This window comes from Mytilus californianus, unplaced genomic scaffold (assembly GCF_021869535.1).
Source record: "Mytilus californianus isolate M0D057914Y unplaced genomic scaffold, xbMytCali1.0.p SCAF_5, whole genome shotgun sequence".
Classification (NCBI taxonomy): Eukaryota; Metazoa; Mollusca; class Bivalvia; order Mytilida; family Mytilidae; genus Mytilus; species Mytilus californianus.
In genome coordinates this window covers 55824286-55896374 of record NW_026262701.1, presented here as the reverse complement: position 1 = coordinate 55896374, position 72089 = coordinate 55824286, and the positions used below count along the sequence as shown (strand labels likewise).

Below are 72089 nucleotides of genomic sequence, written 5' to 3'. Positions count from 1 at the left end.
AAATATGTCATAAATCTGTTCTTCCTGGTACTGATGAATAAACCGTTGCCTTCAGTTGCCGTCGAGCTCTGATTTCACTGGCATCATAGGACATAATGTATGTCTACTTAACGCTTGAAAATTGTACAGTTCTTTACGTGTAAAGTCTAGAAATTCTACACAACAAGAAAACCAATTTACCTAATATGAATATTATGGACTAATTGTGTGAGTAGAGGCGACTTAATATCTTGTAGCACTCCGGTGCATATTATATTTAACGTCAAAGCCCAGGGCTTTAGCTCTTTTTGTCTTCTCTATTAATTTGCACAAAACAATACGTTCAAAGATGAAACTGCACGTGTCATTTTATATACATTTTGTACCTACACTTGCAGATATTATACCCTCATGGTTGTAAAATCTAATCCTCCCGATTGCTCTTGTTCATCGTTCTAATAAAAATATAGTCACGCTAGTCATGTTATTATTTGAGATCTTGGCATCGTAAATAATGAACAAATAAAATAGTTATGAGTCAAAGCTCTCATTAACTGGGAGGGGAACTTCAGAATACTGATGGATGCAGTTGAGGACTGATGCCAGAACATTTATTTAAATGGTAATAGGGCAAGCCAAATAAACTAAAACTGGGCTCTTTATCTGAATATATCATTGTTTTTATATGCAAAAATCGTAATTTTGAATGTCTAACTAAAGACTTTTAATTCACAGCAAAACATGGAATCCCATCTATGCCCTATCAACATTCACGACAAAGGAGATGTTAAAAAATCACAAATAAGCCATTCTCTCCTTTCAAAATTTGTAACATACAAAAGGAAGATGAAAATCCTCCGTTTTTATACTGGATAGCTACTTAAAGTTCACAAAATCCTTTTGAAGAACGATATATAGCAGGGTCGTTAAGACGTTTTATTATTCCTTATGTTAAATGAAAAGATCGAATACATTGTCTCATTAATCAGGTCTTTTTCAATCAAAATGGGAATCGTAGATAACCATGTCTCTTTTGGGGTCATGAAAAACTTTTCTTTGTGAAAAACCGCATTGATTCCAAAAATAAATACACCGAGTATGATATCATCACAATGCTTAATAAAAAAAAAACGAATACAACGCTCATTTATCGGAGCCTTTTCTACAAAAGTTGGAATCTTAGATACAAACTTCTTGTTTTTGGGTCACGAAAAGTCTTACTTTGTGAAGAACCGTATGGATTCCACAAATAAATACACCGCGAATGTTATCATCAAAATGCTGTAATTTTTGATCGACAACATATTGTTTGGGTGTAGTGGATTGATATTTCATAAGACAGTCGTATTCCAATGTGTGCTTATTGAGCATTCCTACTGACCGACACAAAACTTTCTCACAGAAAAAAAACCAAACAATATATCCTGTTGAACTCAAGATTCATAACTCTACCGAAACTAAAAGGTATGGTTCGTATCTTTATCTTCTTTCATCGATATTGACAAAAAAAAACTAGAATCTATGACAAACGGGATGATTTCAATTTTCCAATTGACAACTTTTCATTTCAAAGCAGTAACATACACTTTGCCCCATCGTATGGCGTTTACATATCTCAGTTGATGCAATATGCGCTTTCATGATCACGCTTTCACGCTTTACTTTACCCCTGATATCACCTCCTGGTTTTAGTAGGGTTCGTGTTGCTCAGGTTTTAGCTTTCTATTTTGTGTTTTGTAAACTGGTGTTTTTTTTCGTTAGTTTCTAGTGTTTTGCATGGCATCGAAAGTTTACACAAAAACTGCTCCAATAGAGTTATGAAGAAGAACGACGTTATCAACACTAAATTAGTTACGGTCACCAACACTTATGTGTCAGTAGCGACATGTTTTCGCAGTCTTAGACATTTAGATACCATAACAGTCGTCTTATCTGTAATTAAACCGATTGTGTCCTATTCCATTATTCCCTATTGTGACATTTTGAATGAGCATGATGAGTGTGTATTCGCATGGTGGGTTATGCATGCATAGACAAATAAACTTTAGCGTCTGTATGCAACAGTCTTCATTTGTATTTGATACGGTTTTTGTTTGTTACCTTGATGTATCTTCCTAATCGATTTATGAGATTTGAATATCGGTAAACTACTATTGCCCTCATTTTGTACTATTCCTACCCGCTCAGCCGGATTTCTAAAGTGCTAGTTCACAACGTAACAGTGCTAAAGAAGACATATCACCCTTCCTGGAAACAATCTTCTGACTCTATAGCCGACCAGTCTCTGTATTTCTACATGCCGAGTGAATAGCAGAAGCAACAAATATAAATGTTAAAGTTTTTAGTTAAACTCGAACAGGGATAGAAATCACATTCCACACTCGAGGCGCGAGAACGCTACCAAATTACAACATATGTTGTCCCTTAACTGAGAACACTTAACATAAAACTAAGTGTTAACATACGATTCTCTAGGACACAGCTTAAAAAATAAATCTCATAATATCCTAGCAAAGTATATTAATCATTTGATCATAATTATTTCGAATACACTGAAGCCTGGCTATGAAGTATTGATACTTTAATATTGCATTTTAAGCTGAATTGATGGGATACTAGTACAACAGCAAAAAACAACATAAATGGTCAAGTTCTTTTAATAAACATCTATTTTACGGAGATGTTGTTTATCGTGCCCGGAAATTTAGACATGATCCAGGGTAAACTGATCTAGCCTTTATATAAACCCTATTCTGAAAGGTTACTACATGTAATTCAACACTGTAATTAGATATTTGAATATTGTGTTTATTGGTATTTATGCGATGTGGGTTTTGTTCAATTTTGAAGGCCTATAATTGTTCACCTTACAATTAAACTGGTTTCGAAGTATTTAGTGTAGAGTTATCGACGAAAACAATAATTGAACAACCTCAATTTAGAATTGACAAACTTGTGGCTCTCTTGAAGTTACGGCCTTAGTTAAGAAGACAAACAATAGCCAATGACCACTTCACAAGGGTTATGATACAGAAAGAATGAATTGAAACTTTATCGGTCGAACACTGTCATGTCATTTTATCTATTACAACAGAAGAGTGAGCACAAATGTTTTTTTTTATTCCATTTGCAGTGTTTTATTTTTATTGAAAATATTTTTTAAATGAAAAAAGCCTACAAGATAACAAAATATTATATTTTGGCATAAAGCAAAAATGAATAACAGCATAATACATAAAGCATAACATAAAATAAAAATCTGCATGCTCAGGTAATGTACAAATATAATAAAGAATTGTCTATACAGTTTTATTGACGATAACTAACCGTTTGACTGGTTTTTGATTTTAATGACAATGTAGTAATATAATCTTATCTCAGGACTTCAAATTAAGTAATTGAGAAGAATAACCCCTTCATCCTATACAAAATGTTTCTTCTGTCATTTTTTAATAAAACAGACAAAGACACTAGTGTTTACTAGTATCTTTAGTAAATTCGCTCTGAGAAATCGTTCATTTTTCAGAAAGTTTAAAATTGATTTTCCCGCAAAATGCCAGGTGACAACTGGAAGTAATATGTTCTCAATGACAATTTTCAACATTTTCTCTAACACAAGCACAGTATTGCTTTGTATGTATTATTCTAGTTACTACAAAAGTCGACTTAGATTAAAAATATTAGAAAAATGACAGAACCAGACACTTGTAAAACATTCTCAAACAGCAAATCTAACTTATTTTGGCATATGATAAGAATTACACTCAAATTTTGAAATGAAACAATATAGCTTAGTTAAACAAAAAGTTTTGGTAATAATTTATGACTTAAAAGATTAGTTTAACAGTTCTTACAGGTTAAAGAAAATCCTAATTTAAAACCTAATTTTTCTCGAAAAAAAACCCGATAACATATTTTTTCTAAGAACTTTATCAAGATATGCAAACTTTTATTTTTTTTTTCTGCAGATAATGCATCTTGATATATTTGCTTTAAGCTGATAGTGCATGTATTATTGAATGAACACGTATCCTAGTTTCATAAAGCTGCGCGTAAACTGTAGGACTAAAAGAGATGTGGGGAAAATTATATCAATAATAAAGTTAACAAAATACAAATTTTGTGTCAAACAATTTTTTTTTCGGACTTTATTCAGTTTGTGAATGAGCTTGCATAGTTGTCAGTTTTATAAATAGTTTTAACATTTTCATTAGTATACAAGTTTTCAGAGAGTTTTTTATGACTAATTTATGAGACAGAAAATATAAACATTACACAATTTATTTCAAGCTTTTCTGTTCCAACACCTTTTCTAAAAAAAACATAGATGCACGCACAAATAATGATACAAGATATATAAAGTAAATACATTAATTGCGATGACATGAAAAGGCTTTTCTCATAAGCAACTTGTTTTTAATCGTAAATGGTTCCGCTGAATCCTCGTTTTGCATTGCTAGATATTGCTACAGTCAGGGTGAAAATGTTGACGGCCAAAAACTAAGTCCATTTATCAGTAAAATACGCAAAATTACACATAAATCAAAGTGTTTTATTCTAATGCTTTTTTGTATACCATTAAGATTCTTCTATTTAAGTTTCAGAACATACCAAGCAGGTTGAAAAAAGTAAGTGATGTCTAAAAATGTAAATTCTGAGTGTATGTAAGTGATATCTAAATATGAATAAGTATATCTATTTATAAGTAAAATACTGAAATATATATATATGAAAAAAATGAAAACAGACGTTTTCAATGTTTTGCTTTGCATATTATCTCTTATTTACAAACACAAAAATGTCTGTCAAAGTTTCTTTTATTCTATACAGCTTTGATTAATTATCAATGTCTGTGTTTGTTTAAAACAGAATGTATCTAAATGTTAACTGCAAAAACTAAAGTCCATTCATCAGAAAAATACGAAAAAGATATAAAAAAAAAAAAAATCAATAAATCTTTCTCTTCATACTGTCATGACTGTCTTCAGATCATCCATATGAAACTACTGTACAATTTTCGTAAATTAACATTCCATAAAGGTTTGACAAACTTAATGATGTTTGAAAAACTTTAATCTTAAAAATAAAAAAAAATCGGTAAAATACGGAATATGAAAAACATATTCTGGATACTGTCTATTGACCATAAAGAAGCTTCAGTACATAATTCATAGATTTCTTGATGGTTTGACAACATATTTAATGTTTTAAAAAATCACAAAAAGAACCTTAATTCTGACGATGACGGAATGAAGTATCGCTATTTATCGCTTCAAACTTTCGTCATCAATAAAATAAAAGGCAAAGTTTTATTAAAGGCATCCGGAAAGGCAACTTTCAATTTTTGCTTTGAACTACATTTGACTGTACTGAATACATCATTAATACGTTTGTTAGCACAATGATGTTTTTTTTTGTGTGTTAAATATCAAAAGACAATGAATTATATTAAATGCGATATTTGATTAACTATCCGGTAAAATAAAATGTAATACATTTCTAGCTTTCAAACGTAAAAGAAATCTGATATTTTGAAATTTAATATTTTGAAATCAGATATTTTGAAATCATATATTTAACTTGATTTAAATTAAGTATTAAAAATTACTCAAACTGATTACATTTTTTTTTTTTATATTTAAAGAATTTTATTTTTTGAACAAAACTGAAATATAATCTCAATCAAAGAAACTGTTTCCAAAATTTGATGAATATATATTTTTTACATATTATAATATTGGAAATTATCAATCATACGTTTAGTTACAGTATACAAAAATCGTTCCTTATTGAACAGATAACAATTATTTATGAAAATAATGATACTCTGCAGTCAGATGGATTATGTTCTAAATGATAAATTCATTTTGAGAAAAAAATATTTATAACAAGGATACAGCTTTTTTTTCTTTTTGTAACCTTTATTATATAAAAATTACAAAGAACTATACATTTTGCCCCACAAATAGAAGGATATTTTATGATTTGACGAAAAAATAGAAACAATATATCTACATAACATTAAGTAAACATTGTTTGCTTTAAAACACGTTAGAATTAAGTAAACGTTGTTTGCTTAAAAAAAACGTTAGAACTAAGTAAACATTGTTTGCTTAAAAAACGTTAGAATTAAGTAAACATTGTTTGCTTAAAAATCATTAGAACTAAATAAACATTGTTTGCTTAAAAAACGTTAGAATTAAGTAAACATTGTTTGCTTTAAAAACAACGTTTATCATACGCTGTACATAAACTGTAAACATTCTACTATATAAATAAGAACTTGTGGTATGAGAACCTATGAGACAACTCACTATTCAAGTCACATTGTATAATAAGTTAACAATTATAAGTCAAAGTACGGCCTTCAACACGGAGCCTTGGCTCACACCGAACAGCAAGCTTTAAAGGGCCCCAACATGACTAGTGTAAAGCAATTAAAACAGAAAAACCAACGGTCTAATCTATATAAAAACAAGAATAACCTACATCTATTCACAATAAAGTAAATCTAAATGCAATCATTAGATCAAGGAAAAAATGTTATATACAAATTCATCTGTTTTTAAAATTGATAATCTAAGTAACAACCGATGCAAAGCAGTTGTTAGACTAGGACGCATCTTAAAAACATTTTTGAGAACCTATCCCAAATTTGGATAACTGTTACATGTCTTACCGAACTTTTGAACCTTGAAAAATACCTAATAATAAAACATTTGTTTAGTGGTTTGAATTTTGGTAACAAAAAATCAAGGTCTTATTCATTACCATTTGATACTTAATGTTAAGACATCTTCTGTTTCTGACAACTTAGGTCCAAAGATTTTTAAACTGAGTGCTCCTTTCAAAGCATCTTCTTTAACTTATATTTCTAATCGAATGATTGATACTGGTATTTATCCATGTGTGTTAAAAATGCCTAGGTAGCTCCTATTTTCAAATTAGGGGGGGGGGGGGTGGCGTGGGGGGGGGGGGGGGGGGGGATGTAGCTAGCAATTACGTCCAATTACTGTTCTGCCAACATTATCAAAATTAATAGAGAGATATGTATCTAAACATCTGTATAATTATTTGACTATGTTTCAAATTTTACACCCTTCCCAGTCTGGTTTTAGACCTAACAATTAGTGTCAAACTGCCCTCATTAATATCATTGATAAATGGTTACATGAAATGAATAATGGAAATATCAATTTGGCAGTTTTCTCGGGTTTTAAAAAAGCTTTTGATATTGTTGATCATGAAATTTTATGTAAAAAACTTCAAATTTATGGCTTCCATGACAACACTATTGATTTCTGCAAATCATATTTGCAACGAAGAACACAGCAAGTCCATATAAGTAATCAGTATTCTGATAGAAAGGTTCTAAAATTCGGTGTTCTATAGGGCTCTTTACTTGGTCCCATTTTGTTTGTTTTGTACATAAATGACCTTCCATTACACATCAAAAACTACCATACAGACTTGTATGCTGATGACACAACTATGCATACATCAGGAAAGGGTATTGCTGATATGCAATTAAAAGCACAAGATGATCTCCAATGTTTTGAAAAATGGTATCACGAAAACAACATGTTCATAAATTCGGATAAAACTAAATGTATGGTCAAAGGTACAAGACAAAGGCTGCGTTGTAATCAAGCAGAACCAGTTCTAACTATTGAGAATAATATTCTTCAAATATCATCGATTGAAAAACTTTTAGGTGTTATTGAAAAACTTTTAGCTGTTAGAATAGACTCTAATCTGTCATGGACAGACCATGTTAATTACTTAATTTGTTCATCAATATTATCTAGACTTCATTTATTTTCTAAGATCAAGCAATTTCTAAATATTGATTCAAGAAAATCATTTTATAATGATTATATTCTCTACTGATAGATTATTGTTGTATTATTTGGAGTGGTTGTGCTAAAAATGAGCTAGTAAGAATAATAAAATTGCAGAAAAGGGCTGCAAGACTAACTTTGAATGCTGATCCACGTTCATCATCAGCACCTCTGTTTGAACAGCTTGGGTGGATGACAGTAGAGAACAGAATCTCATACCATAAATTTGTTTTGATGCAGAAATGCATCAAGAATGACTCCCCTGTATATTTAACTGAAAAATTTAAAGAAATACCAGAAATAAATAAATATTGTTTGAGGAATACGTCTTGCAAAACATTGCAAGTTCCAAAAGCCAAAACAGAGCTGTATAAGAAATCTTTTATATATTCAGGGTCTATTTTATGGAATAACTTACTAATATCCCTGAAAAAATCAACCTCAAGTACAAGGTCATTCAAAAAAGATTTAAAAAATTACTTGTTGGAACATTAAGAAGCTGTGTAATTTTATATGCATAATACATTTCACACACTTACTTAAACTTTGAATAGTGTTGAGGTAATTTGAATGATGCCAATACTATATGAATTCATCATTTTTTACCTATTTTGAAAATTGTATATTTCTTATTTGATTTTTCTTATGTGTGTGTTTGTTTGATAATTTTCTAATTGTTTGTTTGTTATATTTCAATGCATTTCATGATGGCCCCAGGGAAGATTAGTGTTATAGCTAACTGTGTAACACTCTTTAAATAAAGAATTATTATTATTATTATTATTAATGCTTGTGACAATGATAAGCAATGGAAATAAATCTATGTAAATGATTCGCTTAGATCAATCAATAAAATCGTGAAAACAAATTCCATACATGATATATGTTGTATAGTTTTGGTTCATATATTATAAAAGTTATTTATATTTTTAAACTTTCCTGCTTTTTCTTGTTGTTGCAAAAAACCTTCATTAGTGTCAGCTAATCGCACTAAATGGTTATTGATATCTCGAAGTGGTTTTAAGAGGAAGGGCCAATTTCGCCTGCATTGCCGTGACTTGTAGCGTAAACATCTGATAGTTGCAAACAGTTCCTGGATTTTGAACATCAAAGTGTCTAATTAATACACGTTAACGATTTAATGATAAATTTCACATATTTAAAAAATCAAACTACAATTCATCGCTTCATGTTGAAAACAGTTTATATATAGTACTATTTCTTATATTTTTACATGTTTTTTTTTGTAAAATTTTGCATTGAAGAATATCCTCAACAAACAACAATTAATTTGTATCTAACAGACAACACTGGGCCTTTTCTCAATAGAATTATGGTTTTGTTAAAATAAAATATCGTATTATACATTTTATGATAATTATTCAAATTTTGACATAATATATCAGAATTTCGAGTCCTAATTCGGCATTTAAATTTCGATATCACGTTGAGCAATTCGTCTAAATAACACATAGGAGGCTGCTTTGTTGTGGATTTTAGTACAAACTTTACCAAGTTTTGAATATGGTCCAGTTTTTAGATAAAATTAGGACAAATTGGCCCTAGCCCGGCAAAAAAACCCCCAAATATTCCGAAAAGAAAAAGTATCAAAACAGGCGTCATGAACGTATCAATTGATGTAATATAAATATGTTGAATAAATTGAATCAATCCAGCTCGACATGATGTTGTAATTTACGGACTTGACCATATCATAATATATTGTATGTAATGATATAATTCTATTTTCTCAAATACTGGTCTCTTTGTAAACAAAAACGCGATCGGGTTCTTGAGATGGTATGTCTTGACATCTTCCTGCGTTCCTTAAAATAAAATTGATACGTTGTCAATGTTAAACAAAGATGTTTATTGTCTGAATGATATTTTATTAATAATAAACTGAAAAGCAAAATAAAACATGTACAATGGTGAAGCGTTAAAAGGGAGCCTGTAATAGCTAACTGCACGGTACGGATTCAGTTCATTGTCCTAGCACATTCTTAGGTTGTAGAGTAACCAGTAACTGTAAACAACATTGTCATTGTAAATGGGGAATATTTTTCTTATTGACAATTATACCATATCTTCTTATTTTAATTTAATAGAAAAAAATATTTAATTGATTAATAGGATAATGAAGTGTAATGCCACTTTGCCACAGTAACAGATTATATGTTTTAATCTTTTTGATGTAAAATGGTATTCTTTAACCACTGTGTATCATCGCAACCGGAAATAGGGTACCACCGAAGCAGAGAGAACAGAACAAAAAATAAACAAGTTAAGATGTTCTTTTATTTAAACTATTTTTATCGATTTGATGATATTGATGCTTATGAAATGATTGTTTTATATATTATGAGATATGAGATGCAACGTAATGTAGTCATTCTACACCGACAAATGAATATTCATTGTAACTTTTCACCGAGTCATAAAATATTCCTATTATAAAAGTATTAAGTGTTAAAAGCAATTATCTGTAAAGACCAAAATTAGCTGGAAATGCATGGTTACAGATTTTTACAATTTAGACATAAATTTGAAGAACCTCCTAATATATATTGAAAAACATAACTTTCATATATTTAAATGCTTTGGTTACCATGGAAACGACATGCAAATTTAAAACATGAAAATATAGCAAAACATTTATGGAGACTTATTATGATGCTTTGTCTGCAAAATTGAGCTCCATTACTGCTCCATACACTTGAGTGATATCCAAATAATGCTAAAATTAAGTGAAAGAAAACTTTATGTAGATTATAATAAGTTTGCTGTCTCGTCGAACTTAGTAACATGACCTAGAACCGGTCCAGCTTGTTTAAAGATAAACAGAAAACAGTCAACAGTTTGAATTAAAAAAGATATTGGATTTAAACACAAACACCATGCATTCTGTGGTTAACTACATTTATAAACATATCTTTACAAATGTCGTGAATATACATGTACATGTAAAGGGAAAAAATGCCATCGCAATACAGACACTTACAGATGTATAAAACAAACATTTTTTCTAAACGGTCCTGAGAACAAACCAGCACATCTTACTTTTAAACATTATAACTTCTAATTTTGTTGTATACACAAGTATATTCATTATCATGTTAATTGTATATTTTTTACAGCAATTTGCACACACTGCGGAAAGGAGTTGTCATTGCTACAAAAGGGTAAACCAGAAGAGACTATTTGCCATGTATCTTTTTCAGTAAGTTAGTTACAAAATTTACTTCCTTGTGTAATTGTTAAAAAACAATAGATTTGAAAAAAATGCTTCCCAAGAGAAAACAAGTGGGATGATGCTTTTCTTATTGTTGTTCTCTTCATGAGAAGTACACTGAAATACTTATATTTCACGTTTTTATCTATCACTAGTAGCAAGATTTCAGTCTGAAACGGTCATTTTGGTCTGATCAAGTCTTAATCGACTGGATTTACCGCTAGAGAAAAACGTCAAGACTTTTCGGACTTTCAGACGCTGTCACGATATACCGTGTTAAGTCCGTTCAGTCATGTCAAGATAAACAAGACAGATTATGCTTGCGTCCGTTTCAGTCTGTTAAGACGGTTTCAGACGAAATCAGACCAAACCTAAAAAAAATCCTTTCAAATTTGTCAGACCGTGTTTAGATCCGTTCAGCTTGCTAGTATGATACTACGAGTTACGCCCCTTCTGATTGATGATACATTTTAAATTGAGAAATATTTGTTAGAATTAAAAGCGTAACTTTCGAATAAATAAATTAAAAAAATCATCTGTTGATTATTTATTTCTGTTGTTGTTTTTTTGAGGACTTAAAAAATTATTCGTCTATAAATGTCGTTGGTTTTATTTTTCAAATTAATGTTAGTTTATTTTAATTATTTATTAATTGTATATCGGCGAATAAAAGTTTACTATTATTTGCTGAGACTTGTATTTAAAGATATAAAATTTATACATGTATATTTACTAAGGATTATAAAAGTTACCCTCAGAATTTACCATATTAAAACAGATTTGAAATAGACGGTAATTGCGTGTATTTGGAAAATCGTTCTTGTTTTTTTTTTTTTTTTTATGCAATCGTTACATCGTTACTTACAAAACATGTATTTTATACACTTAACCCTAACATGTTGTTAACCCGGCAGGTAAAAAATGAAGTCGTTATCCCAAATAAAATGTGTACGGATATTGATTTTTGTCTTTGAAAAAAGTAACTGCACTGGAAATTTTAAACTTAACAATATAAATTTAAGGAGATGTGGTATGTTTGCCAATGAGAGAACTATCCGTCATATTTCAAGAGAAGTGAACGTTAGCAATTTTTATTAGCACATATTTAGTATGTTTTATGTCAGGTGCTACAATTCGTTATCTGTTGATACTTTTCTCGTATTAAAACTGGAAATTTACTTTAGAGCATTTTATAAACTTGTTACTTTCGTGCGGGTTACTTTGTAAAACTTGGAAAGTGTCTCTTTTCTTAGCTTGTATTGTACAATATATTTCTTAACAATGATTTGCATCACACAGTTGTGCATCTAAACGCTACCAAGGCCGCCTAAGTGCATTAAGCTTCTAAAACTGCACTAAGCCCGTGATGAGACAGTATTAAAATCATAAATAAAATACCACCGGATAGAGCTTTTCATTAAAACAATATTCTTATTTATTTTTCAGTACCCATAATAATAATTAATCAATGATTTATATTGTAAGATAAAACGATAACACACGAGATTCCAAAGTTCTTACTATACAAATCCTTGTCGTAATTTAGTATGTTCTGTTTTTAAAGATTGAGATCAATGGTGCGTGCTAATAATCAATCGGGTCAACAGGTAATAAACCCAATGATCCATAACGCATGAAAGAAGATTGGCAATTACATGACTATTTTACAATTACATCTATCATAGTATCATAGCTCAGTGTGTTAAGGTTCGAACAATATTATAATGGCTTCTTTCTGAACACTACAGAAGAAGATGATTTTATTTCCAATGATGGGCCCCAAAGGGCATAAACATTACAACATCAATAATTTTTGTAATACAATACAAACAATGGGAAAAAAAGATTAATGAGAACTATTTAAGTTCTTAAAGAAATGTAGATAAAGAATCTATAATATTTTTTTAAATATCTAATGCATTTTAATGCAAGTGTGGTTGATATAGATAACAAATAAAGGGAAAAAAGAATAGATATCCATAACATTAAAAATTGCACGTTGCCATCTCTTTTATATTTCAATTTACTTTTTTCAGATTTCGTAGACATTTTTTTTCAATATTTTTTTTTTTATAAAACATGTATACCTCGTAATTTGACATATCTCAAACAGAAGAGAACCCGACGTTCAACATGATAGGTACAACAGTAATTATCAAGATAAAGTGGATTTTATTACACCATTTCAAAGCTAAAAAATTGGTGAGATCTCTATAATTTATTAATTTTATATGAGATTTATAAAATAGACATAGTTTTTGTTTATTTAGCTAGTGGTCATAATTCCCCATAGACAATAACGTTAAAAAAATTTCAATAATTACGGTTCTCTGTGTGGTAGCTGATAAAGCCATCCATCTGAGCTGTCCGCAATTCTTGTGTATGAACGGTTCCTGACTTGGAGCAAATATATTTTATAGTTATATATAAAGTGCCAGGGTTTGACATTTTTTATGCCGAATTCTCTCCATTAATTGTCTATGGTATATCAAAATGATTGGATGGATCTTAACAGCTGCTGCAGTAGACCAATAACGAGAAATTCCAAATTCTAGGGTATAAGGCGTTACTTAACATTTCAATAGTCCTAGGCCAGGATTCTATGAACGGGAGGCGAAATTACGGTTGCCCTGGTAGAGGGTCCATGGGGAAGCTCAGAAGCTCCTGGATTTCAACAATTTAGCATCCAATTATGAAGTAACCAGACTGATAAATATCTCTCTATTTTAGATTAAGTTCTGGTTTCGTCGAACGACATACATATGATACAAGACAAACAAACACTGAAGTATAAAGTTCTTCCGTTCAAAATATTGTAGGCTTTAATGTGGAATACATGATTGAATATGAAAAATAGACGTCATTGTACTACAGTACTAAATTAAAGCAATCATGCCACTGTCTAGTTCCGATAGGTGGTATGTGGCACATAAATAAATATGGTGCTTGAACTTCATGGCAAAATGTAGGTCAATGTCACTTAGTTACTCACTAATGGATATTGAAACAATATGATACTACCAAATGCTATCCAGATGGGAAGTAAAAATGCTATACCAAATATATATGTTACTAGTATAAATGTACCTTAACACAAAACCTAAAATGAACACAGAAATACTGACGGACTCTCATTTTCAATGAATGGTTAGACTAGAGTGGAGTCATTAGAACCATTTTCAGAGTATGTGTTTAATTAATGAATATGATAAATTGCCATAGTCAATACAATATTAGCAGATTACGATAGTTTTTTTTTGTTTTTTTTTAAAGGGGAGGGGGGGCGTACGCCCATTACGCCCACACCTGGACCCGCCCCTGATTTAAAAGATAGGAGAATAGCTGTTATAAGTAAAAACCCCAAAATTCCGGAGTAAGTAGTATATTTGTATATCTCGTCCTTAGGAAATACATTATTTCTTTTTATTCATAGTTATGTCCAAAGTTATGTGCATCGATACAAAACTTTACAAACACATATACAGTTCGGAAGTTTTTTATATGCCTTCAACAGCAATTTGTTGAAATAAATTTATTTATTTATTTATTTACTTTATCCAGTCCTCTCCTCTCAGGCTAGCGAAGATGGGGGTACATACTCAACCCCACCAGGTAATATTAACGCACGTGTATCGCGAAAACAACCTAGTTACAGCAGGGTACCAATGTGATATCTGTGTGAATTTATTGTATTTCGGCTACACATGTGGAAAGCTGAACGTATGGACATAACTCTATAAAGCCACGGTCAAGGATTTGTATAGTAATATCTTACTATACAAGTCCTTGGTAAAGTAGACAGCATTGCCGTGACAGATTTGAGAAAGAAGAATTATTCATTAAAAGTCATTATGCACTAAGTAAATTGTCTATAAACGACATGAAATTTTAAGACTATGTAAATCAATATAGGTTCTGTAATCAAATTTATGTAATACAAATTGTTCAAATAATGAAAAAAGGTGAATGTAGACGTGTCAATTCAACCGTGTCCGAACTACTTGCAAGGATAACTGAAATAAACATAATTACACCCAATTTACAATAACCTTGACAAATCTCACTACTTAGAATATAGCAAAGTACTCTCGACCAATGAAATTGTAGAATTGGATGCCTCTTAATTGTGAAGAAAGAATGTAAATCGTGTTCTTTAGTAAGGGATTGTCCTATTATTTGGGTCTATTTACAGTTCAAAACAAAGAGTTTCTATAAATGAATTACAACTGCCCCGAAGCACATTTATCAGATTGAAAGGATTTATCACACAGTGATTGAAACTGACTAAAAGTTGAATTGTGAAACAAACAAAAATCTCAAAATAAGTTGAAGTTTACTGGTGCAGTAAAATTGGTTTCGTGAATTTTATTATGAAAATATTAATAACTTCAAATTACTATAAAATTAAACAATACCAAAGCAATGCAAAATAAAAAGAAAAAAAAATCTTTCAGATAAAAAATAACCTAAATCATTAGCTTTCCAAAACTTTGATTACTTGATCAGCGGTTGGGGAGAATAGTTTTTTCCAATGCATGTATTCCGATAAAAACAGGAATTTAATTTTGAACATATTAAAAACTTTTAAGGGCATTATTTTTGAACATTTCCCTGACATAATGAAACAGTATTAAAAACTGTTAAAGGCATTATTTTTGAACATTTCCCTGACATAATGAAACAGTATTTGATGTAAAAAGCCGGCCTAAATTATTGGCTGTGAAATAAAATTTAGTTGTAACTCAAATGTATTAATTGATTTAAACTGTAAATAAAAAAAGAATAATTCCTCACTAAAATATTACATGATTTACATTCATACTCACAATCAGGAAACATACAATTCCTACCTTTTCTTTCTAATGTTGTGTCACCTAATATCTATAACGCATTTTTTTTTTTAAATATTTCCCAAATGATAAGAAAATCCTCACATCATTAAAACTTATCAATAAATGACATGCCGAAAAAGGAAGTCATGCATCAATTATAAACATTGCACTGACAAAGAAACTAATTCTTGAATAAAACCAATCAAGAGATCATTTAAGCCTTGAGCACTTTACAATATTCTAAGTTTGTAAGAGAATGATAATCCCTTACTTCATGATAAGTACTCGCTAACGCTCGTACTTATTCATGAAGAAAGGGATTATCATTCTCTTACAAACTTAGAATATTGTAAAGTGCTCAAGGCTCAAATGATAAGTACTCGCTAACGCTCGTACTTATTCATGAAGAAAGGGATTATCATTCTCTTACAAACTTAGAATATTGTAAAGTGCTCAAGGCTCAAATGATCTATTCAAGAATTAGTTTCATTGTCAGTGCAATGTTTATAATTGATGCATGACTTCCTTTTTCGGCATGTCATTTATAGATTAGTTTTAGTGAAGTGAGGACTTTCTTATCATTTGGGAAATATTTAAAAAAAAAATCCGTTATAGATATTAGGTGACACAACAGTAGAAAAAAAGGTAGGAGTTGTATGTTTCCTGATTGTGTGTATGAATGTAAATCATGTAATATTTTAGTGAGGAATTATTCTTTTTTTATTTACAGTTTAAACCAATTAATACATTTGAGTTACAACTAAATTTAATTTCACAGCCAATATTTTGGTCCGGCTTTTTACATCAAATACTGTTTCATTATGTTAGGGAAATGTTCAAAAATAATACCCTTAAAAGTTTTTAATATGTTCAAAATTAAATTCCTGTTTTTTTAGCGGAATACATGTATTGGAAATAACTATTCTCCCCAAGCGCTGATTAAGTAATCAAAGTTTTGGAAAGCTAAAGATTTAGGTTATTTTTTATCTGAAAGATTTTTTTTCTTTTGTTTTGCATTGCTTTGGTATTGTTTAACTTTATAGTAATTTGAAGTTATTACTATTTTCATAATAACATTCACGGTACCAATTTTACTGCACCAGTAATCTTCAACTTATTTTGAGATTTTTTTTGGTTTCACAAGTTAACTTTTAGTCAGTTTCAATCACTGTGTGATAAATCCCTTCAATCTGAAAAATGTGCTTCGGGGCAGTTGTAACTCATTTATAGAAACTAGTTTTGAACTGTAAAAAGACCCAAATAATTAAAGGATAATCCCTTACTAAGAACATGATTTACATTCATTCTTCACAATTAAGAGGCATCCAATTCTACAATTTCATTGGTCGAGAGTACTTTGCTATATTCTAACCTTGTTAATAGTCTGCTCGACTGTCTTCTCTACTACTTGATTGTCCATTATTTTCCTTTGTTCCCCAAAGAATTCTTTATAAATTTATTTAGTAACGCTTCGAATACCAGATAATTAGTTTGCTTGGCCGTATAAACTCGTCAATGAGTTGATAAGTCATTGTTATATTATAAATAGCCTCTGACTAAATTTTATTTTATCTAACTGGTTGGGGCATAGAAGTATTCACCTTATGTCAGATTTATAAATAAGCAATCATGTAAAGTTCCTTTACCCTATTATACTTTCAATAGATCTCTGTATCATCGCCCTCCCCTTAAAAAATTACATTTCACAAAAGAATCACATGTACATATTTAATTGAATTGATTATAAGGAAATGTATAATATACTAAGTACAGCAAGTCTTTTTACAAATAACCACATCCACGAAATATAGAAATAGACTTCGACGCTGTAGCTTGTTCTAGACCGTCACATATAGCTATCTCAGTCAATTCACGTACGTAATTCATATGACTATGCAAATAGTCTCATTACTTTAAAACATACTTCACATGTGTTCAAGTCTTTGTGATATAGAGGTTGATATGATAAATCTTTATGACGGTGTCCCAAACTAAATATAAGGGTATTTTCGGCGAATCTACTGTGATGAAAGCCACAATTGTTCATGACAACAGTGTCCCTAGGACGTAAGCAATATTTTCCAAATCAATCTAATTCATGTAAAGCATTAGAAAGAAAGTCAACGAGATGAAATCTATTTGAAGGTCCACCTCAAATATTGAAATATTCAATTCCAAATGGCCCATGAAGGAGGTTTTCCGTGTGGGTGGCATTGGAAGCATATTTGTGTACCTCTATAGCCTTTTCCCCTACTGTTGAATGTCCGTAAAGTCTATTTCTAGATGAAAACTCCATATCGATGAAAGAATATGTTAGTCCATTATGAACGTTTGTATACTAGTATCTTTATGCCAAGGTCATATATAAAATAATGTGAAATTAGCATATATAGTTTATTATCTACCCGTACACGTCCGTCATTCGTCATTGTCGTCTTTTTTACATAGTGCACTTAATGTAGTATCTTTCATGGATCAGAATAACCTTTGTCCTTTCGATTATGGTATACTTATATATTTCAATTTGTTGCATTGTTTCTGTGAAAGACATATATAAAATAAGGCGAAGTGGTATGATTGCCAATGAGAAAATTAAGGGGACAACCAGTTGCTATTTTTAGGGGAAGGTGGATTTTTTTCTGAAGGAAATTAATGTTCAACTTTATACGGTTTTGACGTGCAAACATTACTTTTTACTTTTGTACACCTTTATTTACTGCATTGTGTTGGGTAAAATATACATTTTCATTCTGTTTGGGCGAGATTATTTATTTTTAAGTCCTAACCAGGCCAGACTATTAATTTTCAAAATTCTGCAAACCCGATACCCTGTAGTCAGTTATAAAAGATCCCGACATGACAAAATGTGAAACAATTCAAACGAAAAAATCAACGCGAAACAAACATAGATATAAGAAGATGTGGTATGAGTGCCAACGAGACAACTCTCCATCCAAGTCAAAATTTATAAAAGTAAACCATTATAGGTCACAGTACGGTCTTCAACACGGAGCCTTTGCTCACACCAAACAGTAAGCTATAAAGGGCCCCAAAACATTACTAGTGTAAAACCATTCAAACGGGAAAACCAACGGTCTAATCTATATAAAAAACGAGAAACGAGAAACACTTATGAACCACATCAACAAACGACAACTACTGAACATCAGATTCCTGACTTAGGACAGGTGCAAACAAATGCAGCGGGTTTAAACGTTTTAATGGTACTAAACCTTCACCCTTTTTCTGAAACAATAGTGTAACATCACAACATAGAAAGACACACTATAAAATATCAACTGAAATAGCTTAACTCAATCAAAGGACATATTAACACCATTTAACATACACTGAACAAATAAATTTGACCTATGACACAATGTAAATACAAAATAAATAAACTAAGGGAAGAATAATAAAAGTAACATTTTATATCGGTAAGAAATGTTAAACAATTAAAGAAAAACAATATGCTCGAACAAAAATACCATCCATTTGCAATAACTTTAAACACAGGTAAATGAAAATAATTTTGTTGTTAGGTATACCTGTACAGTACCAATAGAGAAAGGAAATATTTTTACAAAATTAATAATTTTGAATACAAAATAAATAAACTAAGGGAAGAATAATAAAAGTAACATGTTATATAGGTAAGAAATGTTAAACAATTAAAGAAAAACAATATGCTCGAACAAAAATACCATCGATTTGCAATAACTTTAAACACAGGTAAATGAAAATAATTTTGTTGTTAGGTATACGTGTACAGTACCAATAGAGAAAGGAAATATTATTACAAAATAAATAATTTTGATGTTCATAGTACGAAGTGAAAATTAATAGTTATACCAAACACTTATCAAAGCTGGTATATAGACCAGATATAACCCTGAATAACATAAAATAACAAAAAAGCAATACAATTAGTATCAACAGGTCAAATAAACAAGCATTAGAATATGGCAAAGTTCTCTCGACCAATGAAATTGTAGGATTTGATGCCTCTTAATTGTGAAGAATGAATGTAAATCATGTTCTTAGTAAGGGATTATCCTATTATGGCAGGAGTCCTTTTGCGCCAATTACTGTTTTTCAGGGTCATCATTTGCGCCTATTTTTGTTCTTTACATGTATCAATTGCGCCAATATTCGGAATTCATTTGCGCCAATTTACCTTTACACATATTTATCATACATATTATAATGATTAATATGTATTTATTCTTATTTTTGGCTAATAAAATATCATATTTTCGGAGCTATTTTACCATGAAGAGGAACATCTGGAGAGAAATGACTTAAAATGCATAAGACAGTCCATGTACAGAGAGACAAGAAAACTTATTGCTTTGCTGAAGATTTAATACAAGATATGCCAAAAGAGAAAACTATAGAAGCTTTTGCTGATTATGTTTTAGCCACATATGTTGATGACAGTGCTTTTTTCCCACCCTGCACATGGGCTGAAACCCCATATACCGCAAGACGCACCAATAATGGATCAGAGGCATTCCATAAGAATTAAAATGAACTGTTTTATGCATCCCATCCTTCAATGTTTGTGTTTTTGGACAATATAGTGAAGCTACAAGCTACTACATACATTGAATTGCGGAGTACTCATGCAGCAGCAGTAAGAAGTAGACATGTTTCAGAAAAGGAAACATTTACCGTGTAAACTGCCGGTCCCAAGCCCAGATAAAGGAGGAGGGAAGCCATTTTTCTTTCAATTGGCGCAATCGTATGCTTTATTTTTGGCGCAAATGATACTAGGTAATTTTAAAACAGGTGGCGCAAACGTAGCATTGGAGAAAAAAGTTGTTGCAAAAAAGGACGCATTTTTGGCGCAAACGGATTTCTCCCCCTATTATGTGGGTATATTTACAGTTCAAAGCAAAGAGTTTCTACAAATAAGTTACAACTGCCCTGAAGCACATTTATCCGATTGAAAGGATTTATCACAGTGATTGAAACTGACTAAAAGTTGAATTGTGAAACAAACAAAAAACTCTAAATAAGTTGAAGTTTACTGTGCAGTAAAATTGGTACTGCGAATGTTATTATGAAAATATTACTAACTTCAAATTATTGAATAAGTAAACAATATCAAAGCATTTGCAAAATAAAAAAAAATACCTTAATCTTTAGCTTTCCAAAACTTTCATCACTTGATCAGCGGTTTGGAAGAATAGTTATTTCAAATATTCCGATGAATTAAAAAAAAAACAGGAATTTAATTTAAGTTTTGAACATATTAAAAACTTTTAAAGGCATTTTATTTGAATATTTCCCTGACATAATGAAATAATATTTGATGTAAAAAGCCGGACCAAAATATTGGCTGTTAAATATATTTAGTTGTAACTCAAAAAGTAAAATCACAAAAATACTGAACTCCGAGGAAAATTCAATCGGAAAGTCCCTAATCACATGGCAAAATCAAATGACAAAACACATCAAACGAATGGACAACAACTGTCATATTCCTGACTTGGTACAGGCATTTTCAAATGTAGAAAATGGTGGATTGAACCTGGTTTTATAGCGCTAAACCTCTCACTTGTACGACAGTCTTATCAAATTCTGTTATATTTACAACGATGCGTGAACAAAACAGACATTATAAATAAAATAGTCAAAATATGGGTACAGCAGTCATCACTGTGTTACAATATCAAAACAAACAATTATTAACAAAAAGAAAAAAGCACAAAAGCATCTATCAAATTAAAAACCACATTCATTGCTTCGCGTGTCTGACGTCAGAAAATGTAAACGTCACATAAGAAAAAAGTTTGTCATTCAATGTTTATTCAAAACAATTTTATAATTTCACATGGGGAATGTTGGTATACAGGGTTAAAAAATCAAAAGTTATGTTAGAATTAATTTCAGAAATAGACCGAGATTTAAAATTGTATCAAATGTATCAATTGATTTAAACTGTAAATTAAAAAAAAGGATAATTCCTCACTAAAATATTACATGATTTACATCCATACTCACAATCAGGAAACATATACAATTCCTACATTTTCTTTGTTCTGTTGTGTCACCTAATATGTATAACGCATTTTTTTTTTAAATATTTCCCATATGATAAGAAAGTCCTTACATCACTAAAACTAATCCACAAATGAAATGCCTAAAAAGGATGTCATGCATTAATTATAAACATTGCACTGACAATGAAACTAATTCTTAAATACAACCAATTAAGAGATCATTTGAGCCTTGAACACTTACAATATTCTAAGTTTGTAATAATAATACTTTATTCCGTAAGCAAATACAGCTCATAGGATTAAACAGATACACAAATTATACAGTTTACATATACATATCCAGCATTAATGTCATAAACAATTTCTAACATATAGCAGAGTTTGTCATACAATTTACATTGGTAATAAAGGTACATAACAAACAATCAAGTGTTACGAATTTTCTCTGCCTCATAAAGCTATTTACCCAGATTATTTAACTCCTTAATATTTCTTACAGATAATAACTGAACTAGTTTGAAAGTAGATGGGTTTCTATAATAATATATCTTAATATATTTACTTCTGACATTTACATATTTATCACACTCTAATATAAAATGATATTCGTCTTCGATTACTTTCTTATCACACATAGTACAAAAACGCTCATTTCTGGAAATATTAAAGTATCTTCCAGTTTCTACATTAAGTGAATGTGAATTGATTCTATATTTAGTTACATATGACTGGAATAAACTGTTCAATGGTCGATTCAAATAAAATTGCAAAGTATGTCCATCATGTATATATTGATACAAATTACATTTTGAGGTATTTTCAAAAAATGACAAGCCTTCAGCTATATAATTATCAACAATTCTTTTTTTAAATTCATACAAAAATAATTGACTATTTCCAACACTTTGTGCTAACCATATGTCATTAAATCCATACCTGTTTAGTATGTCTCTTATCTTACAACTCCAGTTGAGTTTATCATTCGGTTTAACAAAACTAGATTCGTACATATTTTCATAAATACTCTTCAATATACAATTATTAGATTCTAATAACTTCAACCAATAACGTACCATTCTTACATATCTATATGCATACAATGGTAAACGTCCAAGTTCAAAATACACCATATGATTTACTGTTCCTTTTCTCACTTTCAAAATTCTTTTTAAATAATACAAATGAAGCGTTTCTATATCAGCTCCCTTATGAAAACCCCATATTTCACAACCATAATTCACAATACTTGTTACATATGTATCAAATAAGGATATCAAAGTCTCAGTATAATAACAATCATCATAAATCTTACTCAATAAACAAAATGTAGCCTTTCTATCCTGTTCAGATAGTGTTTTCTGTGTTACAGTAAAAGTACCGTTATAATTTAATAACAAACCAAGATATACAAACTGATCACACATTTCTATCATTTTACCATTCAAATACCATTTTTCATTCTCTTTCAGTACACCTCTGTTACGAAAAACAACTATTTTGGTTTTTCTTAAATTAATGTCAAGACCATTCTTGTATGAACTATCATATACAGTGACTATCATTTTTTGTAATTCAGAAATACTTTCGCTGAAGAGAACTGTATCATCAACATACATAAAAAGATAAAGATTTAACATTTTTACTTCATATGGTTCTATTCCTTGTTTAATTAAATCAATGTCTATGTCATTTACATAAATTGCATATAAAAATGGAGATAATAATTCACCTTGCATTAGGCCAACATTACAATGGAAAAAATCTGAAAATTCACCATCTAATTTAACACAAGTTTTTAACTTAGAATACATTGATTTAATAAGATTCAATAGGTTTCCACTAATACCGCATTTTAACATTTTTTGCCATAAAACATAATGTGACACACTGTCGAAAGCTTTGACAAAATCAATAAAACAGCAATAGAGACGTTTTCCTTTACGAATACTTTTTGATAAAACAGAATGCTAACGCTCGTACTTAATCATGAAGAAAGGGATTATCATTCTCTTACATATACGAGTTACATGTGATCCATTGGCAAACAAGATTAGGCTACGAGTAATCAAGTTATTGATGAGCTTTATACACCAAACAAACTAATTTCCCGGTATTCGAGGCGTTACTAAATAGTTTTCTAAAGAATTCTTTGGGGTACAAAGGACAATAATAGACAATCAAGTAGTAGAGAAGACAGTCGAGCAGACTATTAACAAGGCTAGTAGTGAGATTTGTCAAGGATATTGTAAATTTGGTGTAAGATTTTTTTTATGATTTGCGGCAGAGATGTGACGTTAAATCCCCGTAATTAAAAAAAATTGATATGAACAAATGTCGGTATCTGTGTAGAATGTACATTTTGTGTATTATAAAAATTCTCAATTTTAATGTATTTTTAAGGATTTTTTAAGTTACAAATACAAATCCATGTTATATTTAAATAAGCTTTTCGTGTCGAAAAAAAGACATATAATAAAGAAAAATGCATGCAATTATTTTGGCTAGTAGTCCATACATGAAATCGCTTTAAACACAAAGGTCTCAAAAAGAAGATTGCCAAATCAGATCTAGTCCGTAATTCATCTTTTCATCCTTTGCAAGTGATTCGGGCACTTTAAAACAACGTAATGGTAACTTGTCATCTGACAGATGCTAATTGCATGTACTAAGAATAAAGGTTTGTTTACTTACAAATACGGCATCTTAGAGAACAGGAATTAATAAATATATTATTTTCAAATTTGCAAATCCAATTCACACGGAAAATCACTGTCACCATCGTTGACCACTGATTCATCACCAGATTAAACACAGATCACATGCATACGATTTTCAAAATAGAAATATATTCCAACAATATCATACAACTTAGGCACGCATATGCTTATGAAGCCTTTTCGTTATTTTAAAAATACGTATACATGTGTACGTACAACAGTCTTCCGTTCAATATGTTCAACTAAAAAAAAACAAAGTCACTCCATATTGTTTTTTTTTTTATTTATGACACGTGTTTTTGTGTTTTATGATTGAATTTTACCAGTCTTGGTTTATATTTTCTTGGTTATGAGGGAACAAATCGTATCATTTCATCCATCTTCCGATTGTTACAAAGAATATTCTAACAATAGTTCGTTGTTATATGGACGTGTCCATTTCCAATCCAAGCAAAATTTTACAAATATTTCGAAAATGCGCGCCATGTTTCTAATTATATGTCATAAATATTAAATATTATTTTCTATTTTGCAATAATATTTTGATTGACTATATGTCAGTTGCTTTCCTACTCAATTGTTTCGGATCTCACTTTAGGGAAAAACTGTCGACCAACTGTACGTACATGTATTGAAAAGATAAGTACAAGTACTCAAGGACGAAGTTTTTAATTATGACGCAGTACGCATCCATGATGTATTTCAGCTTACAATAATTAAATACTATGCATGGCTATTTAATGAATCCGTTAAATGATTTATCAAAGCGTTTTTAGTGGTTTCTATGCAAATATTTATCAAGTAAAGACTTTTTTAACATAGAAATACATGAAGAACTTGATCTAGTTTTTCCAAATGAAAGAAAAGTCCTCCATTTTCGGTGCAATTGTATTTTCAATTCCTATTCATTGTTCTTGATAATGACATAACCATTATCTCTACGACAAAAGTAAGTTTTTGTAAGTGAATTATAGTCGTTTTTATACAATGGGCTAGTTATTAAAAATATATAAATTAGAACCAAAACGTGAGCTTTAAATTTTTACAAACACATGGAAACTACTTTAAATTTGTATGAAACCTAGGTTTCACTTCCGTATATTTGTTCTGATATTGACATCAGCATTTGTTTGTTCGGCAAAATTAAGTATTTTTCATGTTGGTTTATGAATATCATCGTTTAAATTCAATCGATTGATAAATGAATTTGATCTATGGTATCACATGTTATCTGATATAAGAATGCAGTTGTATATGTTAACCAACCTATATTAGGAACACCTATTTAACAAGAAATATCATTTTGGAAATCTAATTTTTAAGTCGACAACAGTCTGTCTATCTTCGTAATAGTAATTCTGTACATATGAAATAATATGAAATTTTGCTGTTTTCCTTATTGTGCAGTATTGTGTTTTATTACAACATTTACGTTCACTGTAGTAAATGCAACTAATGAAGATGTGAGATCTGAAACATTTCAAACAAAGGGTAGCACTAGAATTGTTCAGACCGAAAATACCACCGATGTGTATTGTAAGTCCATAATAGGATGTGCAGATATGTGCCTATCAGATCCAAAATGCTGTTTGGCGAGTTATTCCAAAGGAGCATCAACATGTCGTATTGATACATCTGAGCAATGTTGCGTTGAAACTGAAACCTTAGACGAATGGAGGTTTATTTACCGAAACTCATTTCGTAAGTAAAAATGACACATATTTTGCAATGAATTGTTGGTTTTATACCCTTTTCAAACAATGATTGTTTAAAGAATCTAGATGTGTCGGAACGACACGAATGGCCCCGTCTCAAAAAGTTGAAAAATCTGCACTTTCAACAACACATGTGGAGACAAACATGCATGGATAGTATCCAGTTATCAAAACCAATGCTAGTTTGTTGAAAAATTTCCTGGATCAATGAGTAGTTAAATTTCATACTAAATTTCAAACTATCTATCAAAGTCCAAAGTTAGTAATTTCGGCAAAAATAAGTAAAGCGGAACGAAACTTAAACTTGATCTGTAACTCATCATAGTTAACTCACATACCAAAAAATCAGCCAAATATCTGAAGGCGTAAATAAAAAAAGTCTGTATAACATTGATTTTCAACAATTTATCAAAGTCAAAAGCCCGTATTTTCGGCAAAAATAAGCAGAGCGGAACGAAACTTAAACTTGATCTGTAACTCATCATGATTAACTCACATACTAAAAAATCAGCCCAATATCTGAAAGCGTTTAGAAAAAAAGTCCGCATAATTGTGATTTTCAACAATTTATCAAAGTCAAAAGCCCGGAATTTCGACAAAAATTAGCAGAGCGGAACGAAACTTAAACATGATCTCTAACTCATCATGGTTAACTCACATATCAAAAAATCAGCCCAATATCTGAAGGCGTTTAGAAAAAAATTGCGTATAATGGTTTGTTGCGGAATGACGGAATGACGGACAAGGATAACACTATATGGCCCCGACAACTTTGTTGCGGGGCCATAAAAAAGAGCTCATCAGCAGTTTTAACAAAAATTAAATATCAACGATAAATATGTTCTTCGAACATGTGTGTATAATTAACAAATCAAAAACTTAACATTGCAAACGAGAGCTAAAAATTAATAATAGGGTTTTAAACTGTTCAATTTATTGTTCTTGGGATAAGAACCCAATTGAGTCTCAACTGTTTTGATTTTTTATGGGGAAAGGGTGGGGTGGCTCACACTAACCTTGTATAAAAACGTCGCGATAAATAAAAAAAATGTAGGACCGAATAGAGTGAAAAATAAAAATGTAGGACAATTTTTTTCATCCGAACCCCCCCCCCCCCCCCCCCCCTCTAAAACCAAATGGTAGCTCCCTAAAAAGTCTATACTTTATAGACATATCATCAGAAAAAGATGATTTCAAAATTCAGAACGAGGCTGTCCTTTTAATGCAGCAGGGTTGGTGCTTGACAAGAAAATATTTAACAGGCATGTAATATTTGTATTGTTAGATAGAGTGACGAACATGTTCGTTATATGTATGACTTCGAGAGACGTTACTTACAACCTTAATTAGGATATTCTTAGTAGTACATAATGTAAATACAGACAAATTGTAAGTGTAAAACGGTCAACGGCAATCGTGGTGTATCAGTTATCCGTGATGATATCGATATCAGTTACGGTTGCAAAGGCTTTATCACGCCCTAATCTGTATGCCGTCATGCCACGTAAAAAAAACATTTACATGAGGTATATAATAAACTGTATTACCTGTATTGCTTTGCAATTGAGAGATGTTACCAACAATCTGTAAGACCCTATCTGTTGTCTATGTAATACAATGTATGCATGAGAAATGAAGAATAAATATCTTTACGCCCAAAACCTGTTTTGTCGACAGTGACACTACAACACGTAAAGCATAATAACGAATGAAATAGCATTTACTTCGTGCTAAACTCATCAGATCGGTACTAAACACACAAAGTATTTGTACCGACCTACCAGTGAGAGAACAAACTATTTTACCATATTTCCATTACTAAAATATTCTTCAAGCATACGTATAGTATAATAAAAGGGCCTAAAATATGTATGAGGGGAACACAGGATTGGGGAAAAGACGGATTTTCGTTATTTTAGATTATATATGATAAATTGTAACGATTCTTCCTATTTTAAACCTTATTTCTCTCTATTCTTGGTTTTGTTCACCAATTTAACTCTTGTCTTTGTTTTTCATGCCCGTTATCTATTATCATGTTTTACATAATGTAAGTCTAGGTGAATTCAAAAATATTATGCATTTAATGTTTTTAATTTAAGGGATATGTTTTTATGGAGAAGAAGCATGGACACAGGCAAAGGATTAAAAATTAAAATGTTTGGCATGATTTATGTTATTTCTGTCGCTAGTATTTTTTTCTGAACAATGCTATTATAGATAATTTCATATTCAAAAGTTATCTAATTAAAATGTATAATTGTTTTAATACATAACGATAGCAATGCCAACTTTAAGCCTCAATAAAAAAATGTAAGTTACACCAACCCCATCTACTTCAGAATAGTATGTGTGTTATAGTTATGTGTGACTTGGCGATAAAGGACACTTTTATAATAAGATGAAGTAAAAGGTATTTCAGAATTCAATATATCATCATTGTGTGTCTCATTGTAGAAGGAAGGCCTATTGATTGTAATGATATTCCTGTCAAATGTCCAAGTGGAGTATATAAGGTGTTTCCAAATCAAACACAAGGATTTGATGTTTATTGTGAAATGAATTTAGACGAAGGACACTGGACGGTGAGTAAGATTAAAAAAATTGATAAAACAAAAAGCGTTTCACAACAGATCCTTTTAATAGTATAATAGAATACTTTAATGAATTGGATTGTTCCGATTATTTAGTTTTCCAATTCCCTTCACTCAAAAATTATATAGCATTTTCCAGAACACTTAGCCTTTAAGTTTGAAATGCACAGATGATGATGATTATCGTAGATTGATTTATTTCCATTGTCTCAGAAATCTCCTATTCTCATTATGTAGCATTTTTTTATTTGTCAATTGTAATTTTTTGTTAAACCAAAACGGTATCACACTTCCGGAAAAGATGTATCGAGCTTGGTTTACCTCAAAATTGTCTAAAACAGAATAGTAATAAATAGACTAAGAGAACAGAACAAAAAACTAAACCACAAAAGTCAACAAAAACAATCCAAAGAAGTCATATGCTTAAAGAAATACAAAGAATTAAACACCTTCTACAGTACACCTGACCAAATTAAACATTCAAAAAGTAAAGATTGAACGACACCAGGGTAAACTCGGAATGAAGTTTCTACGTCACAATAAACCAGCCGTGAGCAACATTTTTTTTCTATGATACCATACCCTTATCAAATATAAAATAATACTCGAATTCTTTAACTTTGAGGTATTAACCTTGCTATTGTCCGAATAGCCAGTAAGTAAGTTTTATTATCTTAAAATACAAGAAAATTTTTGCTTCCATTACGTTTTTTGTTTAACTATAAACTGGTAAATAGTCTTTTACCGGAATATGTTTGCTTCCAGTAAATATTTCATACCCTGCTAATAGACAATTTCGTGGAAATAGCAAATTTATTCATCTATAACATGTATAATAGTATATAAAATACATGCTGAGATATAATAACTACAGCTTAAATATTGAGAATTGAACGACAATATACTACATTTCTGTTAATAAGGGACAATATATAACTGCTAATGTTTGTACTGTTAGAAATGTGATTTAATGTCAATATATATTCAAATGTTTCGCATCAGTTTTTAAAGGCAGTGCTTTAATGCCTTTCTAGTTGCCTGGTTAATCCTTCCTTCCGCGATATCCAACTTATCTACGTGGGGGGTCGTTAGGCTCCAAGTAGATCCGGAAATGTTGAATTCTCTCCTCTTCTTATTGTGATATAAAATGTTTTTTGTTTCATTTCATTTACATTGGGAAATAGAGAAACGATCATTGTGTTTTGTTAGTTTTAAAAACTTTTGATATATTTGTATTTTGCATTATAAGCAGTCAACCGATTGACAAACTAGAATTATTTGAATTCCGTGTGGAAAGAGCTCGGGTTAATTTCGAGTGTTATCTGCAATCGATATGTTTATAAATCATTTCAGTCGTTGATATAATGATTAAAGGTCGACTGAACATGAATTATATTATACAATTTAAAGCTCATTTCTGTTTATGCACGTGAACCCGTCTTACGTTATTGTTATTTCGCAGTTATATAAAGTAGCAGATTATCGTTCCTGAATAGATGGCGCCGTGGTAGCCGATCCTGTTCCGCAACTTCCGGTTTGTGCACTGTGCAACTATTTCAGTTACATTTTTAATTAACGATGCTAGGTACTTGTTGTTGTGTACCTGGATGTCATTTAAGAGGAGGACATGCATTTCCAAATGACTTTAAAAGTAGGAAAAGTTGGATCAACGCCATGGCCCATACGCACATTGGACGAGAACACGATGAAATCGTGGAGTCCATCTCAATCAGCTGTTGTTTGCAAGGCACATTTTACTGAAAAAGACTACGTGCAGGAAACTATTCATGGTAAAACTCTATTTTCTTTTTGAAATATATAGTTATATATGTAATCGCCATGCGAATAAACCAAAGTCTGTTTACAACCGCAATTATCGTTTTAGAATAAAAGGGGGTGGTTAATTCAAGACGTCATAATTTTTTGGATTACGATTCAATGTGATCTGTTTGAGATTTTTTGGTGATTGCTACAATTATAATGATTTCTTACAAGAGGTATATCATACTGAGAATTATTTTAGCAGTAATTATGCTAATGTAGTAATGACAGGAATGCATAAGCTATGCCTCATAGACTTTCTTGAAAAATATCAATGACAATGTTAACAGGAACAAAACAATGACATGCTCTCATCTATATTATAGTTATTTAGGTACAAACAATGTATGTTTGTTGCATAAGTCTCTCATTGTTTGTCCTTTGGATTTACATAACATACATTGAATCAGGCAAACATAGTTTTATCCAGATTGTAATGAATAAATCTAGTTAATATTTCGCCAGGTAATACAAAGTATACATTGCTAATGGAAGTTCATTTAATTATCAAAAAACTAATGTTTTATAACCTTTTTCAGGGCGCAAACCCACCATTCAGAGACTTAAGTCTACTGCCATTCCCAGCCTATTTTCCTGGACCAAGCAAGAGACTGAATCGTCCGCAAAAAGAAAAATCAGGGCAGTTTCCTGTGAAAACAAAAGAACTAAACTTGATGAATATTGTAGTAGAAATCTAGAGGAAAGTTTTGATTGTAAAGTTGGTTTTCCTGAAGAAGTCATTCATACTGCAGAAAGGATTTATGACTGTCCACCACCAACTGCCGAGCTAATGTTGAACTTCACAGATGGAATTATGCAAACACCATCAATGCCTATGTTTTCAGCAGAGAGTTTTGAAATGAAGACACGTGACACAGCCATGCATTTTTATACCGGTTTAGAGTTGTATACTAAATTTTTATTTGTTTTGACCACACTTGGTCCAGTAGCACATTGTTTGAGATACATATATTTTCAAATTGATAGGGTGTCAGTTGAAAATCAGTTTTTTATGACTTTGATGAAATTGAGGCATTATACAACCAATTTTGAACTTTCTAGATTCTAGATTGAATCTAGTGTTAAGAATATTGTGTATACATGGATTGTTTTTATGTCTAAACAGTGGTGTGAGGCTAACACTTGGCCATCTAGTGGTTTAGTCAGGTATTTTTCACCATCCAACTTCAAATTAAAGTTTCCTACGACTTGGATTATTATTTACAGCACAGAATATCCCGTGATAAAACCTAAAGCTCCTAGAGCTCAGGCAACCTTTTCATCATATAAAAACAGAAACACTGAAAATACTTGTATGTTCGACACCTGTTGGTTTAGTCAACTATGTCTCTAATGCATATGTTGGTTCTACCAGTGACTATGAAATAGTTGAAAGATGTAGAATAGTTCAATTATGTGATCCAGGTGACAGTGTGATGGCAGACAAAGGTTTAAATGTGCAAGATTTGTTTGCTAACTTTTTTCAAAAAAAGAAACAGAATTAGTTCCAAAACTCTTATACGGGATAGAAAAGTCTCCAATTAACATGTGCACATAGAGCGAATTATTGGACTTGGCAAAACATACAAAATTCTAATAAATCTTATGAATGGAACTGAAACAAAACTTTCATCTGAAATAACATTTAGTTGTACTATGTTCATGATGTTGTGTAATTTTAGAACTTGTATTGTGCCAAAGGATGCATAAATAAAAGTGACGCAATGAATTTTGTTCTGATATATATATATTTATTTTTAGCCAGCCGGACATTTTATATATTATCCCGATTTTAATCACTTAAGACTAAATAAATAAAAGGCAATTATGGTAATCAGTTGCCGAGTTGGCCATCCCAATGATTGACATTAAAAAAAAACGATATTAAACTTTCTTAGATTCAAATTCGAAGTTCTGACGTAAACTGTTAAATTGGCAGTGCATCATTCGAAGTGTGCAACATCAGCGTACTTATCTCTGCTTAGACTCTTTATTTGTGCAAAATAACGTTGTCAAAAACTTTACTTTCGTTTTTAAATCTAAACCGGATGTTATCTTGACAATGGTAAAACATGGACAAGAGACGGATACGTAAATTCCGTGTACGTTTGCAAAGCATGAATGAGTGTAAGTAGCTCTTTCTACGTTATTTCTTCAAGAAAATATTCGAAATAAACGTGAGATAAAGGTATCAATGACAATTTAAGCATTTTTTGAAGAAATTAGGATGCATAATTAAATTTCACACCTGCGCACATGCGCACACGTGTACTAGTTCAAACAGAGACATGTCTCTGGTTCAAACAACGTGGTTACGACGATTTTTCATTTTCACCTTTTTAATTTTTTCATCAAATCATATTTGTAAACGTATTTCTGATAATTTAAATCTTTTTGACTAAATTAATTACATGCAAACCGCTGAAATGTAAGAAAATAACTTTGAATAGACCGATCAATGTCCGGTTCAAAATAGTTTACCTGTCACCTGAACAGGTAAATTCAGCTGTTCGACAACTAATTAGCCTTGATTAAAATGAGAAGGTATTAAAGTAGGGGTTGTTTTGATAGTACTTAATGATCATGTCACTTTTATGACCGGAAATGTGTGGCTGTTAAAGGCAAAAGATTGGGTCAAAAAGATCGTGAATTATGTTAAAATGACCGTCTCTTAAGCCTTGAAAACTAAAAAGTAGATGTCCGTTTCATGCTTTGCCCAGCCGGACTTTTACCGGACATTATACAAATGTCCGGAATATATGACCGTTTTGGAAGCCTTGATTTATAATTACATGCACATGTAAATTGTAATGCATATGAAAATAAGGAGATGTGGTATGATATTCAGTGAGTTTATCGAACTTAAGTGCATAAGAAATGGGTTTAAGCAGTTATAGGTGTTTCTGTCACCGTACAATCTCCAACAATGAGAAAAACTTGTACCGTGTAAAACATTTCAGAGATCTTCTTACTAAGTTTTGTTGTCTCACCTTGACTTTGGTGAATTGTTTATATCTGTTGATGTAAATATAAAAAAGAAGATGTGGTATGATTGCCAATGAGACAACTCTCCACAAGAGACCAAATGACACAGAAATTAACAGCTATAGGTCACAGTACGGCCTTCAACAATGAACAAAGCCCATACCGCACAGTCAGCTATAAAAGGCCCCAAAATGACAATGTAAAACAATTTAAACAAGAAAACTAACGGCCTAATTTATGTACAAAAAATGAACGAATATAACAAATATGCAACACATAAACAAACAACAACCACTGAATTACAGGCTCCTGACTTGGGACAGGCACATACATGTACATACAGAATGTGTCGGGGTTAAACTAGTTTGAAGGCGCGCCAACCCTCCCCCTAACCTGGGACAGTGGTGTAACAGTACAATATAAGAACAAACTATAAAAATCAGTTGAAAGAGGTTTAACTCATCAGATGGATAAATACAAATACAAGTGGACGTGGTCGGGTAGTTGTACATCCAAACAACAAATAGACACTAAGTACAGATCTGAGAGTACTCAAAGTTACTGACAGCTAGTTCAAAGCCACTAACAACTGATAAAAAAATCTTGCATCTAAGACTAAATTATCAATCCGTAAGCTCCCTTTAGAATTTTATAAATTTTAGATTTTACATTTCTGAGTTTTGGGGTTTTATTCATTAAAAAAGGGGGGATTTTCCAGTTTTTGTCGAGCCTGCGTCTTTTGTCGCAGAAAGCTCGACATAGGGATAGTGATGTGGCGGCGGCGTTAGCTAACTTCTTAAAAGCTTTATATTTTAGAAGGTGGAAGACCTGGATGCGTCATACTTTGTATATGGATGCCTCATGTTACGAAGTTTCCGTCAGCCACATGTCCAATGTCCTTGACCTCATTTTCATGGTTCAGTGACTACTTGAAAAAAAAGTTAACATTTTTTGTAATGTTAAATTCTCTCTTATTATAAGTAGTAGGATAACTATATTTGGTATGTGCGTACCTTGCAAGGTCCTCATGCCCGTCAGACAGTTTTCACTTGACCTCGACCTCATTTCATGGATCAGTGAACAAGGTTAAGTTTTGGTGGTCAAGTCCATATCTCAGATACTATAAGCAATAGGTCAAGTATATTCGGTGTATGGAAGGACTGTAAGGCGTACATGTCCAACTGGCAGGTGTCATCTGACCTCGACCTCATTTTCATGGTTCAGTGGTTATAGTTAAGTTTTTGTGTTTTGGTCTGTTTTTCTTATACTGTATGCAATAGGTCTACTATATTTGGTGTATGGAATGATTGTAAGGTGTACATGTCTAGCTGGCAGGTCTCATTTGACCTTGACCTCATTTTCATGGTTCAGTGGTCAAAGTTAAGATTTTGAGTTTTGGTTTTTTTTTCTAATACTATATGCAATAGGTCAACTATATTTGGTGTATAGAAATATTTTATGATCTATATGTCAGTCGCGCAGGTTTTATTTGACCTTGACATCATTTTCACAGTTCATTGCTCAGTGTTAAGTTTTTATGTTTTGGTCTGTTTTTCTTAAACTATAAGCAATAGGTCAACTATATTTGTTGTATGGAAGAATTGTTAGCTGTACATGCTTGCCTGGCATGGTTCATCTGACCTTGACCTCATTTTCATGGTTCATTGGTCAATGTTTAATTTTCTTGGTTAATGTTAAGTTTATGTGACAGTTGTAATAAAGCTTTATATTAAGGACTATCAACATAATATCAGTGATTAGTAAAGAAGGCGAGACATTTCAGCGTGTGCACTCTTGTTGGACAAAAACTCAAAAATGCTTTAAGCAGTTCGCATGAAACTTTGGTGAATTATTTATAACTATTGATGTAATCTCCCTATAGATTTTCATAAATTTCAAATATGACATTGAGAAGAAATTGAACTTTATTTGTTTATAGTCTGGCAACAGATTTATTAAGTATTGCACAACAGCAAGAAATCTTTAATTGAATATAAATTCAATTCATATAACCGATTTCAAGTTCTTTGACTACATTTATTCAGAAACTATAATATGTCAAATATTTAATTACAATCCAAATTCAGACCTGTATCAAGCTTGAATATTGTGTCCATTTTTGCCCCAACTGTTCAGGGTTGGACCTCTGCGGGTGTATCCAGCTGCGCTCAGCGAATTAGTTTATTTCTTAATTAAGAACTCCTTTTTTCATTCATAAATTACTTTAAACTTGGAAATATAATTTTGCTTGGAGTTATAGTTTCTTAAAAAAGTATTGTCATTGAAAGAGTTGACATGTTGCAATGTACATTTATTCTACATAGTTCTATGGTACAAAATCAAAAGTTTATATAAAAGAAAGAAGTCAAAGGTTTCCCATCATAGTTAAGTTACATACATTTTTTTTTGTACCTGAGGTCGTTGAATATAGATCATTATATAAATAAGGAGATGTGTTATGATTGCCAATGAAACAACTATCATCCATACTTAACAGTAACAAACCACATTTGCAGAGTTGAATAAAATACAGTTGATAACATTTACTTATTACTAAAAAGAAAATGCCTAACTATTTTAAACAGTATTTGAATATCAATAATATGGTCATTTTTATAAACTTCCTGTTACAAAACTTTGAATTTTTCGAAAAACTAAGGATTTTCTTATCCAAGGAATAGATTACCTTAGCCGTATTTGGCACAACTTTTTGGAATTTTGGGTCCTCAATGCTCTTCAACTTTTTACTTGTTTGGCTTTATAACTATATTGATCTGCGCGTCACTGATGAGTCTTATGTAGACGAAACGCGCGTCTGGCATATTAAATTATAATCCTGGTACCTTTGATAACTAATTTGACTATAAACATAGATAAAAAAAGGTACAAACTGGACATAATGCACTAGTTCATAAACAAGTGAGAACAATCACCTTCATATAGTGCTCAGAATATGACATTCATATAACTTGTTCAATATCATTAGAGAACTCTAAATCTTAAATACTGAAAGCCACCTCTGATAAGTACACTGTACTATGCAAGATAATGATATAACTGGACTAAAAATACACACAACCGGTAATTAACTGCCTTTACAGCGCTTTCACGCTTTGATTTGTTTGTTGTTGCTACATTTCAGAGTACACATAGGGTACAAGACGTGGTCTGATTTTGACACGATAGAAGTTTTCACATACCTTTATAAACCTCTAACGATAGTGTGTATTGCACTACTCCCTGTGTTAAATTGTCATATATATATGTATTATTTTACAGGTTTTTCAAAGAAGAGAAAATGGCTATGTTGACTTTGACCGCGGATGGAATGAGTACAAATTAGGATTTGGGAACCCTAAGCATGAGTTTTGGCTCGGTTAGTTTGCACATGATTAAAATGTATTTTACAATTATTATAACTATCAGTTAAAAGTTGAATCAACTGTCTTTTCTTGCAAATCAGGTCAATTTTTAGTTTACATTGATTGAATAATACACCTAATTTTAATCAAACTACAGTTAATGATATTTCTTGAAATTAAAAATGCATATCTTGTAAAACTCGTTTAGTCTATAATTCAACGGCAAAGCAGACGGAATCCAATAATAGACTATCATTTATTGGATAGGGTTCTTGACATAGTGACTTAAGTGGTTTAACATTTCTGCACCTATCAAAACAGGTTTAGAAAATGCTGTTTATTGAGTCATTACGTAAAAAGTCGGAACTAAGCAAGGATATACATACTACAAAATGTCTTTCAAAAATTTCCGAATAAAGGAAAATACTTTAAGCACTATAAAACGTTTAATTAAAGTGCATGGGACAATATTTTATTCTTTATTTGGCAAATTTTGAATAGTGTCGCATTATAAGGACATTTGTAAAAAAAAAAAAACCGTCTCGGTGGTTTCGTACTTGTGTGCTTATCTCCAGTCGGAGAGCTGTGTATTTCATTTCCGACAAGGTTAAACCAAAAACTGTACAATTGACATGTGCTGTTTTGTGCTATGTTCACTGCATTTGGGAATTAGGTTTTAATACCAAATTTTGACTGATCGGCTCGGATTCAGAATATTATGTGTCAATGTAGGGTATGATATGTCTTTCCGAAGGTTTTAACTTTATAAACGAGCGCATTGATCAGTGTCGCGGATTAGTACAAAGCACGGACATTTTCTCTACGTGATATTCATGTAATATTTGCCACTGGAGGTTCAAAACCAATCCACCCATTATAAAATTGTTGGCGTCATCATATTATAGAAATTTTTCATAACTTCAGTAAGGTTTATGTCAATAGAACATTCAATGCAAAAAGTAAAATCACAAAAATACCGAACTCCGAGGAAAATTCAGAACGGAAAGTCCCTAATCAAATGGCATAATCAAATGATAAAACACATCAAACGAATAGACAGCAACTGTCCTATTCCTGACTTGGTACAGGCATTTTCAAATGAAGAAAATGGTGGATTGAACCTGGTTTTATATTTACTTGTATGGCAGTCGCATCAAATTCCATTATATTTACAACGATGCGTGAACAAAACAGACATAATAGGTAAAAATTGTCAAAATCTGGGTACAGCAGTCATCACTGTGTCACAATCTCAATTAGAACAAAAACAAACAAATATTTAACAAAGAAACACAAAAAGCATCTATCAAATTGAATTGCTTACTTACATGTATATATGTAATTTAAATCCACCCATAAAGGATTGACATATTTGAAGTCCTGTCACTGAATGGCAAGGTTTACATCAACTCTAGTGTAGAATCGCGTGTTTGACGTCAGAATGTAAACGTCACACAGGAAGAAATATAAAATAATTTTGCAACCGAAGTTCAAAATAGTCATGTTATGGATATAAAAGTGCCGCAAAGCACTTCCGACAAGGTTTGAACTAGGGACATATGGAAATTTTTGGATACTGGATAGCAAAAAGGCAAAATCGTAAATGGAGTGGTTGTCAGACATATCTTTTTTTATTTATTTCTGATACCAAAGCTGGAAACAAACTCTTGATCATGATAATTTTCGCAGGTCTATCAGTTTCAACAAAATTGGTAATACAATATATATTTTCCTGTCCAATATATGATCGGTTATTGCATATTAATTAAAATGTCATTTGATCGTTTTAATAAAACGTATCCATTGTGTGTTTTTTTTTCGAATACCTTCGTGTTTAACGGACTTTAAAGTTTTTAATTTATGCGCGCGAGTACCCTTACATTAGCACTGTGTTTCTTTTTGTCAAATTTGTTTTGATTCGTGTCAATCTAATTAGTGTAGCCCTTTCCAACTAAGTTTAACTGTTCGTTCTTACATTGTGTTGTTACACCTCTGTTTCAGCTTATGGTGATGGTTGTGGGCTCGCAAACTTGTTTGACCCCGCAACATTCTGTATATGCATGTACAAAGTCAGCAGCTGTGCTTCAATGGTTGTCGTTGCTTTTCTTTCTGTCGTACTTGTAGTAGTAGGTAATTGTTTTATCATAAATGAGACCGTTGGTTTTCTAGTTCGAAATCATTTACATTTAATATTGTCAGGCCTTGTTCCGCTTTCTATGAGGAATGGTATTGCTCATTGTTTAAATACTTTTAGATGTATACATACATAACTGACTTTCAAATGTCTGTGTTGGAGCGTTCCTGATAACAGTTAGTTCAGAAAAGCGTTTCCGACACACGAAATTTATCAAGTATTTTTTTTTCTCATTTAAGGCCATGCGATAAAATATAGTTACTTATATACACATTCAAGTCATTTCGTCTCTGTTTGGTGATTGTCTCATTTGCAATCATCCTATATCTTTTATTGTTTATTTTTCGTTATTTTTAGGCAACGAAAATTTGCACTCTCTAACATCACAACACAACTATGAAATGAGGATCGATTTAATCGATTTCGATGGAAACACGGCATTTGCAAAATATGAAGTTTTTGCAATTGGAGATGAAAGTTCGAAGTTCAAACTAACCGCTATTGGATATCATGGTACTGCAGGTACTTATTTGGTGTTTATGATATTTTAATCAATCTCCCATGCAGAGTTATCGGTCTTTGCTCTCTCTCAATTGAGATTGGTATTTAGATATTCATAGTGTTTTTTTAAGTTGTATGGGTTCAATGTACTTAACTCGATGTGATGAATACGAAACGTGAATCATTTCATGTATTAATAGAATGTCGAACTTTTTATTAAGGTTTTATAATTAAAGTAATACAAATAGCTTGTGATTGAAAAATTTCAACAGTTATTTATATAACTAGATAGATACTGGCACATCTTCCTTAAGGAATTTATACCTTATCTTCCTTAAAGAATTTATACCTCATTTTCGTTATGGAATTAAGACCTTTACTTCCTTAAGGAATTTATACCCTAACTTACTATTATTATAGGAAATATTGTATGTCAATTTCAAACTTGAGCAACCCGAACTCTAACAAAACAGGGTTGGACTCACGCAAAGTAACCTCTAAAATGAAATAGTTTACATTTAATACACATCTAGCTATTTAAATGTTCTTCTAGAAATAAGAGCAAAACAAATTAGCAGGGTTCAATTTTTGATGGAGTATTTTATTTACAGGTAACAGCTTGGAACATCACAACGGCCATGGTTTCTCTACAAAGGATAGCGATAACGATAACCACTCTAGTCACTGTGCTACAATGTATCCCGGAGCCTGGTGGTTTAATACATGTGTAACATCTGATCTGAATGGTCAGTATTTTCTAAAGACACCGGACTCCCCCCATTGGGGCGTTTACTGGCGTGCTTGGAAAGGATCAAACTATTCTTTGAAAGGCTCATTGATGATGATGCGTAGAGTGTCAATTTAGAACTCGCACATTATAATTTTTTAATAAAATAAAAGTATTTAATTAAATAGCATTAAATTTGTAGATGCATCGATCCAGTTTCATCAGACTCAAATTTAGTTCGTGAGAGAATCGACACAGCTTACACATCTATGACAAATTTGATTTATTCTTACTATAATATCGCCTCAACTGCGCAACGTTTACTTCATATTCTTACACAGGCAGATAGATGTAAGAAGATGTGATATGAGTGCCAATGAGACAACCTCCCATCCAAGTCACAATGTGTACAAGTAAATAATTAAATCATTATATATCAAACTACGGCCTTTAACACGGAGCATTGGCTCACACCGAACAGATAGTATGTTACTATTAACGCAAACATTTGCATTATAACGCAAACATATTGATTTCAATTATTAATTAAGTTTTTGTAAATTTGTAAATTTAACAAAAATCGTCGGTTACAAACGCGCAAGTTGTTGTATAAAGATGGTACTCAGAATAGAATCTTGTGCGGCTTCTGGTTGGATGATACAGGATTGGAATTACCTTTAATCGAAAAGCTTATCCAATTAGGTTTTAGAAAATACAGAAAATAGAATCCACATTTTACAAAGTATAGAAAATATTTCAATATCTGCATGTCAGAGTCATTAAAAATCTGCCTTTTTCATTTAGCGAATAAATAGACGATGTTTTTTCAACTGCAGTTTAGGTCATATTTTGCCAAAAAACATATTTTTTTGGTTGTTATGAAAATTAAACTCTGACATTTTAGTAACAGGAACTGCTATCAATTTTGTCCTAGTGTATATAGTCTTTGAGAAATAAAATATAAAACACCACTGGTGCCCTATGAAAAATGCATTACTAATAATAACGCTATTGGAACCCTAAGCCCATCTTCGCAAGCCAAGGGTTACGATTCAGTCCCCTCCTCTCCGTATTGCCAGATTAAGCCAACATTTGTGATAACAATGTTACGCCATCTATCGGTTGATATAAGTCACGCCCATTCCGAATACATTATACTTGACCAATGGTAGCACTTGAACTCTCTTCAGTGTGGAGGTGTAAAAATATAGCGTTTAGAGAAAACTGGTCCATCGAAATCTCCACACCCAAGGAACGAGTTGGATCCATTGTCACATTGGTGTTTATTGGACGAGTCTTATAAATTCAATGATTCGCTACGAAATTAACCAATAATATTGACGGGATCCTTCGGCTGAGAAGATGCCCTTAGTCTGGTCACGTAACTGTAAAATTGAAGTTGTCTCCCTTTCTCCACTTAGTTCAATTTTCAAATAGCGTGTTGTACGATGGAGAGAGTTTTCACTTATATGTACACATTTCGGGGGTTAAGATTCGTTTGCCATTAAGCATTGAAGATAATATTTGTAAGATTACCAAACATGATTTTGTGTGGTCTCATTAATAACTCAATTATTGTTTGTTAAAATGAATGATCTGTGTCATATGTGTGGCATTAGAAATGATCGATCAAGAATAGCAGTTTTAAAACTTTTACCTAGGAAAGCACATTACAGCAAATAAGTGAAAACAAAATATGCCATGTTAAAAATCTCTTGAAAGATGCAGATTCAAGAATGTCAACAAGGTTGTTGCAAACGGACGGACCGACGAAAAAGCAGACGGATGAATAAGCATTGTGTTACTACTACCCTTCGAAGCATCGCTGTAGAAAGATAACTATTCTGACAATAAGAAAGCTGTGGAGGGAAGAAAAATGTAATGAAAATATTGAATTTCAAGTACCGAAAACGTTTGTGGTAAATCATTTCTTTATATAAACGTGTAATTTCTAAATATATTTTTAATTTCCCTTTTGATTTTGAAAGTGTTCATCCAAAATGCATTGATTGGATTTTCCGCAGGTAAAACAGTTGTACTTAGCGCTATTGTCTCTGTAATGACCAACTTTTATCGGTGGTTTCTTTTTTATCGGAAGATTAAGATATAATAAAATCAAAGAGAAAATATTATTACCTTTGACCGGTGATATGTTTACACTTAGAAATCTAAGTCTAAGAATACTACAGGATTCTCCCCTAACTTAGACATCATCACATCAACTAAACGAATGTTTTTCTTTTGTAAACGAATGATTTTACTCAACAACATCACATACATATATATATTTGATCATAATTTGATAATTTGAAAACAAAAATACATACCAGTACTAAGAGTCTCATTAAAACAATAAATTCCTACATCATTTTAATGACTGCAAGATGAATAAAGAGTTGCTCCTTGGTCTTTGCAGTCAACCAACTTACTTTCAGTTCCTTTGCATGCCACATAGCTATTCCATATCTTTCCTGTGCCACTTAAAACTGTAGTACCTAAAGAATTGCCATATCTGTTGAAAATAAAAAGAAATAATAATACTTCTCTCAAATAAGACTGAAAAAAAATCAACCAATAAACTAAAACAAAACGTCAAACATCCTATGTTTATACCTGTAAGTGAAATTATTCCTCATGACATAAAGAGATAAAACCTCTTCTATTGTTACACGCTGTTTTAAAGTCAGATCTTAATAATGTTTGTTTTATTGTAGACACGTTTAGAAAATAGAATAAAAAACTCATCAAAGATATCTGGGAACAGGATAACAACTCCCCCTTTTTTTGTCCTTTCGTCACACAACAAATTCATTGCAGGTATTGAACTTTTCATGCATGGTACATTTACATTACTGTCAATCGGATAAAGAAACTTCATAAAGAGGCCCGGCATCACGAAAAATTTTTAAACAAAAGAACACCCGGTCTACGCTATTTCAAAATAATAAACGCATAACAAATATGACAGACAGGAACCCGCGACAGCCATTGAATCGCAGGCTCTTGTACTTCGGGACAGTGGTGTAACAGCGCATCATAATAACAAACTGTAAATATCAGTTGGAAATGGCTGAACTCATTAGATTGGCACGAAGCACAAAAATCAACAAGCATATGGAAAAATGACATAAGTACCGATCTAAGTAGAGTATTCACAGTTTGGGAAAGCTGATTTAAAAACTATTACAATTTTTTAATAAATCATGTTCACACAGACTAACGTATCAATCAGCACAGAGCCAACGGATTAAATATTAGGATGTCTGCAACAGTCTGAAAAAAACATGGCCTTGTGCAATGATAAAATAAAGGTGCATAGTATACACGATGAAGGACCACACGTTTTCATAATTGTATTGCAATACATAGTTATGTTTTAATTTATCTAAAACAAACTATACGTTATTATAAGTAAAAAACAATATTCCGAGATCTTGCTACGATGTTAAATTGCTAACCTTTAAGAATAAGTTTATAGGACGGACCACTGAGTTTAAATGGATCGCATCTTAATTTACATGCAATATAAAGAAGATCATCGTTAAAATTAAGATATGATACCCCATTTGTAATAAGATTTTTGCTGGAACAGACAAACTTTCGAACACTATCTTTATATCTATGGAAGAATGCAGTAAAAGTTTTGAGTAATTTTTTGTAATGATCCCTGACTTAACAACTTACCAGTTATACATAGCTATCATTGAATGAAATTTAAACCCACGAAAACGTCACTACAGAAACGGGCATAGCGGACTGGTTTGGTAATATACACACCGTAAGAAGGGGATTTCACTGTCCAAAATGGAAAATTAACAAATCCACACTTTTGGTAAAAGAGTTCCCAGCGTGAAACTGAAATATCCTATCTAGAAAACGACAATTACTGATTTTGTATCAAATCTTGTTCAAATGAGTATCCTTAGGGGTATTTTATCAGTATCTATCTAGATAGAACATATAAAATATATGTTCCCTTTTGATACATATTGCTTGTATTTTATACAAAACGTTATTAGGTTGAGTGAATGAAGGTTTATTTGTCTGGTTGTAGTAATAAAATCACGTCCGGTCAAATATCGGTCGATAAATCACTTCCGGTTTTATAAATATCTTACATTTGACCCATACCACCACACGTCAATGTTTAAATCATAGTACTTTGATAGTTATTAATTTGAAGCATCTTTTGGTCCTCGGACCTTATTTATGATTAATTTTGAAATGTTAAGTCTTTTTTGGCGTCCTTCCTTAACCTTACTTGGCATCCGTCCATTGTGATGTTGCTTGACTTTGTAAAATTTCATTCATTACCAGTCATTACTTAATATTTATCACTTATCACTAAAAGTCTCTCAGAGAGTTATTTATTTGCGCTACAAAGGGCACACTGGTATAAATCACTGCTGATAATCTCGGCATGGGGTCCAGTATCAGCTTTATAAGATTAAAGTGCTCCCAAATACTCCATGCTTGCCCCCAATATCAAATCATGGAGTCGTACCTGGACAGGATGTACCAACGCTGGAGAGCCGAGCCAAGGAGGAGGGGCTTATTCCTCTGAATGGTGTACAGATCGCACGGGAGTTAAATGATACTGGATAAACGATCGGGCTGAATGTAGGCAAACTTTTTAATTGGGTTAACGGAATTCAGTTGTATCCCATACAACAAAGTGCTATACAGGTGGTAAAAGGATAATCCCTCGGCCTGAATATCAGAAGTGTTCAGATATTTTACTCAGACAATATTTCTTATTGTTCTATCGTTACATTGTTGATCACTTTAGTGTATTTATATAATGGTTGATTTTTGAAATGGCGAAAAGAAGTCGCTTGTTAGCTTCTTCAGCGGATAGTTGGGAAACTGATTGGACAAAATGTTGTTTGTGTCTGGAAAGCACAACGGACCTACTGAAATCGTCAGATGAAGGATATAAAATGTTGGACAAATATATCCCTCTGTTTCATAAATTAAATGCACTCTCTATCCCTCTAGATATTTGGCGATTAAACGACGGAGAGGGAATTGAAAGCACTATGAAAAAGAAAAGTGATAAGTACCATATTTAAGCAGAATAAAGTTTAACAATACAAAACTTGAGAAACCCAGAAACGCCATATGCCACCAATGCCACCTGGAAGTTCGAGTGCATGTAAGTCACCTAAACGTTTTAAAAGTACTCCTCGTTTGAAAGAACAACAACCAGATCCCGTTGAAAATGTGCATAACTGTTTCATTTGTGATAAGGAGACGCCTTTATCCACTTTAAGAGAAACAACGACAATGAAACTGAACCAACGATTAGTGGATTGTTCCACAGTGCTGTATGATAAACAGCTGTTGGCAAAATTAAGTAGTGGTGATGTCATAGCATAAGAAATGAAGTATCACCCTTTTTGTCTCTCAGCTTTATACAATACAGAGAGAGAGAGAGAGCAAAGAAAAGACAAACAGAGGCCGAATGCAGTTGTACTCAGGGGTAAAATTCGATGAAAGAAACTGCATTAGCTGAGCTGGTATAAACATACATCTTTGAAACTCAAAGAAATTCTGAAGAGTCAGTAGTGTTTCGATTAGCAGACCTGGCAAACCTATATACGAAGAAACATTGACACAACTTGGTTCTTCTTCTACACAGGTACATTCTACGCGCCTGAAGGACAAGCTTTCGCAGAAGATGCCAGAACTAGAAGCACACACAAAAAGGCAGATATGTCTTACTATGTTTGAAAAATATATGGGACCAACTATCGGGTTTGCTTGTTATACAATGACACCATGCATATGGTAAAGATGGCCGAAATGATTCGCTTCCAGTTAACTACTAAAAAGACAACATTTTCTGGATCCTTGGTCTCTGAAGATGTCGATGACACAATACCACCTCCATTGTAACAAATAGTGAAAATGAAAGAGCATGGACCTGATATTAAATCGCAGTTAGACAACGTTTCTACAAAGTCCGACTTAGTTCTGGCCCAACTATTAATGTTTAATTACCATCAAAACACCCAGAAAGTTCCTGTACAACACAGACATTCAGTTAAATCCAGGAAGAAACAGCTCATAGATATATTATTTCAACATGGGGTATGCATCTCTTATGATCGAGTACTGGAAATATCAACTCAACTAGGTGAACGTTATTTGAATGAGGATGTTGTTTTTCCTCCTTTATCAGAGGTCAAAGTGTTTACCACAGTTGCGGTTGACAACATAGACTGCAACCCAAGCTCAATAACATCGAAATCATCTTTTCATGGGGCCAGAATCTCTATTTTTCAACATCCTATGAAAACAAAATGTTAGCGTTAAAAGGGATCAGATAATATTTTCTACAAGTAAACCAAAATCTAAAAAGGTACCTGAACTCCCTGATGCTAACATGAATATGAAACCTGCATATCTTAAAACAAAATCAGAACCCCTTATTCTGCCCAAGAAAATAACTGGCTTTCAAAACCAAAACTATTTATTCGTGAGTTTAAAGAATGAGTATGAGTCATGGTTAAATACGGTTAGGTTGACGGGTAAAGATATTACAGAAAACATTTCATGGTCATAATTTCATTCCTCAGAGAAGCGTGGACCGACTGTTGAAGTGAGTCTTACCTGCTTAATGCCATTATTTCAGGAACAGGCTCACTCAGTTGCTACCATAAAACATTCGATGGAAGGTCAGAGATGTTGCGTCATTTTCTAATCCTGGACAAACTACAGTAATCACAGCAGACCAACGCTACTTGTTTTTGGAAGGCAAATTCAAAGGGAATGGCCAAATGAATAATTACCTATATATCAATCGGGCATATTTATCGCATATCCTTAACCCCATTATTCCTCTCGATTGTATGATCTTTTATCACCTTTACCGGCAGTGGTGATTTATTTTTACAATTTCTATCTGTTTAACATATTTGCAGGTCATTTTGTTGTATTTCAAATAGTTGTCATCACTTATATCACGCTAAAAAAAGGTGTGGATCTGTTTTCAATCTCCACTATTGAGCAAAATGATGTCAATTTTAAATTCAAGATGGCCGCCGTGAACAAAATAAAAAATATGTCGGCTACCCCTCTTATATGCTAAAGTACACCTTGAAGAACGTATATGTCAAATCCTATACTTGTATCACCATTTGCATGATTTTGTCAAATTTCGGTACAAAGCCGCCCCACTATAAATGATATTTCTTTTATCACCCCTACCGGCAGTGGTGATTTATTTTTACAATTTCTATCTGTTTAACATATTTTCAGGTCACTTTGTTGTATTTCAAATAGTTGTCATCACTTATATCACGCTACAAAAGGTGTGGATCTGTTTTCAATCTCCACTATTGAGCAAAATGATGTCAATTTTAAATTCAAGATGGCCGCCGTGAACAAAATAAAAAATATGTCGGCTACCCCTCTTATATGCTAAAGTACACCTTAAAGAACGTATATGTCAAATCCTATGCTTGTATCACCATTTGCATGATTTTGTCAAATTTCGGTACAAAGCCGCCCCACTATAAATGATATTTCGAAATACGAAATTCAAATTTCCGCAACATTCATACTTTAACTGTAAACTCAGAATTGTTTGCAATGTTTCTATCCTTGCTAACATTGCGACGGGATAGGCTTAGCAAAATTATAAACCCGCATCTACATTGATAGCTTTATTTGCTTGCACCATTGCGTTTAATGCAATAATTAATCTCGGATTTGTGTCCATTGTTCATATATCGTAATAACAAAGGCATGCAGAAATTTAGAGTATTCATACAGGAATCAAGTGACTTTATGTCAGATTTTTCTGTTTACACCAATTATTTTTACAATAGAATAACAGAGCATCTTTAATGATATGACAACGCTATTTGTCTACCTTGGCTTGAAAGATGTCGAGGTCTTCTCTAATGAAATGACCATATGGATCATATCTTTACTTCGATGTTTTACAGTCTCATGTTGACGGCTTTTTCTTTTCTATTCTGACGTAGGATATAACTTACGTTTTGACAATCTTTTACTGGTTTTTGTATATTTATATAAATAAGAAATTATATGTTGCGCTATGTTATCAGGATATGTAGGTGTAAAGTTTTGAACGGTAGAGCTATAAATACTTAGTACTTAATAAGTTGATATAGTCAATACATCTGTTAATGTATTTAATTTTAAAATATGAGTTTATTACCACCAGGTTTGTGAATACTGGAGAACAGCTTATAGTCACAATAAGCTGATGTGATATATTTACAACTGCATAGTGGACTAGTACACGATATTGTTTCACACTCGTTATAAATATTATGTAATTTTCTTATTGATATTCGACCCAGTTTGTATCAGAATTCGTCTACCATTAATATTGCTTTTAGATAAAGATAAAAAATCACCAATTGCAAAATTAGTATGAAGTTGAGTTGTTGATTGCAATTAATACGTTTGTCGTGAGACCTACGGTAACGTTGTCTTTTATCAACAGAAAAAAGTTTAAGATAGAATCCCTTGTACCATGATATTGTCATTTACAACGAAATACTGTAAATTCAGGAATGTGTGTGTGCATTTATAATTGCGATTGGTTAACAATGGACAAAAATGATAGATAAATTGTTAAGATTTCAGGAAATGATGCATTTATTTAATGCTAACAAAATTTAAAACGCGAGATTTTATGTTTGCGAAACCTATCCCGTCGCCATTTCTTTGCAATGATAATCACATTACAAAAATGTTTCTGAATTTATAGAATGCTTTCTGTAGTCGATTATTCGAAGACGTTCGCAACTTTTACGGGAATCTTCAAATTGTTTATCTGGTTGTCCAGGGTTTGTTGTGGAGATCTTCAAGTGGTTGAATCATCATTGGGGTATCTAGTTTAAAAAAAATGTGTTCAAAAATGGTTAAATTTGGCCAAGTAGTTTCAGAGGAGAAGATTTTTATAAAGGTTAACAGACGACGACGACGACGACGACGGACGATCGACGATGGACGCCAAGTGATGAGAAAAGCGCTTTTAGCCCTTTGGGCCAGGTTAGCTAAAAAGGAGTCCCTACTTTTGCCTGTGTCTCATATAGATAAATTTAATATTTTCTACAATTTACAGATATTGTTTATTTCAGTGACTTGGTTGGTCAAGCGGTTTTTTTGTGATTTAGATACTGACTTAATATGATATTGAGCATTAAATTTGCACTCTCAAAAGTGTCATGCTGGCTTGAAAGACACTTCAATAACCATCCTTTTTTGTGACTTTTGTCATATCGCATGTGACTTATGCAATTTATGTAAAGTTTAAACTGATTTGAAGTGTTATGGGAAACAACAGACACACTACATGACTTTTTTAATGTGTTATCAGAAAAAAAGCTGACATCATGGTCAAACGATTAACTGAATGTTGTTTGCGTAACGTACAAGAACTCCATTTACAACCAGGCTTGAATTCATTTGCCGCCATAGGGTAAGCAACTTCTGCTAAATTAGTAGCACTCTTCAAGTTGAAAAACGCGTCCTCAAAAGTAACATAAATTAAATATGTAGCTGATCAAAATATCACGAATCTTGATGATATCAATTTCACACAACATTTTCTTTCAATTCTAGCTGGGGTTTTTTTTTTACAAGATATGATTTTACTCTTCTCAAATATTATATTTGTACCTAAGTTGGCCATTCTTTTCAGAAGGTCTTAATCGTTCAGTATGTATGTCGGTTTTGAATGCGGAATACTTAAGTAAAGGGTAGAGAAGTAAAATCTTGCATGATATTACACATAGAGAGGAACTTATAATTAGAATTTATGAACTCTTCTTTTTTAGTATTCACATCAGATTCGGGCTGTTCTTAGAAGGCTGTTTCGTAGTAACTATGAAGTCCGATTTTATTTCTAATATAAACACGTCAAAGATGCAGATAACATAGATGTTAATATTCTGGAAAGACATTTTTACGGAGCATTTGGCAGACTTATTTCGTAGTTTGTATTCTTACAATTGTAAGGACCCACTTATGAAACCACTTATGTAATTTGGGTATCGAATGGAGTGAATGCAAATCGAATGTTTTTATCTTTGGTTGAAATTCCAAAGGAAAATTAAACAGACCTAAGTTCGTTCAGAATTTATTCTGCAGTAAGTCGCTATAGTAAATGTTAATTGTAAACGACTAAGCTTCTTTTTCACGTTTTGCAAATCGTCTTTTTAATCCCCGACTGAATCCATTAGTATATTAAATTTGCCTTTCCAGTAACTTTTGTAGAGAAGTGTTGTTGAAAATGAAAAGGTCATCAGTTATCACGATGCTAAGCGGGCTATATATATGAATTGACAACTTGGAAAATCAAGAGTTTTAGTCCTCAATATTGAGATCCTGTAACACACGTTTGTAATTGAAAATTTTATTCGCAATGGGCAAGGTATAAATATATAAAGATGATAGGAGAGACTATTCTTTAAAGTAGGCAGATATTCTAAATTTGACTGAGTTGTGAGAAAGAGTATTGCCTTAATTGATGGCATCAAAACCTTTAATGGGAAAAGGAAATGTTATATAAGAGCGTGTCTTTGTATTAATTTTGTGACGGGCAATGTCTGAAGTAATAACTGTCAGTCTGTATTGATTAGAATTAGAATCTACAACAGTGCCTCCAAACGGCATTTTGTGGACGTGATGTATATCGATAGGTTTCTGCATAAATGGCAGAAATTCATTTATCGAAATATTATGAAGGGTAGGTGGTGTATAATGAATATGACCATGGCCTCGTTCATGCCAAATAGTAGGGTTAAATACCATTGATCACATTCACCGAGCCGTATGTTGAACTGAATAGAACACCTATGTCATATTATCACTTAGGATGACACAGTCTCTTGAAGCGGTCTCTAGTAGTCTACGTTTTTATCTAGCGTGTTCAAGGTTATAATTGCTAGTTCTGTTCTATATTTTTTTGATGATGCGAACTTACATAGAACTTGGTAAATGATCATGCTGATTGAAATTTTAATTTAAAAAAATTGCATTATTATTGATGGATGATCAATAACACGCATTTGTCTGTTAAGCATGTTTTTTATTTCCCCAAAATATACAAACCCCTGAAGGTTAAACACCCTATCCTTAAACAATATCATTTGATTAACAATTCAGATCAAATATCTGTCGAATTAAGCATCGGTTATAAAAATCTAGCCGGTATAGTTGTTTGGTTTTACAGTAATGGCAAAATGCTTTTGAAAGTCATTACATTTCTAATATCATGTAGCTGAATAATACACAGCATCGTGCAAACGTTAATACCATTGTCAAATAGAACGATGATCTGAATATGAAATATCCTAAGGTATTAGGACACCTTATAATCTATCAGACACCGTGTCCGATAATAGTGGCATCTAAATTGGACAAATTTATACCGAACGACGTCCCAGCCAGTATACGAGCTGATCTACTGTAAAAGTAAAAAATGAAAAGAACACTGTTGATTGGTTGGTTGTTGCAAAACGTGCAGAACACGGTTGAAAAACATTGATTTGTTTTGCACCTCCGAGGTTTTTTTATGAGTTGCAATAGTTTATTGAGCAAATCTAATTTATTTAAATGTTGGGTTTTTTTTCGAACGCACAAATATAATTGTTTATTTAAGTTATATAGATATAACCATGTAATGTTTACTTATTATCGCTGACTGATGTTTGAATGATGAAAAGGAGCAACGAATAACATGAATAAGGACATTGTAAAAATTAATTTACAATATATTTTATAGATAACTGTTTTGATTCGATCGACACTGATGAGTCTTATATAGAAGAAACGCACAACTGGCGCAATAGTTTATTGAGCACTATAAGCCTGGTATTTTTGATTAGTTTTGTAATAGTCTTTTCGTTTTGTGTATAATCCTTTGATGTCGCATTGACGTACATCTCTTTTTATTCATACCTATAAATATTTATGATAATACATGTATCTCTCATAACTTATAAAATCAGTTTATGTCAAAACAGGATTAAGGAAGGACATTATTAAGGTACTTGTATCTATAAAAACTTATCGTATCAGTTTATGTGAAAACAGGAATAAGGACGGACATTTAGTATGTTTAGTACTTTTATCTTACATGTCTGAGGTCATCCATCCTAGTATCATATCCAAAGTTGTCGTAGTGAATGTTTAATATAATCTTGGATTATTTATTGTAAAAAAAATGATAAAAACTAATATTAAGGCAGACCTAAAAAAAATTCCGAAGATGGTTCTAAGACTACACATCGAATTAAATATGGGTCAGGTTTAAAGGTAATGTCTTGGGATGGAAAGATAATTTGTTTTTGCGGGAAAAAAGAAGCAAAATGTTAAAGGTGCAAATGATAGAAATGAACAGCAATAAATACACCATATCCTTACTTCTACATTTATTGAGATTTATTCCTTTTTTGTTACAGGTATCTACTCTAAAAGTACATAAAATGTACCCAGAATTTCTCAGAAATACATCGACAGGATTTCCCGGAATTATCATGACGAAAAATTTGTATCGTACATTTTACAAGTATAATGTTCCGGGCGCTGAACATATAAAAAACTGACGACCAAAAGAGTTATTATGCCTTTCTTATAAGGACGTCCATTCTACGTAAGTTAAATGTATTTGTATAAATGATAAGGTTCTAAAGTCCTAAAAGAATATTTAAAAAAACAAATTCAGAAGCAAAAAAGTAATTACATGTTTAATTTTCATTATCTATGTGTACATTGTATATCATTATCTACGTGTACATTGTATATCTATACCACTCGACCACCTAAACTGAACTAAAAATGCAGCTTTCGGTGGCCTAGTGTTACCTTTCCTCGTCTGTAGAATCTAGAGTTGTATATATATAATTATGCTTTTTCGTTTATCATTCATACTAACAATATTATAATTGCATTTGTCAATTTATATAGTTTAGCATTTTCATCTATTGTCATAAAAATTAATAATATCCAATTAAATTAGAAGATTTGGAAAACTAAGTCCTTATAATTGAATAGAGTAAAATTCATTTTCAGTGGACAATTGTTTTAAAGTTAATTTTTCTCTGAATAAAAATTGTGTGGAACAGTTCCACAGCCACTTTTGTGATTAATGTAAGATAACTCTGGTTGTTTTTTCAACATTTTATCGTTATGGGGAGATACTCAAATTGTACATGTGATTGTGTGCGTGGGGTGGGGGGTTACAAAGAATACATAGGCATGTCTTTAGGACATCAAGTTAAGCAAATAAATCAAGACAATCTGTCTGCTTCAATTAAATTTTGACACTGTTATGTACACAATATTAGAATAGATAAATGTGTGTTTTCCAAGAAGCAGAACCAATGCCGTTCAGTGGAGATTAGGGAATGCGGACAACAACTTAAAACAGTTTATTCCTGACGTACAGAATGAATACAGATGTCAAATGAAACATGTGTTATACGTTTTGTACTCCTAATTAGTTTACATGAAATTAAAAGTATTAAAAGTATTCCCATTTTTGTTTTAATAACCAAACTACGGCTTTAAGAATAAACAATCCAAAGATAAGTTCATAGCAGATGTACTTTCCTTCCCTACGGAGTTGTCGCCTAATCAGACAATATCACCAAGTTTTGGCGAAATAATATTTATAAAATTATGAAAGGTTCTTTATATGGGTATATGATCTTTTTAAACGTTTCGAAACAAATAGATAATTTTTTTATATAGATTAGACCATTGGTTTTCCCGTTTGAATGGTTTTACACTAGTAATTTTTGGGGTCCTTTATAGCTTGCTGTGCGGTGTGAGCCAAGGCTCCGTGTTGAAGACCGTACTTAGGTGTGTCTTTATACATCCCGTTTGAAAAGAATACAAATTTAGTTATGTTTTAATTTGCTGATGACAAAATCGATATTAGTGCCAATGTAAACTATATTCAAAGATCTAATTACAACATTGGTAAGATAACCTTTACTAATAAGTTTGTTTAAAGGTTCGATGAGTTTACACGGATCACATCATGCACATAGTGATTTCCGCGTTTTTAGTACAATATTACCGTAAAATTTAGGATGTGAAATACCGTTTTAAATAAGTTTTCTACAGGTACAGCCAAATTTACTTATCAATTCTTTGTATCTATGAAAACATTAAGTAAAAGTTTTAAGTAATTTATGGTAACGAAATCCCTGACTTAATAATTTACCAGTGATGCATTGATTACGTTCGTTAAAATCTATAACATCAATACACACACGGGCATAACGAACAAGTTGGGATATATAAACACCGTCTGATGGAGCCAAAGGAACATCGCCGTCTAAAAAGGAAAATTAACAATAGGGAATGAAAAATCGTCTCTTTTGTCGTAAATTTTAGTATGAAGTTTCCCTTTAGAAATTGAAATGTCTAAATCTAGAAAAGGACAACTACTGCTGTTTATGTTAGATTTAGTTAAAGTAAGTTCTGTTGGGTAAATTTCGGTAGTATATTTAGAGAACTCCGGATTATTTAACGAACAAATATCATCCAGATAACGGTAGGTATTGTTGAATGTATCAACCAAATGTAACACTGACGTGTCTTTACTGAGTTTGGTCATAAACTGAAATTCATAGCAATACAGGAATAAATCTGCTATTAAAGGGGCGCAGTTAGTGCCCATAGGAATACCTACTACTTGTCGATACACTTTATCGCCGAAACGTACATATATGTTGTCCAGGAGAAAATTTAAAGCTTCAATCATATCTTCACATTTCCAGTAAGTGTATCTAGCATACTTTCCTTTTTCGTTACAGAAAAAAGCTTTAAACGAGTTACAGCAAATAAATTTGCAACGAGATTTCTCAAAAGACCATTCAATTAAATATGAAAACTTTTCCTTGATAAGATTGTGTGGAAGTGTAGTGTAGAGAATAGAAAAATCATAACTGTCAACAGAATTAAAAGGACCATCAAAAGCATGTATTTTATCCAAAACTCTAAAGAATTTTTAACACTCCAAAAATTATTAATACCATTACTTTCATAAGCTTTATTACAAAAGTTAATAACAAGTTCTTTGATAGTAGTAAGGGAGGTAGTTAGAAGCACTGATAGATTAGTAGTAGAACACTTACTAGATGCGGAGATGAAACGGAATTTAAATGTTTTTTGTGCAATTTAGGTAATTATATATAACCAGTACATAGTAGGGACTTTCAAATGTTCGTAAGAGGCTTTAAGCTGGGTAGTGGCAGTGATATGCTTGTTTAAAATTTGACTCTCTCATCAATGCCCGTTTACGTTTTTTGGCGATTCATATTTTCCCATATTCGTAATCGGCATGTCTTTTGGTTAAAACAATTACATTTGATCGTTGATTGGCAATGTCACAGATTTTGAGAATTTGTATGATCAATGCAGCTGTAAATGTTGTTGCATTCCAAGCCCTGAAACATTGGTAACATATGGTATCTAATATGAGAGAAACACTGCATTTAAGTCGTTTGATGGGAGATGCATGAAAACCTAGAGACGCTTATATTACCCTCTGTACGCCCTCTGTTTAGAGTTTGTAATATTCTGATGGTTTTTCTAACGAACAAATATAAACTGTCTAGTATTTATATCTTGACTTACCTGAATATTAAATGAGACTGTTTTATTACAAGGCTTTCAAAAATAAAAGACATGTCTAACATCAATACTTATCTCTCAATTGACAAATTATAAGAAGAAAAGGCAACAAAAACGGTAGGTCTTGAAAAAATGAAAATAGCACTTTGTAAAGTTGCTACGTCCAAAGTGTTTTTCTGGATTTAACTTTACAAGGACGCTGAAATGTTGACAATGAGTTTGGTTAGAGTAGTTTTATGAGTACTCTACTCTCTTCTATCATTTCGACCAGGGGAGGAAAATCAGTACAGGAAACCTACCAAAATATTAACTAGTTAGATTCGAATTATCACTTTTATCTGAATTAAGGTAGTATCAGAGTCTTCCGCCATCTTGGAATGTAAACAAGCAGAACACAAGAGGTCTTGATTTTCAATCAAGTCATCAAATTTCAATGCAGGAATGCAATCTAATAATTCAAATTTTCATTAATAACATGAACAAATTTAGATGATTTTATTTCATAATTACTAATATGTTTCACAAACTTAAAGTTTCTCAGCTTAAAACCTCCTTTGAACATTTAAAGGTCCCTACTATATGTATTGGCCACCTAAACTGCACAAAAAACCTTCAACTTTCGTTTCATCATTGCTTCTAGTCAGTGTTCTACGACAAATCTTTCTGTTCCTTAACTTATATTAAAGAAATTATTATTAATTTTGTTATAAAGCATATGAAAATAATGGAATTCATTATTTTTGGAGTGTCAAAAACTATTTAGATGTTTTGGATAAATTACGATAATTTGCTGGTCCGTTCAATTCGATTGACAGTTATGACTTTCCGACTCTGTACACTACACTTCCACACAATCTAATCAATCAGACTGAAGTCCTCTTATATAATTAAATGGTCATTTGAAGGAATTTGATTGCAGATTTATTTGCGGCAACTTATATAAAGCTTTCTTCTATAATATAGATGTAAGAGTATGTGGTATGAGTGCCAATGAGACAACTCTCCATTCAAGTCACAATTTGTAAAAGTAAACCATTATAGGTCAAAGTACGGCCTTCAACACGGAGTCTTGGCTTACACCGAACAGCAAACTATAAAGGCCCCCAAAATGACTAGTGTAACACAATTCAAACAAGAAAACCAACGATTTAATCTGTATAAAAAACGAGAAACGAGAAACACTTATGAGCCACATCAACAAACGACAACCACTGAAGATCAAGTTCATATATATAAGGCCGGATAAGGGAGAATGTGCTAGACATACTTACTGCAACTGTCCTGAGATGATTAATACGGAAGCGTATTAGGGCCATCCTTTTATAAATATTTTTTCAAATTGTCGACTTTTATCTCGGAATTATCAACTTTAATCTTGGAATTATCAACTTTAATCTTGGAATTATCAACAATAAACCTGGAAACGCCAACTTTAAACTTAGAAATTCCAAGTTTAATCTTGGAATCATCAACTTTAATTTTGGAATTATCAACTTTAATCTTGGAATTATCAACAATAAACTGGACTCTCGCCTCTGCCAAACAGTGCACTTCTGTTTGGTGAGCTTTACTGTACATATGTTTATATAACATTCACTAATATTTAGTACCTATATTTATATAAATATATACAAATAATGACCTTTACTTATATACAATACTTTAATTATGACCCATTTTTATATAAGCACTAAATGTATATCATCATTCATAATTTCAGGAGTTCATTTAGGAATACATTTGAAAGGTGAACTATAAAATGCATAGATTCAGGGACTTTATATATAGGTAAATATAAAGTCCCTGATTGATTCAAATACCACAATTGGCCATTAATATAAGATTTCCAATAACATATTTATATAAGATTTGTAGAACAAACCCAAAATCAATATCAAGTTATGAAAGAACAATGTATATCAATATAGAATGTCATTAAAACGTAGTGTCATATTTATATAAAATCTCGCAAAATTATGACCCACTCATTTTTTGGCAGTATCTACGTATAACCATTAATAGGAAGCTTCTTCCCCCTTCATGGATATAAGGCTACGTGAAGCTATACAAGACTTAAGATATACCTTGACAGTTTAATGTTGATAATTCCAAGATTAAAATTGATAAATCTAAGATTAAACTTGGAATTTCCAAGTTTAATGTTGGAATTTCAAGATTAAAGTTGATAATTCTAAGATTAAAGTTGATAATTCCAAAATTAAAGTCAACAATTTGAAAACGCTTCCGTAGATTATTGCCGAAAATGTCTTCCTTCACAACATCTATGTACCTGCCTGCAATACGGTCTATCGACAGGTTGAAGGCATTCATTGTGCCCCTTTAATAGCAGACTTAATCCTATATTGTAATGAATCACAGTATATGGCTATATTCAGTAAAGACCCGTCTAAATTAATTTACATTAAGTTGATAAATTTTAAAAACATTCACCGGTACCTTGATGATATTTTGTCCATGAATTTATTTCACACCAGGGGCTTTTTTCAAAAGTCCTCCAATCTTTACTGAAACTAACACAGTATCTGATATGTGTTATGTAGTTTTATTACCATTGCCATACGTAGTATCCATTTGATTATAAGGCTTGACATCTTCAGTCATGGTTTATTGACTTTAAAAGTTTTCAATTGGACAATATCAGGTGCTTCAGAAGGGTAAGCATGTCTTGCTCCTTGCAAGTCACCCCATAAATTCTCAAACTGGTCATGTTCTGGAATGTAGGAAAGGGATATATCACAATGAGTGTGCTGTTGTCATTCGGTGGGGACATTAGGTTTGCACTCTGTCCGTCAGTCTTTACATTCATCCGTCAGTCTGGCAAATCAGTTTTCTGTACTTTTTTTCCTCATGCTTGAAGATATTGATTTGATAATTGGTATATATTTTTACCATGACAAGTTACAGATCAAGTTTTAATTTTGTTCCGGTCTGATGGTTTTTTGCAGAGTTATTGTCCTTGGACTTAGTAAATTCACGTAAGTAATAAGTTTTCCGCACTTTTATTCGTCATGCTTAAAGACTTTCATTTGATTTTTGGTATAAAGTTTTATCATGACAAATAACAGATCAATATATATAAGAAGATGTGGTATGAGTGCCAATGAGACAACTATCCATCCAAGACACGATATAGTTAAAGTAAGCAATTATAGTTTACAGAACAGCCTTCAACACGGAGCTTTGTCTTACACAGAACAGCAAGCTATAACAGTCCCTAAAAATGACCAGTGTAAAACAGTTTGAATTTTGTTCGTGAACAATGCATTTTCAATCGATAGGTGACTGTATTGCCATGCAATACTCTCAGAATGCTGGATAGTATCCACGCAGGTCTTTTTCCATACTTGTTACAACTGTTTTTAGCTGAAAGAATCCTTATATTTCTATTCGGTCATAAGGTTGCCTTGAAATTATTGAAATGAAACTTTGGAGATGGAATGCCTGTATATTGTGAAATATTACAAATATAACAAAAACAGTGATTTTACAAAATCTTTTACAAAATGTCCGAAAAGTCTAAAAATCAATTTTTGTCTATTTTTCCACTGTGACAGTAACTTGAAAAAATGTACTAAAGGGACGAAACTCACAAGGCCAAACCGACACATCAAATTAATTTTTCATCAGAACGAAATTTTGTTAAATGAAATTTATGTTTATCAAATATTCAAAATCATCTCTAAAATAACTTTTCACAATTTAAACTAAGTCAACCTGGCCTTGGGGGTATAGGCAGTACTATCTTTTCTAAGTTGGCTATCAAATTTTTATTTGAGAAATTTTCACCAGAAACTCATTTTCTGGATTTGCACCAATCAAGTTTTATTTTTTTGTTGTTGGTAATATTGATGTGTGAAACACCTACTGATGAGTCCTATTCACACATCCATATTACAATACTGTGCTATCAATATCTACTCATTCAAGATGTTTATCTTTTACTACTTTACTTCCACCTATATAAAAAAACATCTTGCAATTATTTTCTCCTGAAGAATGCATTTAAAGACAGTACCTGTAGTCTTATACCCTTTGACAAGTCTTATACCCCATGGAACTCTTCATAGAGTACAATGCTGTCCGTCAGTCAAGTTCCTTTTATCCCAACTTTAAAAACCCTTCTTTGCTTAATGCTTTAATTCACAGATAAAAATATCAACAACTGATTTAAACAGTTTCTATCAATTTTTCATTCAGAAACCACATTTTTGACAAACTACATATTCAAGCTATCCAGTGGCGGATCCATAGGGGGGAGTTGGACCCCCCCCCCTTTTTTTGATAACAATGCATTTGAATGAGGACATATAGTTGGACCCCCCCCTTTTTAAAAATCGCTTGATCCGCCCCTGCTATTAAAACTTTTCGACACTACACATTTTAAATGTTACCAGAAACATGTACTAAAGGGACGAAACTCCCAAGGCCAAACAGACACATCAAATTAATATTCTTCGGAATGAAATGTTGTTTAATAAAATTTATGTTTTGGGTTTTTTTTATACAATCTTCAAAATTAATCTTCACCATTAAGTAATAAGTCAACCTAGCCTTGGGGTATAGGCAGTACTCAGTTTTCTTAGGACACTACCACATTTTCTTGAAGGAATTGTCACCACAAACACCTATTCTGTAATTGCACCAAAGAAAGTTCTAAATTGTTTTTGATAATATTGATGTGTGAAACACCTCCTGATGAGTTCTATTCACACATTCGTATTACAATTCTATGCTCTCCATACCTGTCCATTCAAGACTTTAATTTTACTTCAAACTTTATAAATGGGGGTACGTAGTGTGTATAAGAAGGCCTTACCTGTTGCCAACTATTATACCACATGCAACAAAGTTGTAATGTTTTTGAGCCGTTTGTCCGTCATGCACACACAATTTCTTTAGTCAAAAATAGAATAACACAAATTCCCTGTATGTTTCATAACCAGGATACCATTTCTTCCACTAAACATGAACTAAGTTTGTTAATACACATGTTCAGTCTAGCCTTCAATACATTTCAGTCATCTGTGACAACCTTTGCCCCCACTGACAATTTGCATCTGTGTCCCCACTTGTATAACATTAAAATATATGTCTCTGACTATGGAAGTATTATATTGACTTTCATTTTACTTCCTTGCTCTGACCAAATCGAAATATTTAAGACTTGATAAGAAATCTCCTTTCAAGATATCCGACGACATGATTAACGAATAGAATCTTATTTTGTTTCTTTGTGGGTTTTCCGTCTAAGGCTCATTCAATCCCTTTTCAAACAAGACGGTATTTAAGAGACATTTATATGTATATATGTCTATGAGTGTTTTAATGTAATTTGAGAGAGAAAATATAAAATAAATGTGTACAACAAGGAAAAAAATGAAATGTAAATAATCAAAAAGTTTACAAACCTTTTCGTGTCATTTCACTGTTATTCAACGCAAAATAATTATCTAAGACGCCTGGGACGATCTCATTTCTTAAAGAATATCTTTTGTTTAGTTATTGTACCTCGAACTTATTAACCAACCGTAGACAACTTATTAAGTAAAAGTTAATCGTGCATGACTAATAAGACACGCCCCGTAGAAGCAGGCGGTCCAAAATAGGATCGGTTAAAAAACGGCAAGTGAAATATCATAATTTACAATTTCAAACATTTAAAGTGCATTTGATTGATTATCTCCGGTAATATTAATAATCAGAGGTATTAGAGTGTAAATCCAAACTTTCCTTACATCAGAGACATGTCTCTGCTTACATCCACTTCATTTGAACTTTTCATTGGCAATCATACCACATCTCCTAATCTTTATACTGTCCGAAATCGGGAAATTTTGGCTGCAATAGGAATTCATTAACCAAAAAAGCACATAAATCATTTACGTATAGTGGCCGTTATTGCCTGTTAATTCGTTTTCGTTTTTGTTTTTTTTTGCATTCATCTACCGTTGAAAAAAGGGGGTAATAGCTTACCGTACAGTTTTAATCATGGTTCAACTTTATTCCAGTACTGTTGTTTTTGCCAAAGATCCATCTTATTCAAGTGTCACTCTTAAATTATTAACGCTTGTTTCAGGTCGACCCACTTTGCATGTCGTCATGAATATGCATGACATATTTGCCACTGAACGTTAAGGGAGTAATCAATTAATCAGCTTCATAGAGCTTCAGTAGATTTGAAATCTTTGAATTTGCATTTGCATGGATAGGTTTAAACACTTCTATAATACGGGATCCCACATATGAAATTTACGATGAATATTTTTTTGTAAATTAAAATCAAAACGATCGATTCGGTTTCATCTGAAATAAAGGTTTCTGACGATAACTTAACATTTAGCTGAATATAACATACAATTCAATAAAACGGTGACTCTGTTTCACATTTTCAGTTGTACAAATGTTAAAATAAAGATGTGGAGGGCGACAGAAAATAAGTTTGGTTTATAATATGGTGTTTGAAGCCCAAGAATGGAGTCATAATTTAATCGTGAAAGGACGTACGTTTTTTTATGATTTTATTTTAGATTTGTTTCACCTTTGATACTAGTAGCAAGACGATCTGCAATAAACGTAACGTTTAGCATTTACTTCCTCATTTCGGTGTATTACATTTGCGCGCATTACCATTACAATTGCGCGTAAAATCATTACGTTTGCGCGCAGCTTTTGATTACATTTGCGCGCATTCATTTTACAGGGAAACTAGAGTAAATACAGGTAAATTATACGTACCTATTTATATATTCAACTATTATTTATTTATTGAACTATTTAAAAGTACACTTTCCGTAAGTCGAAGTCCCCTGCTCACCAACGAGAAGTTGGAAGTGGGATTTCTAGCACGACAATTCCCTTTCTTATGGACAAGCACTAAGTCCTGCATATACATACAGTACGTGACATAAAAATGTAAAAACATAGCAAATATGAAGAGTAAATGTACTGATTTAATATGTCGGTACGTGCTCATTATTTGAAGCATGATTCCGTATGGAACGCCATGACTGTCTTCTGATGTTGATTGTTAAATATGTTCGGTGCTTTATGCATTACGTTCAGTAGTATTTATATTTTGTTCAGTAGTTTTCATATTATGTTCAGTAGTTTTCACATTATGTTCAGTAGATTTGACATTATGTTCGGTGCTTTGGTTATTATGTTCAGTAGTTTAATTATTATATGCAGTGGTATTTAAATTATGTTCGGTACTTCTGACGTTATATTCAGTGCATTTTTCATTATGTTCAGTACCATCAACATTATGTTCAGTAGATTCAATATTATTTGCAGTACATTATGTATTACCTTCAGTGGTCCCGGTTTCTTTATATTCGGTAGATTATTCATTATGTTCAGTAAAAGCATCAGTATTATACTCGGTTCAATGAACTATATGTGCAGTAGTTGTATCATTATGATGATGCAGTGAAAGTCGGGAAATCAATAACGGAAATTTTCAGAAAAAAACGAACGCGGATATTTTCGACGGACGTTTTCTTTATGGACACTTAAACGGGATCAGGAATGAAAATGGAAGAAATGGAAGCAGTATTAAATTGGTTTGGTTTACGTTGACACGTTGGCAATTTTCACAAGGAAAAAAATACTCCTGACTTAATTTGTAAAATGTCATGATTGATTGATTGTTTGTTGTTTTCTGAACGTACAGTGGCAAATATTTCACGCATATTTATGACGGAGAGAAGAATTTTTAAACAAGAAATAAGAAGTTGCATGTGTTGTCGTTGATACACCATGACCATAGAGAGACGACAAAAAGACAAACAGCAAAAAAAATAAAATATAAAAATATATTATATAGCTTTTGTATTCCTTGAAAGTAATCCTTTTTGTTGGTTGGTTGTAGCGTATTTATCTCATGCACCGACTTTTAAGAGACCATGAAAAATCTCCTTGGAGATACTCCAATAGTATTCTGCATCCTACCCCGCTAATAGGCGCTTAAATATCAGATATTTATTTGAAATAACCCAAGATAAATGAGGTTGTGGATGAGGTTTACAGAATAGAGAAAGTTGATTCATAAATATGACCATATCAATGATAATTCATGGTAACACGGATTAGCCTTGAACCTGTATCTGGATATAGTCAATCTATTCCTCTTCATTCTGGTTATCTTTGGTGGATCTAGAGACTAAATCCAGAAATATGTTTTTAAACGCTCTGTTCAAGAACAGATATTAAGTTATTGGTTTGGGTAGTTTCTAGTCTCTTATTAAACAAAAGGTGTCATGTTTTATGCATTACTTTAAAATAATAAGAACCATAACTGTACAGAAATGGTGAAAATTTGCACATAATTAAAGTTTTGCACTTTGTATTTTGATATTCATTACCTGTCTAATAGACAGTCTATGGTAATCATATTTATACTTAGACCTAGTTAGTTTTTGTGTATACAGCTTGAATTTGGAAGATCTTAATAAATGATTTTAAAATGACAATCATACTGATACTTAATGTTCATTGTTAAATGTAGCACTTTGTACAATATTTCATTCTATACCCTTGCATACCAGCATAAATTTCAATGTAGCTCTTTGAATGTATGAAATTTATGACTAGTTGTTTTCGGGTTTTTCTGCTGTTGCAGAGCTTTTTGCTGTCATTTTTGTCTGAACTCTATCACGAACTGTTTTATCATTGTTGTAATAATTTCTGACACAATGCAGGAGAGGAATGTAAGATTATCCTTGTATGCGATAGTGGACGAAATAGTACGTCAAGATTTGTTAACTCGTGCAAGATCGTGATTTTCGAGGAAAATATCGAATGTACATAATTTGCATGGTAACATCAATTAACCAGTTCTGATTACGACCAGTTCAACATTTCATTCCATATCAATAATAAATTCGGTATGCAGAAAAAGTTTAGTTATTCTGTTAATCATTTAATTCTGTAATCATTTTTTTTTTTTACCTTTTTCCAAAGTTTTAAACATTTTTTTTAAAGCACCCTTTTATTCTCTATTCTTTATTTTTTGCCCACCTTTTTTTTTTTTGGGGGGGGGGGGGGGGGGGGGGGGGGTATGGACATTGTTCATTCCACAACCTCATATATCTTGGGTTATTTCAAATAAATATCTGATATTTAAGCGCCTATTAGCGGGGTAGGATGCAGAATACAATAAGAATATCCAGAAGGAGATTTTTGGTGGTCTCTTAAAAGTCGGTACGTCGGTGCATGAGATTAATATGCTACAACCAACCAACAAAAAGGGTTACCTTCTAGGAATACAAAAGCTATAGAATATGTTTTTATATTTTTTTGCTGTTTGTCTTTTTGTCGTCTCTCTATGGTCAAGGTGTATCAACGACACTTTTTTGCTGTTTGTCTTTTTGTCGTCTATCTATGGTCATGGTGTATCAACGACAACGCATGCAACTTCTTATTTTTTGTTTAAAAATTCTTCTCTCCGTCATAAATATGCGTGAAATATTTGCCACTATACGTTCAGAAAACAACAATCAATCAATCATAACATCTTACAAATTAAGTCAGGAGTAATTTTTTCCTTGTGATTGTGAAAATTGCCAACGTGGGAACGTAAACCAAACCAATTTAATACTACTTCCATTTCTTCCATTTTCGTTCCATCCCGTAAAAGTGTCCATGAAGAAAACGTCCGTCAAAAATGTCCGCGTTCGTTTTTTTCCGACAATTTCCGTTATTGATTCCCCAAGTTTTACTGCATCATCATAATAATACAACTACTGAACATATAGTTCATTGATCCGAGTGTAATACTGATGCTTTTACTGAACATAGTGAATAATCCACCGAATATAAAGAAACCGGGACCACTGAAGGTAATACATAATGTACTGCAAATAATATTGAATCTACTGAACATAATGTCGAAAGTACTGAACATAATGAAAAATGCACTGAATATAACGTCAGAAGTACCGAACATAATTTAAATACCACTGCATATAATAATGAAACTACTGAACATAATAACCAAAGCACCGAACATAATGTCAAATCTACTGAACATAATGTCAAAACTACTGAACAGAATATGAAAACTGCTGAACATAATATAAATACTACTGAACATAATACATAAAGCACCGAACATATTAAACAATCAACATCAGGAGACAGTCATGGCGTTCCATAATTCCGGGCGGTTTATAGTTTTCTACTGACGTTACTGATGCCCAAAACGATCACTATTAGGTAAAATTAGGAAACAGAATACTATTCACTCTGAAATATACGCAATTAAGTTGCATGAATTCCTTAAGCTATTACGGGATTTCTCATGCATGATCACTTTCTATTTTCTTTTTAGAATTCAGCATGGAAATTATATATACAGTCCGCCAAAAGTTAAGCACCACCTATTTTTATTGCATCGAAATTTTTTTCATTTAAAAAAATCAGTTAATCCTCGAAAAAGAGAAAATATTCATGTAGCAATTTTGCTAACATATACCATAAACAAACCGTAGACTTAAGTTTGTTCACGTATGCAGGTTCTATGCATTTGAAATTTGCGTTCATAGAAATAGTGAAAATTACACAAATCAGAAACGGAATTTAAGTTTCACTGTGATTTTATTTTTTTACAACAATTAATCACCCAATATCATTAAAAGTCTCTACAAATAATCTTTGGTATGTTCGGCAAATTTAATGTCAATATTTGAGTCAATAGGATGTGTAACACCCTCTCTTCCGGTACAGTTCCATAACACGGAGTATCATACTCTGTACAAGCCTTCTGAACTTTAGTTGAGCAAATTTATTCCATTCAGCAACAATTGCGCTTTTTAAATCGCTAAGATTTTGCAAAGATGGATCTCTGCGATTGAGATTTCTGCCAATGGCATCCCAGACATGTTCGATAGGGTTCATGTCTGGAGACATGGAAGGCCAAAAGATAGTGTCAATGGCTTCTTGCTCTTTGTACTCTTTGTACTCGGTTACAATTCTTGCCCTGTGTGGTCTAGCATTGTCGTGCATGCACAAGGGTCTTGAGGCAAGTGGAGGATTATGAAAATGAGGGACTACAATGTTTCTAAGCACCAAATCCCTGTATGTCTGTTCGTTCATGTTACCCTGCAGAATATGCTTACCCACCTTACAACAGAATGAGAAGAAACCCCATACTTTGACACCACCAGCAACGTATGCAGTCGTTGGGCAAATGTTGTTTTGCTCTTTAGCAGTTTTATTTCCACGACAAACTCGTATTCAGAAACTGACTCTCATTTGACCAATGAACATTTTGCCAGCTTCTCAAGTTCCAGTGTTGATGGTCATTAACCCTTTGCAACCTGATTATACGGGGTCTGGCTGTTACGGCAGGTCTCTGTACAACACGAAGTGCTCTTAGGTAGCCTCTATGAAGTCGGCGGACCAATTTTTGAACACTAACATGACCACCTTGACGCCAGTGGTGTCTAAGTTGTGGGGCAGGAGTAAATGGGTTGGCTTTAGTAAAACCAATAAGGAGTCTGTCATCATGATCGGTAGTTAAACGGGGTCTTCCAGACCTTGGTCTATCATTTACAGTTCCTGTATCAACATGACGTTGTAAAAATCTGACAATGACGGTGTGTTTAACAGTGAAATGGTTACCTATGCAACTAGTGCTCATACAGGCATTTGACATGTCAATTGCTTGTCAAGGTTCAGTCACATATAACTCATCTCTTGCCATATTTCACAGTGACTTGGTGAAGGTCAAATTTCACCTGTACGCGGGACATTAGGACGATGATTTAAAGTAATCGAAACAGTGTATTCGAAAAAGTGCAGATGACCTTTAATTAAAAATTGCTTGGCGTGTTTATCGGAGTTTATTTTTTTTGGTCGTAATGAATTTTCTTAGTGTATATTATAGGCAATTCATAACACCAAACATAAATATTTTGTTCGCAATAGTTAAAAAAATATTGCCAGCTATATTTAGGTGGTGCTTAACTTTTGGCGGACTGTATAGTTCAAATTTACAAATACATGTACATGTATGTACAAAATTATTAACTATACTCATATCTATTATAAATTATCTTTATTTTACCTGTGTTTCCTGTAAAATAAATGCGCGCAAATGTAACCAAAAGCTGCTCGCAAACGTAAAAAATTTCAATCCCCAAATGCGGGCAAATGTAATGCGCCCCCTCATTTATCTCTTTCAATTTTTTTTATTAGTCTAGATAACGTAGTCTACAAATGGGGTTTACTTTGTATCCTATCCAGCCATATTAGGGGGAGGGGAGTAGGACCGAAAAAAAAATCTTAATTAAGGTGTAATTACTCATACATTGATGCGAATTACGATGGCAGTCGAGTTGACTTATTTGCCTTCTAGATCTTGTGTATGTGACAGAATTTGCTGTTTCAAGTTTTCTCTATCTGGTATAGTTTTCATGAATGCAAATATATTAAAAGTGTTTTTTAGGGCAATAGTTTCTATAAGGAATCAACTACTTATTTTGGCCGTTTTATTTATTTGTATATATTCAATTTGTCTTACTGACTGTTTATCCCATTTAAAGTTTTTTTCCATCTGCAATTGTCTTAGCAAAAGGTGCAAAAAATGTGTAAAATATCGTCATTGAAATCGACGGACAATTTCAGTCATGTGATTTATTATCTAGCTGACCTTTGTTGATGTTATTTGATTTTCCCCCTCAGAGACTTATTCAAATTGTCCTTTAATGTGTAGAGAGCGAGCAACTCTCGCTACACGAGTCATCGGATTTACGACATCTCTATTTCGACCGGACGTGGATATGCGTTTTATTCATCCGCACAGCCAAACGGATGTCACTTTTCAGAAAGGGTTTACTGTCGGGCGGGAGAAGTCAAGAGATGACAATATTTCTATACTCAAGTCAACCCTTTTGGTTTGAATAAAAGGAGATAAGGGTAAATAATGATGAGACAACAACCCAACGATATAGACAATCAAAACATTTAGAGTCAACATGCAGTCTTTTATAATAGAATGATGCATATACAGAGTATCAAGCTCAAAACCGCCCCATGCCTAAAAAACATAAGGAGCTAATTTAATATTATCTTTCGCTGAAGATATCCCAACAGGCACAAACATATGTTGTGTGGTTGAAAAGTTTCCCCATCCTTTTTTTTTAATCTCGATCAGTGGAAATCAAAGAAGGTACATGTTATAAAAATCAGTACAAGAAAAATACTTCATTATATAGTAACGGTAGAGTAGATGATGATGGTGGATGGTTGCTTAACGTCCAGCGGCAATTAAATGCATGCATGTTCCGGACGAGAACATGTAAATGTAATATGAATATTAACCCTGCTTTGTTCTAGACTGACACGCTGAGACAGATTTTTAACGTGATAGTTCACAAGGTAACAGTCCGCTGTAAGACATGTCACCCAACCGGGCCTACCAGTCTTTGTTTTTACTCTTTAATGCCGTTTGCTTAGCGGAGGAAGAGCAAATCCAAATTTTGACGTCTTTGGATTGACCCGGCCGGGGTTCAAACCAACGACCTCCCGCACTAGAGGCAAATGCACTACCACGAGGCGGTCGGAAGAATAGAATATCATACCAATAAACTAAAGTGCAATAAACAATACAATTTCATAGAATTCTCACTGTTACTAAAGCCAGCAAAAAGTATCTAACCTATTGATATCATTGAAAACCTCACTGAAGTATCGATGGCCGACTTCAGAGTATATTTCATGCACCAACGCCCTCTGCACATTTAGAACTCTTGCAGCAATTCTTTGAGGGATCCGTATGTGGCCAGCTGTTGCAATATGCCCTCATTTTCCAGTGGCATTCCAAGTTTCACGTCCAACCTCACAGTCGACCTTCTATTTCTGCTATTGCAAGACCAACCTATTGTATTTATAATTAATGTGTTCTCGTCATGAACATACATAAAAATATTTGCCACAGGACGTAAAGCAAACAACAATCAAACAACTTCATAAATAATTCCATGTAAACAGGATACACGAAGACAAGATCTTGTACAATGCTATAATGTAATATTTCCATGTATTTCATTCGATAATTATGGAAACTTAAACGGCCTTTTTTCAGTTATCTCTTTGCAAACCACTACATGACTGAACACTAATATCTATTTTTTGGGGATTTTTTTCTATGGTTCTTAGATCTACTGACTTATCACGGTCTATGATATATGATTATGTCATTCAATTATAGAACTAATTAAGATATGTAAGAATAGATTTTTGAGGAGTGATTGCTTAATTAAGACGTGTAAAGGAAATGACGAATGACTAAAATAAAAGTGTTTATTTTCATGTAATACATTGTATTTCAATTTAAGAATGATGATCAGTCTTGCCAAAATATCTCACCTATACAAGTTTTGGGCGAGACACTCAAACCTACATCACTTGATTCTAAATATATATTACATTTAGACCTTTTCAATACGATTTTATTCATTGAAGTTTACAGGCACAGTTTTGAATTAAAAATCAAACAATCAAACAAAACCATATTTATCATATATTAATCGAACTGGGCAGAGAACACTATTTTGCATTTGCATGTCGCGTATAGTGTAGGCAAAGAACACAATTAAAACCAAAATCAACATTTATCTGAATATTCTGAAGGACCATATGCATCTAGGTCTGTTTGATTAGAAGTTGTGTAACAAGCTGTTAAAATGATTAATTGTTGGAGGAGATTTACTTACTGTTTTCGTATGGTCTGGTCTATATAATATTTCAAGATCGTCCTGAACATGCACGAAATATTTTCCACTGGACGTTCAGCAAATATCAATAAATCAAATTCTCTGCATTATATTTTTGGCATATTTTATGTGAGAACCGCATGCATGAAATCTTTTTTACGAAAATTACCAAAAATAGCCATTGGATATATTGCATTAACGACAACTTTATATTATATTGAAATGTCATCTATTTTCTTTAGTCCGATTCACCAATAAGAATGAAAAAATAATGATTTGATAAAAGTAAAACATTTCGGAATCGTTATGATATATATGAGACTGCAATCCAACAATACAAGCTAAACAGTTTTTATTGTCTTAATATCTTTCCCATTGATATTTGATGCTAGATATATTCTGAACCACACAAACTATTTGCATTGACAAGCATAACAGTATTGATAACGTTTGAAGTGCATGATGCATTATTTTATGGTATTGTCAATCAAATGTAGAAACACTGGGACAAGCGAAGCCATAAATATATTTTTTGAAATACCAACAAAACTGACAAAACCGTTTTAGAGGACAATACGTATCCAAAGTTTATCCTAAGGGAGAACAAAAAAATCCTACAGGACAGAATTTATCCTAAGGGAGAGAAAAAATACCGGTAGGAGAAAAATTATCCTATGGGAGAGAAAAAATGCCACAGGACAAAATAAATCCCTTAGGAGAAATAATAATCCTAAGGGACATTTGTTTCTGAAAAAAGTCTTTCATGATGATCCTATAGGATAAAAAAAAATCCCATCGGATTTAACATTATTTTTGAAAATCCTTAAATTTTAAATCCCGTAGGATATTAATTTTATCCCATAGGAGATGAATTCTCCTATAGGATAAAAAAAACCTAAGGGATTTAAAAATTCCATAGAGTATTAAAAATATCGTACGGGATTATGACTTTATCGTTTGTTGTGCATGTTTATGACTAGATTAAATTTACAATAGATCAATTCAATGGATTTCAAAAGAGGTTAGAATGGGATGAAGGGATATTTAGGCTGCCATTTGAAACACATAAACTATCGCACTTTTCCACGACTTGTTGTAACAGTTGTTTTAATCTGTAGAGAACCTATGACTCTCACGTAAAAAGGCATTCAATTTAACATCCTCATTCCGACCGAACATGGCTTATATCTATATATTCCTCATAGTTAAATGAGCACCACTCGGCATATGCTTTGTTACCGGACGTGGAAAGGCTAGTAATTCTACAAAC

At 32.3% G+C, this 72089-nt stretch overlaps 2 protein-coding genes across 2 annotated transcripts; both read left to right on the top strand.

The window, feature by feature from the left end:
* Positions 1-28451: 28451 nt before the first annotated feature.
* Positions 28452-40586, top strand: LOC127702048 (ficolin-1-like). The gene is made up of 5 exons (XM_052206049.1): positions 28452-28515; positions 28782-28909; positions 37004-37100; positions 39578-39742; positions 40333-40586. Exons 1-5 carry the CDS (start codon positions 28452-28454, stop codon positions 40584-40586), a joined length of 708 nt encoding a protein of 235 aa, XP_052062009.1.
* Positions 30414-32468, top strand: LOC127702898 (uncharacterized). The gene is made up of 2 exons (XM_052207203.1): positions 30414-30708; positions 31279-32468. The coding sequence occupies exons 1-2, from the start codon at positions 30546-30548 to the stop codon at positions 31806-31808; spliced, it is 693 nt and encodes a 230-aa protein (XP_052063163.1). The 5' UTR covers positions 30414-30545; the 3' UTR covers positions 31809-32468.
* Positions 40587-72089: the final 31503 nt, after the last annotated feature.

Bases quoted from the DNA above. Each gene is read 5' to 3' on its own strand.
- LOC127702048 (XM_052206049.1), top strand. From the start codon at position 28,452: ATGGACACAGGCAAAGGATTAAAAATTAAAATGTTTGGCATGATTTAT. The intron at 28,516-28,781 runs GTATTTTTTTCT...GTCTCATTGTAG, and splicing joins TTATGTTATTTCTGTCGCTA to AAGGAAGGCCTATTGATTGT. The intron at 39,743-40,332 runs GTACTTATTTGG...TTTTATTTACAG, and splicing joins TGGATATCATGGTACTGCAG to GTAACAGCTTGGAACATCAC.
- LOC127702898 (XM_052207203.1), top strand. From the start codon at position 30,546: ATGCATTTCCAAATGACTTTAAAAGTAGGAAAAGTTGGATCAACGCCA. The intron at 30,709-31,278 runs GTAAAACTCTAT...AACCTTTTTCAG, and splicing joins CGTGCAGGAAACTATTCATG to GGCGCAAACCCACCATTCAG.